The following is a 72,089-nucleotide window of genomic DNA, read 5'->3' on the forward strand; positions in this document are numbered from 1 at the left end:
TCTGTCTCAAAATTCTTTAGCAATTTTATATATGTGAATATATATATTTGTTTCTTTTAAAAATTCATTTTTTCTCTCTTTTTTTGAGAAAACTTTTCAGAAACATCTGAAGCTGTACTAGAACAGTTAGTGGGATTCTGTCATCACAGCACATGAAATTGTCGTTGACTGAAAGAGTTTTCACTGAAGACATACTAGGAATCATACCTACTCTTCCTGGTTTTGTTTTTTAATTATCATTATTAGTTTTCTAGCAGATGTGTATATTTCTCAGAAAAGTATTTGAATGAACATAGAGAAACCAACAATTTAAAAAAAAAAGAAAGCAAAGCACATTTGCTACTGTCTTGAATCCACCAAAGAAATTATTGCCTAATGATCCTGCGATAGGAAAAGACAGATAAACAAAATCCCTAAGTTTGTAGCACTTTCAGGCAAATTTGAGGCATGGGGAGCTTTATGAAACTTCCACGGCGCCCCCTGATGGAAGCAGAGAGCTACTCACACCTTTTCACATAGAATTAAATTCAACCACCATTCACTGACATCAGACTGGCACCTTGCTTCCTCCTTTCAGTCCTTTATTTCTTGATAATTCCCTATACAGATCAGTGATATCACAGATTTGAGCAGTCAATTCATTTCTTAAATACACACAATGTAAAATGTTGTTGTTTATTGAAGGAATTATGAAATGTTCACCTTTTCCCTTCAAATGTTCATCTTTTCTCTTTGAATTCAGGGAAAGGGGAAGAAATCTGTGGCAATTTTTCTATGTGCTATGAAGTTAAATCAATTTTCACTCTCTCGAAAACTGAGTATTTTGGATTTTATTTACAATAACAATTAAGGCACTGAGACTCTATTTGCTATTTAGTTCCCTAAGACACACTTTCTAAGAAGGAACACTGAATTTTCTCTTACTTGATACATTCAAGCACAAAATATTCTCACTCCTCTCATCCCTCTCCCCACTCTATGAAATACTCAAAGAAAAAAACCAAAAAGAAAAAAAGAGACTCATAAAAAAGCAGTTTGAGCAATTTTCTTCTGAGAACTGTGTGTGACTGTTTTGCGAGTGGAAAAAAACCCCGAAAGATTTCTGTTAGAAAAGTGACTCTTAGGGATGGTGTATATATATTGGACCATCACCTTTCCAGAGGTAAAGACCCATTTTCTCTAGGTACAGAAGAAGATGATGGGAAGAAGAAGAAGTTTGTGAAAAGGTAGAGTCCAGAAAGGACAGCACAGAGACAGAGGATGAAGAATACCCACTCTTATCCAAGGTAAGACTTAGTTAAAACTGGATAACAGCAGGAGAGATGCAGAAGCAAGCCATAGGTAATTGACTTTAAGAAAGAGGAGAGACCAATATTGATCAGAGTTTACTGGGATCCTAAACATAATATATTGGGTCTCTATCTACCTATTCTTAGATAAATATACTAAATTTGGGAGACTTTTTCTATGTAGATGAAAATCTGCTTTCCAAGACATTGAACTAGAATTCAGGAACTCAGATCAGTTTGTCATCCTTCCATAAGGACAATTATTGACCTGGTCATATAAATCAAATAAACTGGAGAAGAAAAGTCCACTGTATTCTCCATTTTAAAAACCTTTGGACTTTTCATTTTTGCTGAACTGATTTGTATTCTATGTTGTTAGGTTATCTGGGTGAGAAAGTGAGAGAAAACATACTGGGAAAAGATGCTTCAAAACAAGAGATGTTCATAAAAATCAAGGCAAAAAATTAACATTCATTCTTTTTTTCTCTCATTTCTTTCTCTCCTAATATATTTTCATGCTTGCCATATCTCAGCTCCGTCCATACCTTTGGTATCATGCTCTGTCTATCTCATACCTTCTGACTATTTTTCCTCTGATTTCTCTAAAACCTATGTTATTATTAAAAATACTAAAATCCAGAGAATACTTGATCATAAGTTCTGTTTTTCAAGCATGTCTTCTTGTTATTTCTGGTGCTGCTAACATTAAATAAATAAATAAAGTCACTGATTCCCCTAGCATCTTTGCTTGGAGATTAGGACTGAAAACTAGGGACTTCAGGACCAGTGATCTCCCAAGAAAAAAAAAAAAAAGGAAACTTTTTGGAGAGGATAGAGATAGGTAGAAAAGAGGTGCCAAACTGCTAGCAGGTTTCCTGCCTGGGGGGTCCAGTTTGCTCTACATGGCAGTAGTTCTGAATGGCTCCTGAGCATATCGGAAATGTAAAGCAATACAATTAGTGTATAGCATCAATCTCGATCAAGGTTCATCTGTGGAGGAGGAGAAGGGAAGCAGAAGGGGAGGGGGAGGAGTAAGTGTAAAGGGGGGAGGAATCAAAGGAGGGCATTTCACTAAGAGATAATCCCTGTATATTTGTGACATCATCCCACTGCTTATGTATATATAGGGAACTGTCCAGAGCTCCCCTCATGGTTCAGTCACTTTCAAAGTCAGCTGAAAGCAATAGGAAAAGAGAGAGTCACTCATTGGCAGCTTCACTCGCTCTCTCTAATATTTATGGACTTTACTTACTAGAAGACTAAAAAGGATGATGGCAGGAATGAAAATTCAACTGGTCTGCATGATGTTTCTGGCTTTTACCTCCCAGAGTCTGTGCTCAGGTAAGCTCAGTTGCTCTTTGCTAAGAGAGAAATAATCTTTTTTTTTTGTAAAATTATTATTTTCTACAATCTATACTAATGCACCCACTGAGAATTTTTAACTTATTTCAGCTTTTGTTCCATGTGGATATATAGTGTAAATGCCTGCTTAATTTGTCTATGAAGACAAGGAAAGACATAAGCATTTTCTTAAAAATCTGCAGAGCTGGTGCTAGTGTGATAGATGAAAATACTGCTCGACACTTTTTGAAACTCCAACACTGAAAGAATAAGGCAAATCAGGCTATTTTTTCCCATTTGAGAGTGCAGAGACAGTACCTGTCAAGTCAAGTAAACACTCATCATTAAATTAAGATACTTAATTACCATCCTCATTAATGATTTTAGCTTTTCTCTCCTTTATGATTGGCAGTGGGCAAAATGTTAAACAAACATTTGTGAATGTGTGGATAATATTGAAAGTTGATTTGTGATTACCAGGAATGATTATTGCATCTGATATGAGAGACTTATAAATTTTGTTCTCTGTGATACATAATTATATATCTTAAAAAACTGAGCAATCTTCCTCCAATATCAGAGGATTTTTTAAAAGTGGTGTTGTGTTGTTTTTTTTTTTTTTTTTCTGTTTGCCTTAGAAGACACTAAAAGCACATTAGGGAAAAATCAGTAGCCCTATTTTTTTAAGTTGAAAGAATAAAGTTGACATATTCTTATGTATTTGGTATTTGAGAGTAGAGGTAACAGGAAAGGCTTTGCTGGTGCATGTTGCTTTAGAACCTTAGTAAAAGATGTTTGCAGAAGTAAAGCTTGAAAAAGAACTGAGAAAGTATATGTCAATTTCAGACATTCTTAGCAATAGGATATTGCCACATATGTGGGATGAAAGATATAGTTAAATTATATTTGAAAGCAATGGTTATTACTTAAACACTTTGCCCATTAAATCTAAAACAGTCTTCTGAGATGAACCATAATTTATAGGTTTCAAGCATAGCCCATTGGAAGATGGCTTATAGCATTCAAAAGCACAAATTTTCAGATATCAGTTTTTTTCCTTGCACAGCTCGTAGGCAAAGAGCTTATGAAATCTAACTTCTTCTTTACGTTAGGCTTCTATCTGAATTTTTAAAATTACTATAACAGAAAAATACATACAGATGTTTTAAAAAGAAATCTTTTCCTTATTGATAAAATATTTGAGAATGATGATTTAACATTTAGAGAAAAAATTGGTCTAATTTAATACAGCTTTATTTTGTGATATGATACACTCATTCTTAGCACATATTTACATGTGATGAAAGATATAGTAAAACTATCTATGAAAGGGTTGCCTGTTGCTTAATTAAGAACTTGGTCCAATATATCTTAAACTACCTTCTGTAATGATTCCTGATTTATGGATTTTAGTGATTGGCCATTTAATGATGGCTTATGGAATTTGTCTTTATTTTCTTTAGGGAAAAAAAATAATACTGTAAAATATGATTCCTGAGGGAAAGCAATCCTGTCTCCTTGAAAAAGTGACACCTCCTAGTAAAGCCTGTTAACAAATTGTTTATCTAAGCTTAATGCATCTGTTCAGCCCTTTTGTGTATATATGAGGAAATAAAAGGTCTCAGTCACTTATTCACTGAATTTAACTTCTCTTAAAATGAAAACATAAGACAATGTTGATGAATTAGTATAGTAAGTTATTTTTTACAGAGCTCTGTAAGTTTACTCAAAAGAGGTCAATTAACCTGTTTAAAAATATCATGAGAGCATAGAGTAGTTATTGTAAGGACTATAGAAATTAGTTTTCAAGTCCATGTCAGGAATATTCAGCCAATTTGTTTTCCTAATTTCACATGAGGCTAGACTTTGATTTCCTCAATGAATATGCCCATTACCACTTCCTTACAGGAAAAAAACCAAATGCTTCAAAATGTTTACTCAAATCTAAAATAATAACTGAATTCAGAAAAGTCATAGTATCTTTTGCTCAAAGGGTCAGTAAAGAGTTGTTGGCTGTTGTCAACAGACTGTTGACTGGACTGTGTTCTAATTGTAAGACTTTTTTCTTGGACCAATACATCATGCATTTTTAAATTGTATAATTTAGAGGTGAGGCAGCACATGTGGTCAGTACATTGACAATCAAAACCTGAATTAGATTCCAGCACTGCCACTGCAATACTTGTGTGACCTTGGACTAAACATTTGACCTTATAGGCCCCTGTCTCCTTTTTTATAAAATTAGAGGTTTAGACTAGCTGACCATTTGGATCCTTGCAGTCCTAGATCTCTGATACTATGGTCCCTTTGAAATGAATAATGACAGTCTTCAGATGTGGCTTATGTGCCCGGTAAGGATCAAATTCAGGGCTATATTTCCAGGAAAACTGAAATATACAGTATCTATGGTCCAAATATGTACTATAGAAATATTTTCATTCTAATGCCTTATTTAACAATCTTAAATGCAGATTTTTAAAGTAAGAGTTTTGATTAATTTAAATACCTATTATCTTAAAAAAAAAGTAATTTTAACTGTTCTTTCTATCTCTCTGACTCTGTCTCTCTATCTCTGTCTCCATGTCTATCTCTCTGTGTCTCTCTGTCTCTCTAGCTCTGATTATGTTTCCACTTCTCTCTTTTTCTATCTTACTGCCCATTTCTATCTCTCTTTCTGTGTATCTGTCTCTCTCTTATTTAGAGAAGAAAATCAGACCCTGCTTAAATCTCAGCCCCTGCCTTTTAATAGCAAACCAAACCAAAACTTTCTAAGGTGATCATAGAAACTGTATGATCTAGTTAAGTATTATTTGATGACAAACAGGTGTTTTTTATTTTTTTCCCCTTCAGATTCAGAAGAGGAAATGAAAGCTCTGGAAGCAGATTTATTGACCAATATGTACACATCAAAGGTAATTCTCTTTTCTTTCCTCTAGTCAATGGCTACTGAACATAGGTCCTTTCATTATGAACATGGTCACTCTTTCAGATGGTAATTGTTTCCAGGCTAGATGTAAAAGTTCATTTTGAAGCATTTCCTTTTTCTGAGAGATTTTCCTTGAGTTCAAAGGAAGTGCAAAAGTGTTGACATGACACAAAGAAGCCGAGCATGACTCTCACTCATTGGAGTGTTGTTTTAATTAAAAGGTCACATTTGATTTCATGAGAAAGAGGTGTAGTCACTAAAGGAAAAATGTGTTTCCACCCTTATTAGATTAGGTTTGACGAAAGGTTTATTGACTTCAATTTAAATGCTCAAATGGAAACTAACTGGACAATTTTTAGATTGTATAAGGGAAACAACAAAGGACTTACATATCTTCAGAATAAAAGATGATGAATAATGGGAGGAGATATCATGGCAGAGTGAAACAGAAATTGAATAGAGAATAACAGAAGTACGATACCAGTACTGTGTCTCCATCAATAATTGGCAATTCAACAACAGTTCAAGTCATACATGTTTAGCTTTCTTGTTGACACATTAATGGAGCTTGACAAGAACTGTTTGTTTATAAGTTCCTTAGAATCTTCTTGAAGGATGCTTAGAAGTCACTGAGTCTACTGAATTGATGACAGATGAGAAGATGACATGAGAATACTAAGATTCAGAGGGGAAACAGAACTTACCCCAGTTATGCAGGTAGACAAGAGTCAGAATCTGAACCCAATAGAACATTCATCTAAAATTGAAAAGGAGCTAAGGGATCATCAAACCTAACCATTTTCAAGTTGAGGATATTGAGATCTAGGAGAGAATAACTGACCTGTCCAAGGTCACAGAGAGGGGAAGTAGTAGGCAGTAATAACAAAAAAAACCAACCCAAAAAAATAGGTTCTCTGATTTTATACTACTTCTTCTAGATCAATCAATTGACAAACCTCCTGAATTAGGGTCTGGTACACAATAAGAACTTAATAAATGCTTGGTGAATCATTAATACATGAGAAACTATTCCATTTCTAAGTGATAAATATTATTTATGCTAAATATATTATTAAATCTTGAGGCAGCTAGCTTACACAGTGGTTAATATGTTGGGCTTGGTATCAGGAAGACCTGAGTTCAAATCTGACCTCAGCCTGGTTGTGTAACCTGGACAAAGCACTTAACTTTTATTTGCCTCAGTTTCCTCATCTGTAAAATGAAGATAATAATGGCACCTACCTCCCAGGGTTACTGTGAGGATCAAATGAGATAGCATTTCTAAAGTGCCTAGCACAGTGCCTGACAGATAATAAACACCATACATATATATTAGCTATGATTTATTATTATAATTGTTAATACTAATTCTATTAAATAAAAATAATTACCGACTTACATAATTTGTTGTGCTATTAGTGGGCCATGCATCACTGAGTATTGCTTATTCCAGCATATCATTGTAGACCAGAACCACTGGTGTTTCCTGTGGGCCTGACATATTTGAGTAAGAAAGGCAATTCATTTCAAGTAATTATTAAGTACCTTCTATGTGTCAGGCACCATTTCAAGCACAAGAGAAACAGATACAAATGAAATAACCTCTACTCTTTAATGGCTTATTTTTTTGAGGGGGGGAAGCCAATAGGTTCACAAAGTGTGTGTATACACACATATATGCATCTATGTTCATCTCTGTGTATGTGTGTATATATATATATACACACACACAGACACATACATACCCATAGATACATACATAAACACACATATATATGTATGTGTGTATATGTGTATACACACATACATATAGTATAGTGCAAGGACAATTGATACAAGAGAGACAAATATTAACTGGGTGGAGGTAGGAATCATAGAGATTTCCTGAAGAAGATGGTGCCAGATCTGAACCAGTCAAACAGCATTTGTTGAGCACCTACTATGTGTCAGTGTTAAGTACACAAGTTCCTGCCCTCTAGGAATCTATACTGGAGGTGCATTACAGTTAGGGTATGCTTAGTGTATGGGACCTGAGCACAGCAATATTGACTACTGGATTATATGTGCATCAACACCTGATTACTAATATCCTTTCAAGGAGGACAAAACTAATAATTCTCAGTATTATGACACAATATGGATTTGGTCATGAGGGTTGCTTATGGTCAAAACCTAAGGCATTTGATACCAGGGGATCGAATTCTGAGACCAAAGCAGGTAGGACTCTGAAGTACTGATTTAATACTAATATTATTCTTTCTGGGTGATTTAGTGAGGGTGTGCCCTCCATATATTAGGCTCATAATCCAGTCCAGAGCATCTCTCAGGTCTCTTGGTGCCAAAAGCACTCATGATGTGATATGAAATTCAGGATTTGAAAGGCTAAAGATTTTTAAAACAAGTAATAATAGTAAGTAATGGCTAACATTTATATTGTGAGTTAAGTTTTTCAAAGCACTTTGCAACATTATCTCATTTAACCTCATGGTAATCCTGGGAGATAGACAGTTATTATCCCCATTTTACAAATGAGGAAACTGAGACAAATGGAGGTTAAATGACTTGTCCAGAGTTATATAGTTAGTATCAGGATTCATGCTCAAGATTTTCTGACATCCTCTGTCCCACACAGGGGAATGTTTGGTGTCTGTCAGATCTCTTCATTTGATCTGTGAGTCCTTGACTTCATAAGCAGAACTTCTCTCCAGCTTAAAAATGGTCAATTATTTGTTCCTCTGTACTTTCTCAGAGAAATTCAATTGAAATCCCTCAGAGACAGTATAGCAAATATAAATTTTGGATTACATCTAATTGATATGACTAGATAAATTCAGAGGAATATATTTCCACTTAATTCCATGTCCTTATACTGAATTCCTTATAGTGAGTGATATTGATCCAGCAGAAGGTTGAATGGTGGAGGGATTTTACTAAATAGTCTCTGAAGACATTTCCTTTCCAGCTCTAAACCTATGATCCTCTGATCTTGAGGGAAATAGGTGGTACCACAGTGCTGCAGTCAGGAAGACCTGAGTTCAAATGTGACCTCAGAAACTGACTACTTATATGACTAGATCCTTAGCAAGTCACTGAACCTGTTGGATTCAGCTTCCTCATCTATAAAATGGGGATGATAATAATAGCATCTATCTTCCAGATATTGGGATAATAAAATAATATTTATAAAGACTTTTGTGAACCTTAAAATACAATACAAATAAATGAATATTTATTATTATCATAATTATTATCATTTATTACTTAACCTTTCATTTAGTGGGGCATATTAGTCTGAGAATGAAAGAATGGAGAATGATTCATTTCACCTCTCTGGACCTCAGTTTCTTCACCTATAAAAGGAGAAAGTTGAATTATATGACTTCAAAAATCCGTTGCAAGTAAACTTGTTGAGGAGATGAGCTTTCCTATACCTTTTGTATCCCTAGAAACTAGCAAAGTCACATAATAGGAACTTAATAAATAAATTCAATTGAATGTAATACAATACTATGAATTTTTTTACTTTGTTTTCTATTTCTTTTTCTTCTATTATGGAAGACTTATAGAATATTAAGTATCTTAGAGATCATATGATTGAACTCTTTCATTTTGTTGATCATGAAGTTTTTTTTTTTTTCTTTTTACCAATACTACTTACATGGAACTATCTTTCAAGGAGAATGGACACTGGCCATGTTAATTTTCATAGACCTAATTTTGTATTTAAAGGGTTATTTGTTAACTGCTTTGGTTGCTATTGTTTGTTTTGTTATGTTTTTGGTCTTCAGGCAAATCTGTGGCTAAAGAGATGCTTAATTGCTTATTTGAACAAATGAAAAGGCACCATTCAAATTTATTCCATCAGGAAACATTTTGATAAAAACCAAAAATATCTCTATCCCATGTTTCTTGTTAACCTAAATTATAGCTCTAAATTGGCTTAATGAAAACCTTTTTTATTTTTTGGAGGAGGGAAAGAGGAAAGAGGTTTTCAATGTGTCTAATCGAAATTTGTAATTACCAAGGCATGCATCAATATTATGAAGTTGGAAAAGGAGGCTATATGATGGCTCCATCCTGAGCAGGGAAATGAAAAAGAAACAAACACTTTGGTTGAAATAACAATGGTTAGCAGGAGATATTAAAGTGGAAAGGGAGGTAAGGAAGGAAAACTCATTTTACATACCATGAAACCCTCCCTATATATTTGAAAAGATAATTGAACTATTAAACTGATATTTTAAATCTAGAAAACAATTGTTTGACCTCCATGCAAATAGATATATAAGCCAGACATATTTAAAATCAAATCCAAGAAGACTGCCATTAAAATTTATATTTTGCTTACTTCCAGGCAGCTGTTAGTGAAGTAGGCATTTTTCAAAGGAATTAATTTCATTTTCAATATCTCCTATCCTTACAAATTTATGAATATCCTATTCATGTCATCTGCATGAAATACCTAATAAAGTCTCATTAGATTGAGGGATAAGGTATTAGAATAGACTAGTGATTAAAACAAAATATACTTAACCCCTAGTATCAGAAAGTGACCTAAAAGTACCAGGAGGATTCTGAAAATGTATGAAGATTGTTAAAATAAGAGCTTTTTAAAATTACTGACAATCAAATTCTTCCTAACATGTTCTCCATCCCCTCTTCCCTTTCCTCTCCCCCATTTTGTACTAAAACTATCATTTTCCCATGTATATGATATATACCTACTTTATTCTTGGGGTACTGAGAAAGTAAATTGCTTGCCTACAATCATACATCAAAGATGGATCAGAGGCAGAAAGTCCCCCTAATCCAAGGCCAGCATCCTATCCTCTATGATAGCCTGTTTGTCATTTCCATTTTTGTTGTTATTCCATTGTTTCAATCATATCTGACTCTTCATGACCCCAGTGGGGCCAAGATACTGGAATGGTTTGCCTGTTCCATTCCCATTTTTACAGAGGAATAAACTGAGGCTGAAAGACTTGCACAGGATCACAGGATCAGTAGGTAATACAAAAACCAGGTGCAAATGAGAGCACTTAGGGTTATACTATTTCAATAACTGAATTCAAGAGATATTTATCAAGTGTCCACGAAGTGCCAGGAAACAGACGGGAAAAGAAAGACCAAAATGAAGCACTGTCTGGGCTCAGAGAGCTTCTATTCCCTTAGGATAATAACCATTTGTCATCTTCACCTACATCAGTTTTTAAGGTGCAAGGTAGACCTTCCAAAACCAGGAATAATTTCATGTCCTCTAGAAGATAGCCCTATGTGCATTCTGAGCTTTCCTAGAACAATTAAAATTTTAAAATGTAGTTTGGAAAGGATGACTTTTTTTAATTTTAATTGTTTATTTTAAAGCTCTACTCTTGTTTCCTGCTTTTGACTGATTATAGAGAAGAACTAACCACAAAACCAGTAATATCTATAATTAAGGTGTAATGGGGACCAACTAGACAGGGAGTTAAGTCACTTCCTTAAATAGTTTATTCACAGTAATTTTTAAAGCTATTTAAACAAGGATAGTTGATCATTGCAAGCACTTAGAACAGATAAAGTATTGATACTATACAAAATAATGAGATCTCCTTTCATGGAGATAGTCCTTCAGTTTTTGCTGTCTTTTTTCAGTACCGTCTGATTCTTTGTGACCCCATTTTTTTCTCTTGGCAAAGATGCTAGAGTGGTTTGCAGCTTCTTTCTCCAGCTCATTTTACAGGTGAGGAAACTGAGGCAAACAGGGCTAAGTGATTTGCTCAGGATCACACACCTATTAAGTGTCTGAGGCTGGATTTGAACTCAGGTCTTCCTGACTCCAGGCCTGGAGCTCTATCCACTGTGCCACCTACAGCACCTAGCTGCTCACAGTCCTTCAGCTACCAGGGATGTTCTTATAATGCCCTTAGCTCTTATCTACCATTATCATGGCAATAAAGTAGAATGGGTCTCCTTGAGAGGATAGAAGGCTGTCTTTTAAAATGATTACATCCCCCAGATTGGGCATAGCATTTTGCCCATCGCATGTGCTTAAAAAGTATTTGTTCAGTTGAATCAAGCTGGATTAATCCTTTAGATGTGGGACTAGAATGTGCAATGGAACATTTCTGAGGGTTTTTAAAAATATTTCCTTAGTTCCAGACTCTTTGAATTTTGTGCACATAATCATTCTGTTGACCTTGTCAGCATTTTCTTCTAAATACATGCTTTTATTACCTACTAGAAGGTACAGAAAATGAGAGGCTGTCACTTTAAAAATGATGCATGAATTTGTAGTGACTAAATAATAAAACAATAACATCTATTTTTCTAACTGTACCTTATCTCTTTTGCAAGACCTGATTTACTGAAGAAGCTCAGGGCGAGGATTTGTTTGTAGCATTACTGTTTATTCTGAAGGTAATTGAGGATTAAGGAACACATATTGTACTCTGTTCATGTCTCTAATACTACATTATGCTAAAAAAAAATAAACACACATTTAACACAGTTCCATTTTGCATCTCCTTCTTTAGTAAGCTTTCTACAAGGCAGTGAGAATGGTTGATCCTGTCAATATTATTAATGGTTAATGGAATAATTAATAGCATTCATACTTACTAATACTTGTGCTATTACTAATATTCATAGGATCTTAAGATCAGGGCTAGACTTGGGAATTCCCAGGTCAGGAAACTTTCTACCTATTTAGGTCCCCATTGTCTCTTCAATTTCTTGTCTTAGAAAGATGCCTTGAACACTGAAAGTTTAAGGGATCTATTCAGGGATACACAGCTGGGAAATGTCAGAGGGAGGGATTGATCCTGGAGGTCTTAATTCCTCCCAGGAAGCTTCTCTCTCTATGATGCCATGCTGTTTTTGCATGCAGGTGACCTCCTAGGGTCATAGGATTAGAGATTGTAGTTCAGGAGTAAGGAGTTAGCTCAGGGACTCTCAAGTTCCAATACCTTTCCTTTTCTATATTTAGTAGATAGAGGGCTGGACTCAGAATCAAGAAGACCTGCCTTCTGATTTTAGCTCTGACGCCTGCTTGTTGTAGGTCCATGGTACATAGGTAGCATTTAAATGGTGTTTTAAAGTTTGCAAAATAATGTATAAATATTATCTCATTTTATTCTACAATAACCCTGAAAGGTAGGTGTCATTATTACCCCCACCCTTTACAGATGTGTAAACTGAGGCAGTTGGGGGGTTAAGCAACTTGCTCAGTGTCACATAGTTAGCACGTGTCTGCAACCAGATTTATATTCAATTCTTCCTGGTTCCGGGCCCAATCCTCTGCACTATGACACCACTTAGCTGCCTCTCAAGTCACTTAATGTCTCTGTGAATCTCAGTTTCCTCATCTATAAAATGGGAGTGATACTATCTGTAGTACTTGACTTCTCAGGCTATTATGATGCTCAAATGAGAATATATGTGAAGTGCTAGTTGTTGCTGTTGCTGTTATAATAACATTATTAATTTGTTACTACTACTGTTTTCTATTTAAAATACTCTAGAATCCTATAGGTCAATCCTCTACTTTGCCATTCCTCTTCATATCTCACAACACAGTTGATAATTTTAGATTTCAGGGAATGACAACAGTCTTTGGAACTACACTTTTTTCTTTCTTTTTATCTGAATATTAAAATGTAGTTGCTAAATGACTAATTGACATTAAGTTTCTAAAATGTAAAAGTAGACGCATTTCAAAATATATTCTCATGTAATCATAACTTTAGAAAAATCTTCAGGTAATATTTTTTTAGAAAGACTGCAGGAGATAAAAAATTAATCGTGTCCTTGTTTATCAACACTTTTTGATCAGTATTGCATATGTGTCCTCTAGTAAAAATGAGTGTTCCGGACTGAGAAGATGATTTTTAAGGTCCTTTCTAGCTCATTATATGTGGTAACCCAGCAGTTGTGATTTTTAAACACAGAATCTAATATAAAAAATAGTAGTTTGTTTAAAATTTCAAGCTTGGTTCTATCACTAATTTATTCATATCTCAGTTGTAAACCCTATTTGAAGATGGGGTCTACAGTTTTATATATTCTTTTGCCTATCACAGATCAGCAAAGCAAGATTTCCTCATTGGAAAATGACCCTGCTGAATGTGTGCAACCTTGTTAATAACTTAAACAGCCAAGCTGAAGAAACGGGAGAGACTGCTGAAGATGGGTTTGTCATGAGAAGGCAGTTCTCAACTTTAGAAGGCTTTAACTTGGAAGCGATGCTGACCATCTATCAGCTCCAGAAAATCTGTCAGAGCAGAGCTTTTCAACATTGGGAGGTAAGACACTGGATGTAAATCTAGTTTTTGTTATACTGGTTCAGTGACGATTTCTATTGATTTCCCCCCAATCTTGACAAGTGCAAGACTCACAAATGTTGGAAATGAATGATCTAGATTCCCAAGTGAGGAACCATCAGTCTTTTCAAATATTTGGGGTTGAGTAAAATATTTCCCTCCAAGTTTAGAAGGAAGATATGCTTTAATGGAAATTTAATTCATATACATTTACTTAATTCAAATTCAAAGAAGAACTTTTTTTGATATCCAAAGAGTCTTAAGAGGTTCAAGATATTTAGATTTTTGTCAAAAACCATGAAATCAATCTTGGTCATTTATCAATAACTTCACACTTTTTCAGTTGTTATAAGAATTTATTAGACTAGTACAATTTGAGTAGCAGTCGGTGCATCTCAAAATAATATATCTTATTTCCGCTGATATGGATTTCATTTGCTTTCAGCAACCCCACTACAACTCAGTGATAAAATACTGTTTTCAGAACTGCATGGACATGTCTAAATAAGTGTCTTCCAAAACTAACAGAATGGTGCAAAAATAAAACACATAATTTCTTAACCTCAGACTATTTTTGACTTGATGGTTAACACAGCTCAGTCCCCATGGACTGAGTCAATGTTCATCAGATTAGGAGCTCAGGATAAAGAGGAAGCCAGAGTTACTGCAAGGAAATATAATCATGGATGACTGGAAAGAAGAATCCATTTTTAAATTTGCTTATAATAAGATAGAATATATAATCATATAATATAAAATTCTAATTTAAATTTGCTTATAATAAGAAAGGATCTACAGAAATAATAGTTTGTTGCATGAGGAAAAATAAATTCTCTCATTAAGTTAGTAAATCAGTAGCTATAAAATATCATTATTTAATTATTCCTACATGAAATGTATCATTTGGAGATGTTAACTAGATGCTTTTGATTATGAAGTATATCTACAGAGATATAAGTTAACTTGTTATAGCATGTCCAGAACAAATCATTTGAAGGCTAGAATCTTTCTTAGCCATAGATAGAACAGTTTCCTTGCCTTATAGCATATGGAATATCTCCATAGTAAATACAGCAAAAGATTTTTAGCCAGCAAGTCCTGAGTTCAAATTCTACTTCAGATACTTTGTTGTGATCCTGACAAAAGTACAACCTCTCCGGGCCTCAGTTTCCACATATATAAAATGGGAGTGATAATGGTGCCCATCTCAAAAGGTGATTGTGAGTCTCAAATGAGAACATATTTGCACGTATGTGTGTGTATGGTGTGTATTTTTCAAACCATAAATTGCTACACAAACGTTAACTCTCATTATTCTTAATGTTATTTTTCCTCCTATTCTGAGAATAGATATTCTCTGAATTTTATTTCAAGGATGCTAACGAATAATCTATCATGAAGGACTGTCTAATGTCCACTGAGGGTGTGAAGGGATTCCTCTTCATATTTTAGCTAACTAAGTGGACTAGTTTGGGACCAGCTTGATGTCTTGGAAGGACATAGCATCGAAGATCAGTAGAATGTAAGCTACTTGGTGGTGGGAGTTGGCCCCCTCCCCCGACCTAGCACATTGAGCTTTGTATGCACATAATTTCATTGCTGAAATAGGGAACTCCCAGTGAGGGTTTCCCTCTGCCAAAGTAGATTAGCACCTTCCCTGTAACGTCTAGTTTTAATTGCCTTAGACATTGAGAGGATTAGCAGATTAACCAGGCTCACTGGGTCAGTATTTATCAGCTGCAGATCTTGACCCAATGTCTTCCTGGCTCTGAGAGAGGCTCCCTCTAGTCTAAACCATGTTGCCTCTCGCTCTCCACAAAGGAAGTGCTTAATAAATATTTAGTGAATTTATTTCAGTGCTGTGGGGAAATAAAATCCTGGCAAGTAAAATAAACATTTTTTTAAAAATTCTTTCTATAGACTTATATAGTCTTTCAGGTTGACAGCTGTGATGACTGTCCTTCATTTTTCATATCTGAGTTTTATATTGATCACAGTATTCACAGTAGACTATCATTAGTAATTTTCCCAATCTGTCACAGAGAGAAATAGGAAAGATATAGAAGGATGACTTCAGTGTTCCCATTAAGGCATACTGAGCAGAAATTTTTAGGAAGAAAATCTGTAGACATGATTAATTTTCATTTTGCCAGTGTACTCAGTCATTCCTTGATTCAAAGTATGTTCAATTTCCATAGTCCTTTAAACAAAAATCTTGTTTTTGCAAATCATGGGGGAGGAAAGGGAGAACAAGGCTAGGGGATCCAGAATTTTATTTTATTTTATTTTATTTTATTTTTTGGTGGTGGTGGGGACTCCTAGTATTGTCTTAACTCTCTTTATAGATACAGATCAACAACTTCTTTGAAATGTATAGTCTTAGGGCGTTGTCTAGGGTACTGAGAAATTAGCTGACTTGCTTCTGATTCTACAGCAAGAAAAGAAACCAGTGGGTCTTCTTAATTTCATGGCTCACCAGTTTTCTTTCTCCATTCTATGACATTCTATTGTTGATGAAGGATAAGATTCTTATGGGTACAACAGGCAAATAACAAGATAGAATGAATACTTCTTTTTCCTGCAAAATACTCTTCCATCCTACCCCAAAAAGATGAAAAGGAAGACATAATTTTTCATATCAGACATATTATGATGTATAATATATCACACAAGGAAACAAATACTGTGAAGTAGTAGCTTTTGAATGATTTGAATGATTTAAAAATAAACTATAACATGGAAGGCATGGTGAAAGTAGTTATGAACTTTGTATAGAATAACTAAAGATTTGGAAATAGTTTTTTTTTCTTTTTACTTCCTTCATAGAGAGTAACAGCAGATTGAAATCTATTACTTCAAGATTTTGTGCAGTGGCATCATTTAAATTTTATCATCATTTACTGACAATGAAGTGAACTCAAAATTTGTCAGACATACAGATGTTTGACTAAATCTCATCCTAAATTAGGCAAGCAACTGAAAATATATTTTCTAAAATGCTTTTTAAAATTTCTATCTGTAAAATATTGAAAGTTCATATCATCCAAATAAGTATTCAGAGTGCCATTAAAGTATAAGCCATGCATAGTGGCTTTTTCCCATCAAGATTTAGTATGGAGATTCCATAACTCTCTTGGGTTACCAATTAATCATTGTAAAGCTAGTATGCTCCAATCTCAGCTCATTGCTTCCAAGATAGGAACACAGTGGTTAGTTAATAACCATGAATAGCATATAGGAAGAACATCCTTTAGATGCTGAATTAATTTTCAGGTTTTCTGAGTTGGGAAGTATGGTAGATGCTTCTGGGATAGCACCACCAACTGAGCACATTAAAAAAAAAAGACCATTAAATGAAAGTTGTTTAGATTATAAAAAGACACATATCAATACAAGAATTAGAATACTGGGAGCAAAGACTTAGAGAGCTGTTCATTTATTTGAACTTATTCACCTCTCACTAATGAAGAACAGGAGGAGAAAAAAATTCTATGCCCTTTGAATTACCACTGCTTACCAAAAGTTACATATAATTACCATTGTTGAACTAAGGCAAAACTGCTCTAGACTACCAATTCTTCCCTACTCCTTTTAATAAACATCCATTTCTTCATCCATGGAGCAGCTAGGTGGTGTAGTGCATAGAGCACAAGTGCAAGAGTCAAGAGGACCTGAGTTCAAATCTCACCTCAGACACTTGACACTCACTAGCTGTGTGACCTTGGGCACGCCACTTAACCCCAATTGCCTCATTCTGGGTCATCTCCAGTCATCCTGATGAAAATCTGGTCACTGGATTCAGATAGCTCTGGAGGAGAAGTGAGGCTGGTGACCTACGCAGCCCTCCCTCACTCAAAATAATGTCAAGTGCAAGTCATGTCATTATTTCTCTGATGGCATGATCTTCTTCGGCAACGAAGGACAAACACACACATTTCTTCATCCAGTATATATTTATTTGCTCCTTTGTTTATTTATAAAGGCAGTTTAATGGTAGAGAGTATAGGGTGTGGAACTTGGACCTGGAAAGACCTGAGTTTAAATCTTGCCTCAGACACTTGAGCTATGTGATGACCCTAGTAAAATCACTTGACATCTGCTTTAGTTTTTTCATCAGAGTAATGGGGATTAAAAAGCATCTAACTCACAGTGTTGCTGTGAGGATCAAATAAATTAATAAATGTAAAGTTCTTTGCAGACTATTAAAATCTCACTATTACTATCACTACCACCACCACCACCACCACCACCATCACTACTCCTACTCCTACTCCTACTCCTACTACTCCTACTCCTACTCCTACTCCTACCACTGCTGCTACTACTACTACTACTACTACTACTACTACTACTACTACTACTACTACTACTACTACTACTACTATTACTACTACTACTATTACTATGCTTACTATCTTGCATAAGAATTAATCTGTGTATAAGAATAATTAAGATAATGTACAAAATATGTTCTAGAATTTATTTACTTGTTTTGGCGACTATGTAATAAGGACTAGTAAAAGCACTCCTGGATTTTTATGAAGTGGATAGAAAGGAAGGGGCAAGGAGAAAATTCCATATAGATTTCCCAAATTTAATGAGCAGTTATAACATGGTAAAACTAACAGGAAAAGCAATATAATGCACATAAGAAAAGAATCAGCAACAAAAACCATAGAATGCGATGCTTATATTAAAAAAAAAAAAAAGACATGAACTATGAATACTAAGCAAAGCGATGAGAGCTCCTAACACAATAAGGTAAATTTGAACTCACAGGCATCACTGAGACATGGTAAGATGTGACTAATGATGAGAATAAAATTCCAGGAAGGTATATACTTTATTCAAGAGAAACAATAGGTAAATTTATCAGTTAGAATATCATTATGTATTCAGAAGATACAGACATATGAGAAAATATAGGAACCTGAAAAGCAAGTTCAATTTAAAACATTTGGGTGAGGATCAATGGAGAGAGAAATGGAAGGAATATTGTTCTCAAAATATTTCTCAATACCCTTAGAAAGAAGGGGGAATTTATGAGTAGTTTATGAAATGCCATATACCTGATGTGGAGGTATGATTCAGAAGCAATTAGGAACTTCAACTCTCTTGACATGTGCTAGAGGTTAACCCCTGCCCTGCTAGCAGCAGGAAAGCAAAAAAAAAAGTATGACTTTATCTCCTCTTTCTAATGGATGTATATGGGAGAACTGCTATTCTGAACCTATTTCTAATCATCAAAGAAAAATTTTTTTTCTTCTGTAATTGAATCAGCTGCCAACTTGGAGGCAGGTGACAAATTTCTCATGAAGTCTTAGACAGAGAATAGCATCAGACATAATTTGATGTTCACTTTAGATTTGGAGAGAGGTGATTGGAAATGGTTCAGAGAAAGGATGTAGCATCCAATGGTCTAATATTTTTTGAGGCATGAGAGTTTCTGAGAATGATATTATGAAGACACTATGAGAAAGAACTTCCATGATGAGGGAAACACAGGCACTACCTAAACATTTAAACTCATTAACTACTAATTTTTAAATATGTGTATATAAGATTCAAACAAAAAGAGATACATGAAGATGAGTACTAAAATATAGCATAGTTTTATAAGAATTATGTCTGAAGCAAACATTCAGAATGGCCTTATATTTGAGATGAAAATTTGGGATCATAGAAAATGGATCTTTAACTATGCTGGGGCCAAGAGCAGAATGAAAGAGATAGAATGATTGTTCAAGGTGAATGGGATGTTGGTAATGGATGATAGTGAGAAGGATGAACCACTCAAAACTTATTTTGCTTATTTTCTTTCCAAGGAGGATGATCTTTGGACTGGGGATGATAGAACAAAAATGATTGACAGGGAGGTGAAACCGAAGATAAATGAGATGGTAAGGGAGAACCTGGCTGCTCTCAAAGAGTTTAAGTCATTAGCTCTAGACAAATAACAACTTAGGGTATTGTTATGGACTAGCAGGTGTGATTATTGATTCTAGTTATGAAAAAAATGTCCTGGTAAATAGATGGAGTTTCCAAAGACTAAAAGAAGTGCTAGTAAATGGTCTGCAAAGCAGAAGCCAAGGAGTTAGATTTTGATTCTTGACAAATTTCTATCATATTCCAATTAAAAGAATGAAAATAATATATTCAGAAGTCAGCAATCATCATTAGAAACAAACATAGCTTTATTAAGAATAGGCCATGCCTGGCTGACCTTGTTTCCTCATTTATCCTCCCTCTTTTCTCAGAATAGATACTTTCATTCTGTTTTGTACTGGGCCAAGAGGCATGAATCCATAGAATTCCATTCCATCCAATTCACATAAAATTGTTAAAATTATCAAACATTTATTGGTTTCTAGGCACTGTGTTAGATCCTGTGGAAACAAAGATAAAAGGACCATGTCCTCAGGATGCTTATGTTCTACTGGAGGGAAATAATACATACATGGAGAGGTCATGTATGGAAACATGAAGCAGGCCTTACCTGGAATGCATAGCATATATGAGATAACTGGAAGCTAGGGTGACATCAATTTTGACAGAAAAAACAAAACAAGACAAAACAAAACCAGCACCAAAATCAGTGCTGTGCTACTGACTTTAATTATAGACAGGAGAGATGCCTTATTCAACATATCCAATTCAAGAAACATTTATTCAGGTCTTCTAACGCAGGCTTGTAGTATTGTCTTAGATGTCCAGCATACCAGTAAAAAAGAGAAAAGGCCCTGCACTGAGGAAGTATTATCCATTTTCCTCATTCTTATTCCAAGTCCAACTTCCCTGCCCAGTTTTCTTTTTTTTCTAGATCAATCCCTGAGACGTGAATTTAGAATGATTTGGAGTGATCATAGGAATCTAAGTTCTAGGATGTCCTAAAAATTTGTGATTACTCTTGTAAAAAACAAAAACAAAAAACCCCAAAAGATTGATCTTATTCTTGGATACCATAGTTACATTGAGTTGGCCTTAGAGCAACATAGAACCCTCAGATTATTTCCATAACTGATATAGAATTTCATACCTTTCCTTTATTTATTTTTTGTCCATGGGATGACTTTCTAGTCTTGTCAGAAACTGACTAGAATGATTGGAAGACAAGTTCCTGAACTTCATTCTCTTTTGTATTGGACTAGTGATGCAAATTAAAAGAAGATGAAAAACATTCTAAGATCCTTTGAGATTCACTGGGCATGTCTCTAATGTACATGAGCTACACAGAACTCACCATAAAGTACAAGGGTAATGGGTTCAGCCGGAAGAATATTATTACCAGTCAAGAGTCTTGTGTTCTAGTCCAACCACTCCCCATCCCATCATGTGACTTTGATTCAAGCCTTTTAGCTTCTTTGTTTCCTTAGTTTTAAAAGTAGGGTTATTTTAAGGGACATTAACATTGATATAGCTCTTTAAAGTTTGAAAAAATGTTTTACAATTAGTACCTCACTTTTCACTTGCAACAACCCTGGAAGGTAGGTGCTATCTTTATCCTCATTTTACAGATGAGGAAACGGAGGCAGGCAGAGGTAAAGTAATAGGGTAGGGTAATACAATCAGTAAGTATCTGAAGTCACATTTGAACTTGGACCCTTCTGATTTCATTCCAGGTTTAGCACTCTCTCCACTAAATGAAAGGAGCTTGTGGACTATAATGCAGTATGTAAGTATGAGGAATTATAATTATCTATCCCTGATTCATTCGGATTCTGTATGTATTACAGCTACTCCAAGAAGATGTTCTTGATTCTGGAAATCTGAACCGTGAGAAAGAAGAAGTAATGAAAAGGAAAACCCCTTATATCCTGAAGAGGCAACTCCATGTGAATAAAGCTAGAAGACCCTACATACTCAAAAGGAGTTCTTCCTACTATTGAGAAGGGGAAAAAATATTAATTTAGTTTATGATTAATTGTGCTTCATGCTTCTTTTAATTAAACATACAAGCATATCAGTGTGAAAGTTCTATGAAAAAAACAGAATCTTTTTTGTCTCTTATGCAATTGTGGCTTCTTGAATGTGATTTTTTTTTAAATTAAAAGAATTGGACAGAAAACATTCCAAATAAATTTCACTTCTAAGCATGATGTATCGTGTATAACAAAATCTATTAAATATTAGTGACAACATTCTATTTTGTGAGTTCACAGGAAAACCATTTGAATTATTGAAATTAATCATTGAAAATATTTTCTATAATAAGTTATACGAAATTTCTTCCAGTGTTAAAATGAAATCCCTTGACTTCTACTTGGGTCTTGAGGTATATAAGCTTAGGGTATATACGCCATTGATAGCCAAGTAAACCAGGACAGCTGATAAACATATTGAATGCATTAGTGAAAAGAGGAAAATTCTATCTTCCTGTAACCATTTTGAATCTGCAAGATGCTTAGATAAAGAGTGATGGTCTTAGAGAAATAAGACTCAGGAAAATTTTTGAATAATTATTTATATTTCAATGAACGATCTTTTGATTGAAAAAAAAGCTTTCTGGAAAAGATAATTTGTAGGTCATCAAGTGATTCAAGTCATCAGATCCGCAAGTCTCAGAGAAGTCACTTTTTTAAAAGTATTTCTTCATTCCGTCCCCTCCTCTTTCCTATTCCATGCCACTATCCAATCACTGGCATCTTTCTTTGGTGTGTGTTGGCGGGGGGAAGGGTTAGGGGGGGTAGGTAATGTAGGTACCGGTCGTTTTGATCGGATTGAATTGTTTGGAACCTGAAATTTAGACGTGGTAGATCAAAGGCAGTAACTGAGATTACAGTGGTGTCTGTATTACACAGCCCTTCACAAAAGCCCAAGGGAGTGGTAGAATATTGGGGATTCAGATTTAGAACAATTCTTCCTTAATGAGATCCTTTCGTAGCAGACAGATTTTTTTTTTTTTTTTTTTTTTTTTGAGGGCGGGAGTGGCTGGAACTCTTTGGTTTTGCCCTGGGCAGCCAACAACAGCCTCACCTCAATCTCCCTTGCCTTAGGGAGTCAGCTGCTGCTGTTCCTAATTAGAGAGGCTCTCCAACCCTACTTTACCCAGGTAATCTCAATAATAAATTACAGGAATGCTCAACCCATTATACTGTCAAATTCACGTGAAATGGAGCTGTTTTCTTCTTGATTGCCATTTCGAAAGACTGCAGTAATCAGGTACAGAAAACTACTGTGATAATGGCTCCAAAACGGGACTTGGCTGTGCAAAAGTCTGATATCTGTCTCTTCCTCTCTGTCTCTCTCTGTGTTTCTCTATCTTTCTTTCTCTCTCTCTCTCTCTCTGTCTCTGTCTTCCTCCCTCCCTCTTTCCTTCACCTTTCTCTTCCTCCCTCTTTCACTCTATCTCCTTTTCCCTTTTTTCTCTCTCCTATTTTTACTTATGTTTACTTGAGTCTGTCTTCCATAATCTAATGAAATAGCAGATATTAGAATAAATTAAGAAAAACAATACTTTTTATATACTACAATGCATATTAATATCTGGTACTTATAACAACCTCAGGAGAGAGTCATTGTTATCACCATTGTAGGTATCAGAAAAATGGAAGTTTGGAAAGAATAAATGTCTTGGGTGATCACCCAATTGATAAAGGAAAGACCTAGGATGAAAACTCAGGTTTTTGACTCCAAATACAAAGTCTCCTCTTCTGCCTCCCATAGGGGACAGGATAGAGATAGGATCTTTTTAAAACATTTTTATTGCTATGGGTCAGTGGTTCTCAAACTTTGTCAAAGTAGAAAAATTCCTTCAGTTTAAACAAACATTTGCACAACCCTTACAGCAAAATCCTCTAAAATGATTTTTAAGTGTCTGTTAACAAATAACACAGCATTGTTAAAAATCCTTAGTATGTTTCAGAGTTTTTTGTAGCTTAGTTTGAGAAATATTGTTTAAGGGAATTCACAGATGAGGAAACTCTACCAATGAAGAATTCGAGTTAACCGGGACACCAAGAGGTGTAATGACTTCCCTGAGTCATGACAACGATTCTAAGATGGAGGTAAATATTTGAATCCATGATTCTATGGCTCAAGGTCCAACTCTCTGTCACTACACTCTACTTCCTCTCATTTCTGCATTACAATGTTAAATTTTTAGTGTGTCCACAATAAGGTATTTCCTCTACTAAGCCAGAATGGAAATATAGCTGCTACTTACAATTACTGAGAGTTGCTTGGAGCACGGAAAGATAAAGTTACTTGCCTATAGTCACATAGATTGGGCTATGCTAAATCTTTCTAAAGAAAAATATTCTCAAAAAAAAAAAAAAAGAATTTATTTTCTCTTCCTCCCACACTCCCTTTGAAAGTCAATCAATAAACATTTTTTAAGCATTTACTAGGTGTCAGGAACTGTGCTAATCTCCAGGGATACAAAAAGAGACAAAAGACGTTCTCTGCCCTCAAGGAGTTTATAATCTAATGGAAGAGACAAAATGTATACAAAGCTATATAAAGCCAATTGTATTCAGGATAAATAGGAAATGAGTAAGAGAAAGTTTTAGATTTTGGAGGGGTGGAGGAAAGCTAAGTGTAGTGGGGTTACAATGAGTCTAAAGGAAGCAAGGGGAGGTCTACTCTTGGAGAGAAGGAGGGAGAACATTCCAGACCTGGGAAACAGCTAGTAAAAATTCCTGGACCCCAGAGATGCAGTCTCTTGCTCATCCAATAGCCAGGAGGCCAAGTGTCATTGGATCAAAGAATATAAATCAGGGAGTAAGGTAGAAAACCAGAAAGGTAAGAGGGAACAAAATTATGAAGGATTTTATATGCCAAACAGAGAATTATGTATTTGATCCTGGAGGCAACGGGAAACCACTAGTGTTCATTGGAGAAGTGGGGGGTGATATAATGAGACCTGTATTTTAGGAAAATCATTTTACTGCCTGAATATAGGCTGGATTGGAGTAGCGAGAGACTTGAGACAGGCAGACCCATGATCAGGCTATTGCAATAATCCAGGCATGAGGTGATGAGGGCTTGTACCAGACTGCAGGCAGGGACAAAACCCTTGCAACAAACATGCATGATATTAAAGACCCCCTGAACTTGTCTTCTTGAGTTGTGATATTTGTTTTTGTTTGTTCTGGTTAACAATACTCAAGCAAAACAAATTTCCACATTGTCTGCATCTAAAAATGCATGTTTTATTCTTAAAGCAAATGCTTCTACTGGTCTCCCCTCCAATATATTTTAGACTCAGAGTGTTACGCACTGGTGTGCTGGCAAATGTTTAACAACCAGCCGTTTAGTAGGGGAAAGTATACATGGGACACTTTTAAAGTTTAATCTGCAATAGTAACACTTTTTCCATCCCTTAAGGTGAGACAATCAACAAATGAATACATCAAACTCAGATTTGTAGTATTATTTACCCATTTCCAAGGTGTAAATACTCATGCTGAAGATGCAACCATAGGCACTGAAGAACGTATTGGAGCAGGCTCCAGAATAACTCTGCTTAGAACAATCATTCAGTAACCAAATATTAATTACATGCTATGTGCCAGGCACTGTGCTAAGTGCTGGGTGCTCAAATATAATGACTATATAAACAGCTTCTACTTGAAATCGAATGGGAACATCAACTACATACATGGAAAAACAACTTAATTGTAAAGAGAAAATCTACAAAGTCATTAAAACAAGGTTGTTTAGAATGGAGGGAACTAACAGTTGGCATGGGAAAAAGAAAGGAGAAGACCATTCCCCTCCCACCCCAGTCCCTCAAATGGAGAGCCAGCCTCTAAATCAGGAATACCTGGGAACAGACTTGTTCTAGGCCATATACTGGCTGTATGACATTGGGTAAATCTCTTATCTTTCAGTGGCCAAAGAGACTCTAAGACGGCAAGTGGAGCCGCAATTGGGAATTTACATCGTTAGGGGGAGTTCTTCAATGGGTAATGCCCTCTGTTGACGAAAATATAGATTTGAGTAAGACAAAAATATATATCATTAAAAAGCTAACATTCTTCTGGGGGAAATAATGTCTACACCCGTGATATCAAGCTCAAATAGAAATAGGGATGACTAAACCCTAGAAAGGATGCCTACATATTGACTCAGTTTTAAAATGTAGTATTATTGATGCTTTATTACATTTTCATTTAATCTGTTCATTATTTTCCAATTATGTTTTAATCTGTTGTAGCTTCACTTGGGAAGCTAAAGCAATATGCTTGATACCTCTGATGCACTCAAATAAGTGAAAAACATAACCGTAGGGAGGTGGGAGGAAATGCCAGTGATTAGGAGATCAGCAAGGGAATCAGAGATAAGGAGGGAAAACAATCCTAATAAGCGATATTGAATGGACATTTTTAAGCAACAGCTATGTGACAGACAAGGTGTTGATACTGGATGTCCTAAGACAAAACCAGAACAGTCTCCCTGGCACTGGGTGGGGAGAAGGTAGACTTTGAACAGGGACCTAGGCAAAAAGTAGAATATTAGATACAACTAAGGTATGGGTGTTAAACACATGACCTATATATGACCCTCATTCCAGAGTGTGTCACAAATCAGATTAAAATGTAATTCAGAGATATTTGACAAAATAAATAAAAATACAATAAAATTTAAATAATGTTATACTTTAAAATTGAGTCAATATGCAGCCTACAGAAATTCTTACATATTGTTCAGTGGCACCTAGGTGGCTCAGTTATGGATAGATAAATGAACCTGAAGTCAGATTCTTCTTCCTGAGTTCAAATATGGCCTCAGAGGGAGCTATATGACCCTGGTCAAGTCACTTAACCTTATTTGCCTCAGTTTACTCATCTGTAAAATGAGTTGGAGAAGGAAATGGCAAACCACTCCAGCCTTTTTGCCAAGAAAACCCCAAATGGGGTTGTGAAAAGTCAGACATAATTGAAATCACTGAACGATAACGAGTTTCACAACATTGTATAGGGAATAATAATTTTCCTAATCTGAGAAATTTGAGGGCATCCGGAGTGGACTAAAGGAGAAGGTATCAAAGATGTATCTGGATCATTTTTACTTATGAAATAATCCAATGTAAACCCATGTAGGGTTAGGATTCATCCTAGATTATGGGTAGCTGTCTAGAGTTTGGGTGAGCTAATTCTTAGACCATGGCAGGAGAAGGAAAGGAGTGAATGATCCAATGAAAGGTATCCTGAGCACTCACTTTTGTCCTTATTCTCAAATTCAGAGTAGGTTCACTTGGATCCTGTGCCTTACATTAGGCTTACTCGTATTTTATAATGAAGATCTCACTCAAACATGCCTGAATGGTGTCCCACCCTTAAGATCTTTGGCAGGAAGACATCAATCGGCAAAACTAATATTTCTCGGAATAGTTTATTCCACAAATGGTGAGATGACATAAAAAGGTTAAGATGAAGTGACTAAGCAAGAGTAGGGCATTTCTCTAGAGTATCATTCTCCAAATTTGTTTGTGTAAGTTTTAAAAAATGATCACACTTCCCTAATATATGTACATTTACTTGCTAATAAATGCACATTACTGAATTAAAAGGAAAATAGAAATAAAAAAGGATGAGGTAAAAGTAAAATAATATTTTATCCTAGAGTCAATAAGGAGACATAGAGTTTATTGAGTAAGAGAGTGAGATGATCAGACCTTCCCTTTAGGAAAATCATTTTAGCACTTGTATAGAGGATGGATGGGAGAAAGATTAAGCAGGAAGAGGAATTTGGAAGCTACTGTAATAGTTCCTAGTCTAGGTGAGATGTGATGAGGAACCAAACTGGAATGGTGGGTGTATGAGTGGAGGGAAGGAGATGGATTGGAGAGATGTTTGTAGAGTAAGAAATGACAGGATGTCAGAACTGATTGGGTAAGTGGGGTAAGGCAAGGCAGGAAGTCAAGGATAATATGAAGGTTGTGAACCTCTGGGATCAGGAAGATGGTAGGGACCTTGATAGAAATACAGAAAATTTTTTTTTGCGGGGTGAGTGGTTGAGTGCTGAAGATACTACAATCATAACTCACCCATGGCTGCTCATTGTGTGTCAGTGCCACAATGAACATGATGCTGACCCCAGAGTCAGGAAGAACCCGGTTCAAATATCGGTTCAGACAGTTACTAGCTATATGACCCTAGGCAAGTCATTTAACCTCTGCATCAGTTTCCTCAACTTTTAAATGCATATAATAATAGCACCTATCTCTCAGGGTTGTCTTGAGGCTCAAATGAAATTACATTTGCAAAAAATGTTTAGTGTAGTGCCTGACACATGGTAGGCATTATATAAATGCCTTTCCTTTCTTTTCTCTCTATGACACTCTTTCACCAAGAAAATGAAAAAGTAAGTGTGTGTGTGTGTGTGTGTGTGTGTCTGTCTGTCTGTCTGTCTGTCTGTCTGTCTGTGTGTCTGTGTCTAAAGCAAAACTTCTATAAGAGGTGTGCCTACTGCAGCCACAGAGTGATGGGGGAAGGTGCCGGGAATCATAGGGAATTTTGCTTACAGGTCTCCACACCCTGCCATTCCTGGAAGACCAGAGGTAGGAGCCAGAAAAGTGAGAATAGTGTAGTTGTGTTGGAGACAAGCCCATGATTTTACAATAATGGAAAGAGTGGGATAACTTCTTTGTACCACCCTCTCCCTTCAGCCACCTCTCATCCCATTGACGGATCACGTATATCTTGGGGGCAAGCCAGGATTATGTTCTGCTTATTCCATTGGGCCTTCTTTGGAAACCACTGATCTGATGAAAAGCTATCCAGTCATAAGACAGGCTAGGCTCTCAAAGTCAGAGGATTTTCTTTTAGCATACAATTGGGTATGAGAGGGAACTGGCCATATGCAGAGCTCAGTAATGACTTTGGATAACTTCTTGAATGCTTCATTGCCAGTTAAAATTAGCTGAGTTTGTAGACGGCCTTCATTGCTGGAGAGAGTGAAGATAATTCAATGAAAAATAATAGTGATAATGGTATTTTTTTAAAGTTTTCCTTGGCCAATTACATTCAGTTATCAAAGTGCATGTGTCACTGTCTGTACACTTCTTTCTTTTTCATCTAAATTATAGTCCATGACTAAAAAGCAATTTGAAGAATTTACAAAGACTATATTCAAAAAAGCTTGTTCTATTATTTTGGAATATTTTCTATCTTTCCTTCTGTTGAACTCTATGAATTTTCACATTTTCTTGCATATTTCTATTTAGTAAATTAGCATATGAAATTATCAAGACAATATCCATTCTACCTCCTTTTTATTCATCTATAAAAAATTAAAAATATAACTTTTTTCTTAATAGTTATAAAAGCTTAATGGCTATTCATTCCATTTATTTGAATAAAAAATAAATGAAAAGGCATGAAGGTATTGTCTCTACTGACATCAAAAATAGTCCCCTTAAAAAGAAAGTTATATAGTTGTAGGCACCCTAAACATCATAAAAGCTGATACACTGTTGGCATTCCTTATCATTAACTTCTTAGAAAATTATCACTTCATGAATTTTCCTATTTGAATATTTGCACAAGTAAAAATAATAAAAATATTTCTTCTAAATATTATATTTTGAAATACCTCATATATTTTTGAAATATTTTCTAAAAATGCCTTGTTTTCTTTACATTGTTTTTCCCTTTAATTTTACATTCGAAATCCAAAAGGTTTATTGTGATGGCTTAGAACTTAGCAGAGCATCAAAAGACTACTTGGGTGATGTAGCTTTCAAACAGCCATTCCCTAGTTTTATTGCCCATTACTCTAAAGGAGGAGTCAAGTGAATTCCTGACTACTGTTAATCATATAGTAGTAGAACAGGCAGGAGGAAGGTGAAACTCTGGGTAATTGTAGCGAAGGTGGTATTGTTGATAGAGAATGGAATGGTTAATAGTCTGAGCAAGGTTATATGGATGGACAAGAAATAATGTCATGGATCCTTGGTTGTATAGATACATGTTATAGCTGAGTATATATGTGAAAAAGAAGAACTTTTTGGTATGGAGCTCAAGAGTCAATTCTTTATACCCAGGAGGTTCAAAAGAAAAATCAGAAGATTATCAGTGAAGATAATATTAGATATCAGAAGAAATCAGAGAAGTTAGAAGGGACCAAACGACAATTTATATGATCTTCATAGCAGAAAAAAATTAGCAGAAGATAAAACCTTTAAGCTGTATAGAAAGTCTCTCCAAAGAAATGAGAGAACAACAGATTGACAAGACAAATTAAGTGAAGGACAATCTAGAAGAAGAGAAGGGGAGAAATGATATTTGTAAAAAAGAATTCACAATCTCATTACAGGAAAAACTTGTTAATATCAAAGGCATAATGCATAGGGATAATTTAAAGCTCAAAGACCATCCACAAGAAGATAACATTAAAGAAACTCAAAGAAATAACATAGGAATGTGCTTGAGACTTGACTGAGAGAAAATTTGGGTTCTGAGCATATCTAGAACACTATATGTGACTATTCTGAGAAGAGAGAAAAGTCCAGAGTCAAGAATTAATTTCCATGTTGAAAGAGGAAGTGCTTACTCACTGGACTTGAAGTCAAAAGACCTGAGAGAGTGACCTAGTTCTGCCACTTGCTAACTACAAGATTTAACATTTCTGAGTTTTAACTTCCTCAATTACAAAGTGATAATAATGATACCTGACCCCACTCAAATTACAGGGTTGTTATAGAACTCAAATCAAATGGCGTGTGTGTGTGTGTGTGTGTGTGTGTATGTATGTGTGTGCACGGGCATGTGTGTGTATAGTGTGAAGAATTTAATAACCACTGTAAGACAGAATTTTGGACCTTGCACTTTGTAGGCTGGGTCTTTGGAAGGAAGTTGGATACTACTCTCAGGGCTCTAGGGGTAAATCTGATGAATTGGAGATCACTATCATTCATGAGCCCCCATCTGGTATTCCCCCCTTAAATCATTCATCCATTTAAAATACCCTGATATCAACTAAACGATTAACGTCAACTAGCTTTTATAAAGGGGTATTAACCAAGAAGGTATAGTAAGGGCTAAAGTACAGTAGCATTCTCCAAAACAGAAGGTATGTTCTCCCTTCCGCATACTCACTGTTTGGCAGGTAAACTCTAAATTAAAGTGGTTATTAATAAATGCTTCTTCCATCAACATGAGAATTCCTTCCTCTCTGGGAATTCTTTTCTCTCTTCTTGGACTAATGACTGAGTTTACTTCTGGGTTTTTGTGTCATTCTCTTGTTCAGCTTGACTGGTTCCTTTCTGGGCTAGGTCAAGTGGGTGCTTGTAGGCTAATACCACTTCATGAACTCCTCACCAGACTGTGCTGCTATTGCCCTGCTGATGCCTATATATATATATAGTGTGTGTGTTGAAGTTCAGAAGTTCAAAATGTGATCCGTTCCATCTCTGGGAATTTGATCACCAAAGATGAGGAAACAGAGGAAACCTAAATCTATTTTGAAATTGAAGGTTCCCCCCCTCCCCCCCCACATTAGCATGGCCAGCAGGGGGCTAGACAAGTATTCACATGTGTTGACACTAGGTAGGGCACATTTCACATGCTCTAATGACTGAATATTCATTGGCCAGCCTCCCCCACCTCCATTACACCAAGAAGCAGTATATAAAAGTCAGTTATTGTTATTATCATACACCTTTTCACTTCCATTAAACTCCAAGACAAATGTGAGCCAGAGCACTCATAAAGAACATGTGATTCATTACCATCCATACAAAACCCTGGAATCAAAGCAAAAAACCCCCAAACTTGCACACACAAATAAAGAATATCAGAGCTGGGCTCCATTCTAGAATGAATTCCAGGTGCAAAAAGAGTGCTCTAGACTATATCCCCTCCCCTTTTCTTGCCCCTTTATACTTGTTAAAGTTGGATATCCAGAAACAATAAAAGGGTAAACACCAGGCTTCTCATTTTCCTTGCAGGTCATGTATTGAATCGATATTTGCTGATTGATTGACAGATTGAAGAGACAGAATGTTATTTTTCAGATGCAGACATATTGCATCAGACTTGTCTACCTACTGCTACTATTTCCCCAAACCAGAAACAACCCAAGGCAGAACCATGAGGTAAGAAAAGCTTATTTTCAGCACTCTCCCTCTCAACTTTCTTCACCATGCCTTCCCCTCCTTCTTAGAGGAATGATCCTCCCTGTTCTTCCACCCTCCTCCAATCTGAGGTACTTAGAGTTCTCACACTCATTTCCATTATCCTTATCAAAAACTGTTTTTACTTCCATTCCAGCCAGTAGAAGGCAAGCTCCTTGAAAGTAGGGACTGTTTCAAATTTTTTCTAGCACCTAGAACAGATCCTGGTACATGGTAGACCTATAACAAGTGAATATAACTGAATTCATGTAATGAATTTAGAGCTAGAAGGGCTTTTAGAGTTTCACACAAGTTCAAGGCTTATTTTACAGAGGAGGAAACTGAAGCCCCGAGAGAAACTAATTCAAGGCTATATACCCAAAAGTATTGGAGTCTGATTTTTGTTCCAAATCAGTGTTCTTTCTATGCAGTCATGAATGTATTCCATCAGATATGAGAGATGGATACTTTAATTGGCTCTCCTTCTATGGGGACGTTTCCTACCATGAGTCAAAGGGATGTTTAAAATGGAGATGACTGTATTGATATATAATCTAGGTCAGATATAAATAAATTTAAACTGGGACTAGATGAGTGTCCCTTTACACTTATGTGTTTACCTTGAGACCTAAGATGCCATTTGTAGGACTTTAAGAGGAGGGAGAGAGGGAGGAGAGGGAAAGGGGTAGAATAAAGAAGGGGTATTTTGATTCTGCTTCTTATTATAAAGAAAGAAGAAAGAGAATTTAGGTGTACTGAGCCTAAGAGGAAAAAAAGGAAAGTATAAATTTTAGACGGGCCTGATCTATGAGTGTATGTGTGTGTGTGTGTGTGTGTGTGTGTGTGTGTGTGTGTGTGTGTGTGTGTGTGTGAGAGCGAGAGAGAGAGAGAGAGAGAGAGAGAGAGAGAGAGAGAGAGGTGTTTGTAATAGTATAAATATATGAATGTAGATTATTATAAATGTGTATGTATAAATAGAAATAAAAGCCTCTGTCTTATGTACAAAGATAAAGTCATCTCTATCATTATCATCAATCTATCTACTGATATCTATCTACACACAAATCTGAAGAAGTTTTGAAATCTAATTAATAGGAACATAAAATATGAATGCATTGCACAAATGAGAGCTCAAAGCCCTTTACAAACCATTCCCTCCACCCCTATCTAGTCTTCTCATATCTTGCACTCTGCCTCACCCCACACGGACAGCTGGGAGGTACAATGGATAGAGCACTGCACTTGGAACAAGAAGACTCAATTTCTGTATGACCCTAGGCAAGTCACTTAACCCTGTTTGCCTCAGGTCCTCATCTGTAAAATACTGGAGAAGAAAATGGTGAACCCCTCCAGCATCTTTGTCAAGAAAATCCCAAATGGAGTCACGAAGAGTCAGACACAGCTGAAATAACTGAGCAGCAAACTACCCCCACATACCCTTGAAATCTAATGGCTTTGAACTCCTTAGTGTTCCTCATGCAGAGCACTCCATGTCTTGGCACCTTGGCCCCATTTTAACTGTCTGTCCCCTCTTCTTGGAATTCTTTGCTTTCTCATTTCCACCTCCTGACTTCCTTCATGTCCCAGTTAAAAATAAAATCCCTACCTTCTGCAAGAAAGCCTTTCCTGATAACCCTGAATTCTAGCTCTTTCCTTTGGTTGCTTATCTCTAATTTATCCTCTGATTTATACATAATTGCTTGCATACTCCCTTTTCCCCCTCCTCCCCCATAGAGCAGGGTCTATCATCACTAAACAACCAAGGCAACAATTCAAAATTGAACCCCAGTTTTCTGACTTGGATTCGGGGCTCTTTCCATTACCCTCATGGTGCCAGGATTCTGTAAGCTCAAGAACTCTAAAGCATTTACCTGTTCCCAGAAATTTGCAGCCCCAGGCCACTTCATTCTGCCAGTGATCTCTGTAGAACAGTAACAGGAAAAAAAAAAGTGGAGCCATTTACATCAGCCTAGATTCTCCTGGATTTATGGTTTCAACATCTTTAGCCATTTCTGAGCTTTTAGCAAAATGATTGTATCTTACTATACTACACTTTCATTCCAGCTACTTTAGGCCTTAGTAGGTCATTCAAAATATGGGCTTGCACTTTAGAAAACTGAAATCTCAGATGAATGCTGAAATACTTGCTACTTAGGAATGTGTTTAAATGAAATAAAACCTGTCTTCTTGTGGGTTTCCCATGTGCTTCTGGGGGGAAATTAAATGTTGGAATTAAACCCATTGCTTAGGTCTCTCATTACTGGTAACTTGTGATGAAGTAGGAAGTAATGCTCTCCTGTGGCCCTTATCAGGATACTGCCTTATGAAAGGCAAGGGTACCTGTCATTTCCCAGAAGAAGGTAGCATATGGCCTGGATTTAAATCCCATGTGTGTTAAAAGCACTTTCAGTGTGGGATTTGTGAAATCCATTTATTTTCACCTTTAAAGGGTCTTAGTAGCATTTTCCTAATTAAAAACACACTTGTAGCTTCTGGGATATGAAGAAGCCTGCTAATTTACTAGCTATTTCAAGGGTGGGGAACCTGCAGCCTTGAGGCCACCAATAGCCCGCTAGGTCCTCAAGGGCGAAGGCAAACTTCTCGGTCAAAGGCTACACTTGAGGACCTAGGGGGCCACATGTGGCCTCAAGGAAGTTTCCCACCTCTACTCCTGATTTTAATCAAGAAAGGTGTTCCTTATATCCAAGGCATTGGATTTAATGTTTGATTTAATTGTAAACATAAGTGAAATCATAAATGGTATGAGCATTGTCTCCTAATATCATAAATGTGAAAAATCTTAACTGACTAAGGTTTGCTAGGGTATTTTCACAAAAGTTCTAGGGTGTGAGAGGATAGCCTGAGAAACTTCATTAAGAGAATTATAAGTTTTAGGAATAGAAACTTACCTGGAAGGCTATGCTTACATTCAAGTACTGTGGTTTAAGTAGGACATTGACAAACTGGGAGAATAGAACCAAAATGATGAAGGGCCTGTAGTCTATGGCATGTGATAAATTGAGAGAACAGAATGTGTATATCCTAGAAGAAAAAAGATTCAATGGAGACATGATAGTTGTATTTAAGAATTGGAAAGTTTGTCATGTAGAAAAGGGATTAGACATGTTGAATTTGGCCTTAGAGTGTAGAACAAATAAACAATGTATGTAAGCTCCAAAGAGGTAAAGTTAGGCTTGTTTCAGGAAAATACTTTCTAAGGCTTCCAGCTTTCCAAAAGTAGAATGTGTTCTGCTTCAAGAGGTTGTAAGTTTCCCATTCTTGGAAGTCTGGAGAGTATCTGTTGAGTATATTATAATGGAAATGCCTTTTGTGTTTAGGTTGGACTAGATGACCATGGAGGTCCTTTCCAACTTTTATAATTCTGTTATTTTATAATTCATTTTCTCCTCTTTTTCCAGAGCCAAGTTTGAACATCATAATTACATCTCATTTAGTATAGTTCTTTTCTTGCCTTTTATATTCTTGTAGTCATGGTATAGTTAATATTTTCCTGGATTTGTTTGTTTCTGTTTGTTTCACTTTATGTAATCTGTTTGCATGCTTCTCTGAATTTTGTATATTCATAATTTCTTATGGTTCAGTAGTATTTCTTGTACCATGATATGTTTAGCTATTCCATAATCAATAAGAATCTACTTTTCTTCCGGTTCTTTGATGAGACACAAAGTGATGCTATAAATATTTTCATTCATAATATAGGACCTTTATTTCCAACTTTGACCTTCTTAAGGTACATGCCTAGCAATGGGATCTCAGAATCAAAGGGTATGAGCACCTTAGTCACATTTTTAATGCAATCAAAAATTGCTGAACAGAATGGTTGGACCAGTTCCCATTTCTACCAGTTGTGTATTAGTGTGCCAGCCTTTCCAGTCCTTTCCACAAAAAATTCATCTTTTCTTATTCTTTGAATGATAGGCAAACAACCTGGAGGTAATTTTGATTTATATTTCTCCTCATATCGATGATCAGGAATAATATTTTATATGGTTCTTAGGAGTTTTTAATTATCCTTTGAGAATTGTTTTTTTATTTTCTTTGGCCACTTATACATTGACTAATGGCCACTAAGTTCTTTCTTATTTTATATGTTGTAATCTGTCTATTGAAGATAACTTATTGAAAAAAACTTATTGAAAAAAAGAATTGAAGCTGTTATGTTTCTTTGGGTCTAAGATACCTCATCTTTAAAATGCGAGTTTGGACTAAATGACCTCTAACTTTATGATCTTATGGCCTCCTTAGAAAACTCTTTATAAGGTATCTCAAGGGGAAGTAGAGACCTAAGAAGAATCTGTGATAAGAGAGATATGAAATAAATCTAGAAGGGACAGAAAATCTGTTGAATAACAAACCTAGGATCCAAACAATTCTTGTTGGGCTAGAAGATCAGGTAAAATCTAATGAGGCTACATTAATCCGAATGAATATGAAATATTATATTTGGGTTTGGAACACATATTCCACTCAACTCTGAAACTTCTTGTTACCCAAGTTCATTGTATTGTTGGATTTTTTTGGGGGGGGAGGTAGTCATGATTGGGCAAATAGGGCTCAAAACCCCATAGAGTGCTTTTTCTTTTCTTTTCTTTTTTTATTATTATTTTTTAATGTTTAACAATCACTGCCATACAATTGCGATTTTATCCCCCCCCCACCTACCCCCTACTACCCCCCTCCCTCCCCACGACTGCATACAATTCTGTATAGGTTCTACATATACTTTCCTATTGAGTATATTTTCACTATAATCATGCTATGTAGTCAGACTAAAATAAATGAAAGAAATCATATAACAAATCAAAACATGATACACAAACACATACACATACACAAACATGATCTGCTACATTTTGTGAATGACTTCCATATTTCTTTCTCTGAGTGTGGAAGGCATTTTGCCTTGAGAACCACCTTTGGGATTTTTTTTTTTTTATAAGAAGTTTTTGCATTATTACAAAATTCCAAGTCTACCAGAAAAAACTCTCGCACACTGTGGTCTTTGCTGTGCACAAAGTTCTCCTGGTTCTGCTCCTTTCACTCAGCATCAGGTCATATAAGTCCTTCCAGGCCTCTCTGAAGTCTTCTTGTTCATCATTTTTTATGGCACAATAGTACTCCATAACATTCATATGCCATAATTTATTCAGCCATTCCCCAATTGATGGACATCCCCTTGACTTCCAGTTTTTGGCAACTACAAAGAGTGCTGCTATAAATATTTTTGTACGTGTGGGACCCTTTCCCATTTTTATGATCTCTTGGGGATATAGTCCTAGTAGCGATATTGCTGGGTCAAAGGGTATGCACATTTTTGTAGCCCTTTGGGCATAGTTCCAAATTGCTCTCCAGAATGGTTGGATGCGCTCGCAGCTCCAGAGTGCTTTTTCTATAAAGGAGCTAGGCAGGAATTATAAATTGAAGCAGTAATATATATATATATATATATATATATATATATATATATATATATATATATATATATATATATATATATATATATATATATATATATATATATATATATATATATATATATATATATAATCAGAACAGAATAGCAAATTTAAATAATGCAGAAAAATTATTTTTCACTGCCAAAATAATTTTCTGCCCTCCAAAACATGAGGGGAAGGGGGCAATCACACAAAATTCCATGTCCATGAAGGAGGTAGCACCTTTGACAATCCATCAGCTTTACATCATGGCTATAAACCTCTTATAGCTTTGTGTCCTGGAATCCAGCCAGGCTTTTCCGTTGTTCCATTTCACCTTCAACCATTATTACTCTCTGTCTCTGAAGCTGCCTTTCACCACTTCTCCCCTTAAGAGAGAATGATATTGCTCCTTTGTGAAGCTTTTAAAAAGCAAGGTCCCCTGGAGCTAGTCATCACATTTTTCAGCTTCTTTGTTTTTGAGGTCTACTACTCCCTAACATTTAAAGGACTATCAAAACCCATTGATATGCTCCTCAACGGAAAAGGGGACCTAATTCTTTCAAAATCATCATAGTCCTAGACATACAAGTTAAGTTGAAGCTTCCATAAGTCTGAAGAAGTCACTCAATCAATAGAAGGGAAGGGATAGGCAGAAAAATTTCACTGGGATTGACCTGAATCCCAGAAACTATGACAAAGGCCTTTTGTCACTCTTACATGTTAAAAAAAAATGCAATCAAAGTATTATTATACTGAGTATTTTTGCTTAATAATTTTTTTTAAAAGAGTTCAATCATGAAGGAGAGAAAGTTCCCTCCTACCCTAACAGCTGTGATATAACAGCCATGAGCATCAATCAAATGATTTTTTTTTTAATGCTTTAAAGTAAGGCACATTGCAAATAAACAACAAATCAAAAAGTTTCTGCAGAAAAAAAAAAAACTAGCTTTGGTAATCTGATCATTATTTTTAATAAATGGTAACACTGAATATATATATATATAATTTCTATGCTAGAAGGCTGTTCTTTTATAGATAAGAATTAATGAATAATGAAACTGTTTTATTTTGATACTGTAAAGGAGTCCTATGGTGTCATTATGAGAAACTGAGCAGCAAGCCAGTTGTCCAAAATTAAACTGTTACTGTTTTTGCTTTTTTTTCCCCTTATGAATTAGCATAAACTCATTGGATTATTTTGTCCTTTGCAAGATTGGTTACTGACATGCTGGATTAGGACCAGAGATTATTTATCTCATGACTCCATCAGTGATGGGTATTCTGTGCCCATTTGAGAAATCTCAGGGATCGATGATAGCTTTATGAGATCTGTAAGATTCTGTTCAAGTGGACCATTTTCAGTCTTATTCTTTACCCTTTAAAGAATATTTATATATATATATATATATATATATATATATATATACACATGCACACATATATACATATATACGTATATATATATATATATGTATGTATATATGTGTGCTTTTGTGTGTGTGTATACGTGTGTATAAACTTTAAGTCTGGGTTTTGCCTGAAAAAAAGATGAAAGATGCCTTTGCCCCATTCTCACCAGGCTATTTCAAAGTAATTTTTCTATTAAGTGGGCAGTGGACAGAACAGTTGAACAATTACTTGTTGATATTTGGATGGAGCTGAATATTTCTGTGATTTAGGCTCTTTGATCGGGACATTCAGGCAGGTCTTTCTGAATAGTGGACTAGTAGACAGAGCTCTACTAGAAGGTCCCTGAGTCATGCAGTGGATAGAATGCCAGGCCTGAAGTCAGGAAGACTCAACTTCCTGAGTTCAAATCTGACCCCAGACACTTACTAGCTGTGACCTAAGGCAAGTCACTTAACCATTTGCCTCAATTACTTATCTGTAAAATGAATGAGAGAAAGAAATGGCAAACGACTCCACGATCTTTGCTGAGAAAAATTCCAAGTGGAGTCATGAAGAACTGAATGTTGTAAGCTAAAAATAAATAAATAAATTTAAATTAAAAAAAAAAAAATTGAACACAACTGAAGCAACCAAACAGCTACAACTGAATGACAACAACCACCAGGCAGAGAGCTCCAGAAAACTCATTTGGTTCAGATATTTCCTTACTTATGGGAGCAGGCAGGTTGGATTGACTGAGGGTCAAGATAGGAAAATTTTTAGGAACCTGTCTCTGCCCCTGGGACATGTTCAGTTTGATTTACTGTCCAAGAGGTATCAAACATGCTTCAGTAGAACCAGATTAAAATGTAATTGGGAAATAGTCAACAAAATAAATACATAGAACAAACTCATAAAAGAAAGCATGTAGATAATGGCAACATGCAGTTTTCTAAGTCAATATGCAACATCAGAGACCCTTGTGGCTTAGTGGTCCCACTTCTGTTTGAGTTTAATTCTACTACTCTAGCCCACCAGACTGGCTCTCCTAAATCTACAAAGGATTTTGGGTTTCATACACTGGTAGGAAAAATAATGTCCTTCCTCACCAGAGTAGAGGTCTCCTTCTTTCTGTGCCTCTAGAGTATAAGCTGTTAGAATTGAGAGAGAGAGAGAGAGAGAGAGAGAGAGAGAGAGAGAGAGAGAGAGAGAGAGAGAGAGAGAGAATCAATGTGGTAAGAAGAATCCTCCATTTGGACTCAAAGGACATGTTCAAGACCTACCTTTGTCCTACACACACACACACACACACACATACACATGTGTGTGTATATATATGTCCTACACACATATATGTCCTACATATGTATATGTCCTACATATATATGTTCTACACACACAAACACACACACGTAACCTTATACAAATTATCTAATGTATGGGCCACAATTCCTTGTTTTGTAAAATGATAGGGTTAAAATAGATGGATTCATTATTGATTGATTGATTGAGTTTGAGACTCAGTGTCCCTATCTCATCCATGCCAGAACTTCAGTCATGGAGATTCTCTAGTCAATTTAACCCTACCTTAACTCAGACCTCATGGATCCTCAGTCTCCTTAGCAGAAGTGACTTTTGTAATGTACCATTATACCTGGTTATATGATTTTTAAGGTCACTCCCATCCCTGGCCTTCTATCCACTATGAGCCTCTGACTTTATTCACTGTCTAGGTTACTTCTTTGTGGTTCATGCATGCCTTAATATTCTTCCTAGCATTCCAAAGATTGAGGTAAGTCAAGCCTGCACAATTTGCAGGCTGCTTACAGCCTACAGGCACACCAAAGGATTTTGGGTGACTGGAGGAAAATGTAGAACTTCCACATTTTTTGCTAGTCACCCGAAATCCTTTGGGGTACCATAAGGAAGCCTGAGGCAAGGCAACAATTATATTAGGCTATCTCTGAAGGGGAAAACATTTAAATTATAATTTTGGCCTTCCTCTCCTCATTTTTACCATTGTCCTCTTTATTCACAAATCTGAACCAATTTCAAAAGTCAAGAAGAATGAAGAAAAAGACCTGATTCCACAAGTCAACTCATCAAAGATGAGATTGTCCCTTGGCAAAGTTATACGGACTAAGTTCCTATCTGACTCCCTTTAAGTTCTCTCTATATTTTTCCTGAGCATTTAGCATCCTCATTTTGCCTCCTGGCTGCCTGAGAATTTCCAGCCGGGACTCACTTCTCTGTAACTACTGTTTTGTATTTATTTCACATTATTTCCCTTTACATGGTCTTTATTTCCAGTCAAAATGGCGTACCAGGAATTCTCTGAACCTGACATAGCATCTTTAATTGCTGAGCTCTTGTACAGGTTGTCCCTAGTGCATTTCCTCCTTAAACATGTTTCTGAGAATCAAAGGTGTCTTGAATACAGCTGAAATTGGCTTAAGAAAGCCAACTGTCAAATTTTCAGTATGAACATTTACATCTTGAAATTCATCAGGGCTGAATTCTTAATAAAACATCATTTGCTGATGGTTTAGACTTAGAAAGCTCAAAGGATTTCAGGCAGCCCTTGAAAAATGTAGAGGATGTTTTCAGCCTCTATGGGCCATAAGTGGTCCTGGGCCCACAGGTTGTGTGGGCCTGCCTTATCTCAATCTTTGGAATGCTAAGAAAATCATTAAGGCATTCATGAACCACAAAGAAGTTTCCTAGACATTTAATAGTCAGAGGTTCAGTGCATAGAGGGCCAGGACTGGTAATGACCTTAAAAATAATATAGCCAGGTGTGGTAGCACATTACAATAGTCCCTTTTTCTAAGAATTCCTGAACTCTGAGTTAAGATAGGGCTACAGGAATCCCCATTACTGAACTTCCAGCATGGATGAGATAGGAAGTCAATCTAAAAAAAAAAGTGATATCAATGTATGTCAATAATGATTAAATTTAAAAGTGTGTCATGTATACATTCCTTCCCACCCACCCCTGAAAAACTAGTTATTCAGCATTTACCATCACCATCCTGCTTATAATTGTTTCTCCTTTAATATCTGTCACATGGGCCACCTTGAGCCATCTAGGTGAATTCTGTCCCAGTGCCTCCAATTGCAACTATTTTCTCATTCCTCAAATTGCCCTGTTACTCATCTGTATACAAGTTGTACCATCCCTCCTTCATCCCAGTACAATGTAAGTCAGAAACCTATTTTTTCCTTGGTATCTCCAGAACCTCAGTATAATGTTATGCACCTAAAAGTATTATATGTTAATTCTGAAGGGACATCATAGGTAAACCAGTTAAAAATATATACCAAATACATGGAAGATCTGATCAAGAGATCCCTATTCAGCGGATTTCCACTTAGATCTTCTGATGAAATAGAAGAATGTTATCAAGTAATTTACGGAGATAATAAGGTATAGAGATGATAAAGTTCTCCTCATTTTTACCATTGTCCTCTTTATTCACAAATCTGAACCAATCCCTGGTTATAGAGATGATAAAGTTCTGCAGTGAAACTTGAAGGGGTCTAGTCTTGGCTGGCCTGAGGCTCTTCCAAACACCTAGTTATCAATAAATATGAAAAGCCATGCTGGTTAAGTAAAGAGGATCCAGACAGGAGATAGCTTTGTGGAGGATGGTCTCTCAAAAAAGAACAGAGAACCAACTCTAGATTTGAGAGATAATTAGCATTTGTAAGGGGTAGGGAGGGAGAAGGAGAGAAATTGAATAAAAAAAAAGAGAGAATTAACCCTGATAACCATGAGACAGCAAACATACTATACAAGGAGTTCCAGTGAAATGACTTGCCCAGCAGAGGTGCTGTATCCAGGGGGAAATAGTATGTGGATACTACAAAAAGAAAAAGAATTTTAGCATCCTGCAGTGCTGGAGGCAAGAACTACTTTGGGTACGTGTGTTTCTTACATGTGTGCATCTTGTTAACAGTGTGCTCTCTATATGCCTGCTCTTCATGTGGACATCGTGTGCGTTGGTGTATGCTATTTTTGTAAATGCCTTTGCTTTGAGCTAATTATTAAAGGAAGACACATTGATGGGGGATTGTAAACTATTGTTTTGGGAGTATAAACCCACTGAATATATTGAATGCAAACTTCAAATGGAACTTCAGAGAAGCCACTAAACACACATAGATGCATATATACACAAACACACACATGTACTCACAATTTTCCATTATGAAACTACATTCCTTTAGGTCGACTATTTTTAATGCTGCCACACATACAAATGTTTGGATTTAAATAACCCTAAATAATTTGTCTAGTGGTAGAATTCTGAGTATGAGCAATAGACCATTATTTTCAGGGCATAGTGAGGAAAAAAAACTTGCTGGATGATGAGTGTTCATGATAGTCGATAGTTAACGAGGCAATGTAACATATATTTGGAGGGTATAATAAATACCTTTGCTCCTGTAACTTAAGTGAATAGGAAGGATAGTTCTGGAAATCAATATTTTTTTGTGCTTGAATTGGTAAATAGATTAACACCATATTGTAATTAGAATTAAACAGTGTGTACTGTAAGAGGATAATTTTATAGGACAGAGATGTTTAACTTGGAGAAGAAAAGACTTGAGGGAAGGGTGGAGAGATAACATGATTATTTTAATTTTTTTTGACAGTTTGTCATTCAGAGATGTTGGATTTGTCCCAGTTGACCATAGAAGGAAGAACTGATAGAAATGAATAGAAGCTACAAGCAAGTAGACTTTGTATTATTGGAAGAAAGCTTCCTAAAGTTTAGTAGTATGTCTGGTTGCATCCTGTCCTCCTACCCCATGCCTTCAACCCAAATAAAGATATTCAAATAGAGATTGGATTGATGACCCCTCCTAGAGAATTTTCTTTTTTTAAAAATAATTATTTTATTTGTTTTCAGTTTTCTACAATCACTTCCATATATCTTAGATTTTCCCCCCCTTCCTCCCCCTCCTTCTCTTCTCCCTAGCTGTTTCCTTCCCGAGACAATCTTATATGGGTTCTACACATACATTTTTATTAACCTGTCATATTGCAAAGAAGAATTAAAGTGAATGGGAGAAACCAGAAAACAAAACAAAACACAAGAGAAAATGATCTGCTTCATTCTGCGATCCAATTCCATAATTCTTTCTCTGGATGTGGAAGACATTTTGCTTCAAGAGTCCATTGGGAATTTTTTAGGTCTTTGCATTGCTGTGAAGGACTAAGTCTACCTGAAAAATTCCTTTCACGCTGGTTGTTGCTGTGTACAAAGTTCTCCTGGTTCTGCTCCTTTCCCTCAGCATCAGTTCATATAAGTCCTTCCAGGCCTCTCTGAAACCTTCCTGTTCATCATTTCTTATAGCACAGTAGTATTCCATTACATTCATAGATCACAACTTGTTCAGCCCTTCCCTAATTGATGGACATCCTGTAGATTTCCAGTTTTTGGCCACCACAAACAGAGCTGCTATAAATTTTTTATGATCTCTTTGGGATATAGTTCTAGAAGTGATATTGCTGGATTAAAGGGTATGCACATTTTTGTAGCCCTTTGGGCACTCCTAGGGAATTTTCACAGCGATCTTTGCTTGGGCACAGGTTTGTCTAGATGGCCCTTGCTATTCCTTCCATCTCAGAGGTTCTGTTAAAAAAAAACCTACGTATAGAAAATCGGCTGTTAAGAGAATGACAATTCTGTGAAGCTGATTATATATTTTATAATTTGGTTAACTTAATAAAAGTGTCTATATTTTACTTTAGTAGAAATAGCAAAGTAACAGGTATGAATTACAAATTGACATATGAATATTCTATATTACCCCAACTAAATTATTACTCTGGGGCCTCATTACATATGACATAGAAGTGACTTTGGGTTCAAATCAGGTTTGCTTAGGTAGAGCACAAATGTCAGATCTTTCCAAGGGAGAAAGGATTTGGTTAGGGATCTGGTGACAGACTATATGTCTACTATCAGAGGAGAAGCCTGGTTAAGTTGGAGAGTTTCTTAGCTAACTTTGTGATACAGGGCTAACATGTATATACAAGTGTGTGTGTGATACCATATCTAACATATATGAATGCATATTATAGTTTTTATACATTATACAAATGTTGGAATATTATGTATGTATACAGATGTACCTACAACACACATACATACATATTTGTGTTTGACCTTTGTTGCCAAAGAAGACCATGCCATCAGAGGAATGATGACATGACTTGCACTTGACTTTGTTTTAAGTGAGGGAAGGCTGTGCAGGTCACCAGCCTCACTTCTCCTCCAGAGCCATCTGGATCCAGTGACCAGATATTCATCAGGATGACTGGAGATGGCCCAGGATGAGGCAATTGGGGTTAAGTGACTTGCCCAAGGTCACACAGCTAGCGAGTGTCAAGTATCTGAGATGAGATTTGAACTCAGGTCCTCCTGACTCCTGCAGTGGTGCTCTATCCGGTGGACTGCCTAGCTGCAGACATACATATATAGAAGGGAAGGATGGATGGATGAAGGAAGATTCACTAAAGTGAAAGGGACTGAAATCTGTGTTGTACAGGGAGGAGCAACATTCATAGAATCATACATTCTGGAGAGTTTAAAATAATATTTTAATATTTTCAAAATAATCTACATTATGGATTCCACTGATAGAAAAAAATTCTTTCCAACTGGTAGCTACTTATTTGTAATCTTACAAAGCATTAAGGGTAACTTCAGTTAAGCTAGGTTCATCTGTTTTGGTGCCAAGCAGGTAGATTTGAGATATTAATAGCATTGAATTGAAATACCTGTGTGAAAATATTCCTTATCAATACTGCTCTATAACTTATAGTGTTAGCATTCAGTGATGAAGTTATGCACTCATAATTATATAGCTAGCATATATCAGAGATTAGAATTGAAAGTGGGATTTTCCATGCACTATACCATTCTCCCTCTCAATTGTTAATTTAAAAATAGAAATCTGTCTTAACATACACTTCACCTGAAGTCACATAAAAAAATCTATAGAGGGATACCAAAGAGAGTATCTAAATATTGTTTAGTATTTCTTAGATTTTTATTTTTTTGACATTTGCTTAATAATTCTCTGTGTTCTGATACATGATTTATTTTTTGTAAGAGTACAATCTGATACTGAGAAATAAGTATTTTTTTTTAATGTTTCCATTTGGAAGACACCATAAGTCTTTAAATAATACATCTTCAAAAATTTAATGTAAGTGGACTGTGCAGCAGAACCTTCCCTTCCCTCCTGGGTTTCCCCAAAGGCCCCCTTCTCTACTCTGTAGCCTTCTACAGCCAGAGAGGCTTCAGTGTGTGGGGCCCTGCAGCCACAAGAGCTTCAGCAGCTGGAACAGCATCACTTCCTGAAGTAAAGGACCCCTGGCTTGGGGTGGCTTTTCACTAGCCTCTCCAAAAACAGTCTGGGTCTGGTCTCAAATTTGCATAATGCAAATACATGGAATGAGAACTCTCTGTACATTTATCTTTTCCTTTATAAATTTAAGTGCTATGTGATTTGGTATATTTATTTTTTGGTATATTTATTTTTACTGATACTGAGTCGTTGACTTTGATTTCTTTAACTGTAATATATACTTCTCTTGTTGATCTCTATTGATATGAATATTTTACTTTGTCTGATGGTATAACTCCAAAGCCTGCTCTTTTTGGATTCACTTGATTCATTAAAATGTTCTAGCTTATTATTTTGGTTCTTCATATGAATTGAAAGTTTCTTATACTTCTGGCTTTTATGCCAGAAGGGTTGTGGGAGAAGTGACACTTAATTTGACTTAAAAAGGTAGAAACTCATAAAAGTGAAATGGATGCTTTTAAATTAAGCAAAATATAAGAGAGACTGAATTCAAGGAGAAATCTGGCAAACTGTGAGAGGACCTCAGCCAAAATTAAAAGAAAATAATATCCAGAACCAATACTACTCCAGATTTTGCTTCTCAATCAAAGAATATCAAGAGCATAGATAATTACAGAGGATATAAATGAATTAAGGAAGATTAAGGAAAACCACGGAGGATTAAAGACTATTCTTGCTAGATTCATTTTTTTTAATGAAAGTTCTACATTAAGTAAAAAATTCTGAAAGAAATTCCCATTCTAAAAAAAAAACCTACATGAACTTTGCTGTATAGCACTGTGTTTTCAATTTCTGTTCCTACTCCTTGCTCCATGGCCTTCCAAGCACTCACCGCCCCCCCCCCCCCGCCAACACACACACACAAAGAAAAAGACCAATGACAAGGAAAGCGATCCAAGTGAAAATAGAAGAACCGAAATGGGGAGAGATTGACACTTTAGTTTCCAGATCTGAGACTTGGCATAAGTCTCCCAGTGCCCAGAGAGGGGGCCTTTGCCTCACTTTCCCAGGTGTCTGGTCCCATTCTGTCTGTCTTCAGTCACTGAGGGCTCAGGTAACCCTCCTGTGTTGTCTGTAGACTGTGTGTTGTCCCCAGACTGTGTTGTCCATCTTCTCCTGTTTCCATGTCTGGTCCCCTGTGTTTACTAATTGCTTTACTTAAAGGTCTGCAGAACGGTTCACTTAGGTAAAGGGAGAACTGTCTGTAGGTGGTAAAACATGAGGAGGTAGACTCAAGAGGGACTCAGAGAAAGTAGATGACAAGACATGGCAAGGTAAAAAGTGCTAAGTGGAAGAAAGGGTATTGCAAATAGAGTGTGGGACAGATAGTTGAAACTCAGGAAATTGATGCAAAGTTGAAAGAGTTGTTAGTGTTTGAGTGGAGTTGTTAGTGGAGTTGTTGAGACTAAGAAAAAGAAACTGAGGGTGTTATCAATTTATTAAAAAGTTATAATTGCCTGTAGACAATTTAGCCAGATACTTAGCATTGAATAGTTCATTTCCACAAAATTTTGAGTTCCAATTTTTCTCCCCATCTCTCCCCTCCTCCCACCCCATAATACCTTGCATTCTGATTACCCCTTCCCTCAATGTACCTTCCCTTCTATCACATCCTACCCTTCCCTTATCCCCATCTTCTCTCTTTTTTTTTTGTAGGGCAAGATAAATTTCTATACCCCATTACCTATGTTTCTTATTTCCCACTTATATGAAATAATAATTCTCAATGTTTGTTTCTAATACCCTGAATTCCAACTTCTCTCCCTCCCTCCCCACCCATCCCCAATGAGAAGGCAAGCAATTCAACACAGGCCACACGTGTCATTTTGCAAAACACTTCCACAATAATCATGTTGTGTAATACTAACTATATTGCCCCCTATCCTACAATGTCCCTCCCCTGTTTTTATTCTCTTATTCAATCTTGTCCCTTCCCAAACGCCTTTACTACTAGTTACTCCCTTCTCCCATGTGCCCTCCCTTCTATCATCCCCCTCACCTCACTTTTCCCTTTCTCCCCTACTTTCCTGTAGTGTAAGAGAGATTTTCATACCAAATTTAGTGAGCCTGTTTTTCCCTCCTTAAGCCACATGTGAAGAGAGTAAGCTTCACTTTTCCCCTCTTACCTTCTCTCCTTTTCTATTGAACAAGATTTTTCTTATCTCTTTTATGAGTTATAACCTGCCCCATTCCATTTTTCCTTTTCTTCTCCCAGTATTTTCCTCCCTCACCTCTTAATTTTTATTTTATTTTATTTTTTATGGATATCATCTCTTCTGATTCAACTCAACCTGTTCTCTGTATGTGTGTGTGTGTGTGTGTGTGTGTATGTATGTATGTATGTGTATAATCCCTCTACCTACCCAAATACTGAGAAAAGTCTCAAGAGTTACAAACATTATCTTTTCATGTAGGAAGGCAAACAGTTCAGCTTTAGAAAGTGTTTGGCCTAGAGGCCGAAGGGCTACCTAATCCTTTCTTACCTGTCATCCAGGTCTTCGGAGATCAGCTGGATAACGTGTTGAGAGAAGAGACTTTTCAGAGTCGAACAAGGGTTAGGCTTTATTCAGGGTCTTAGTTACATGTGCAGGGTGAATTCTTCCTCAGGAGAGAAGAATCCTCCACCTCCCAAGGGGCAAGGATCGTACAGCAAGAGGATGGGAGTGGAGGGGGGGGCCCTCTTCCCTCCAAGGGCCCCTCAGCGCATAGAGCGCCTTCAGGCTTTCCTGTCCCTACTCAAGCTCTCCCGCCGCATAGTTTGCACGTGAATACCGTGCGTGCTCTCAGCCCCTAGCTAGTCAACAACAGGTGTGCTCAGACCACGGGCCAATCTCAAGGGTGAGATGCTCTCCCCAGCAAGTTTCCCACTGAGAAGAGGTGGAAATGCACGAGATAGCCCATATTTCATGCCTCAATTCCCAGCTGTTCCCTGGGGGGCCTCATGAGAACTCTGAGGTTTAGAAGTCCTCACCTTTACCTGTCTGAGACTGTCCACGTGAAAACTGAGCTTACACCCCCAACAAGAAAGTCTTTTATGATTTTTCTTTCCTATTTACTTTTTCATGCTTCTCTTGATTCTTGTGTTTGAAAGTCAAATTTTCTGTACAGTTCTGGTCTTTTCATCATGAATGCTTAAAAATCTTCTATATCATTGAATGGCCATTTATTCCTTTGAAGTATTATACTCAGTTTTGCTGGGTAGGTGATTCTTGGCTTTAATCCCAGTTCCTTTGACTTCTGGAATATCCTATTCTAAGCCCTTCGATTTCTTAATGTAGAAGCTGCCAGATTCTGTGTTATCCTGATTGTATTTCCACAATACTTAAGTTATTTCTTTCTAGCTGCTTGCAATATTTTCTTCTTGACCTGGAAACTCTGGAATTTGGCTACAATATTCCTAAGAGTTTCTCTTTTTGGGTCTCTTTCAGGAGGTGATTGGTGGACTCTTTCAGTATTTATTTTGCCCTCTGGTTCTAGAATATCAGGGCAGTTTTCCTTGATAATTTCATGGAAGATAATATCTATGCTCTTTTTTTGATCATGGCTTTCAGGTAGTCTCATAATTTTTAAATTGTCTCTCCTGGATCTATTTTCCAGGTCAATTGTTTTTTCAATGAGATGTTTCACATTATCTTCTGTGTTTTCAAACTTTTGGTTACTTCAATTTCAAATTTATTTCAGTAGACCTTTGTTAAATGCCTACTATATGTCAAACACTATGCTGAGCTCTGAGGATAAAATTAAACAAGAGTCCCTGGAGTTTTGGGGTAAGAAAATAGGCAAAATGATGTTGAAAAGGAAGTGAGGGAATACTATATTTCACTGCCTAATTGTCACAGATTTTATGACAAATTTTTTGCAAAAAAAAAGGTGGAGTGTGATCATTATGCAAGCTTTAAAGGTGCCAGTATTACTTAAAATAATTTATTACTAACCTGTCTTTGGTGCAAGATTAGGAGGTATGGAATACTCATGAATATACAGTGAGTACTGACAATACATATATAGGCTAAGAATTCTAGACTTGCAATGCCCTAGAGATACAGGCATATCCTTATGCCACTGGTGAATATGTTGCTGCTCTATTTACCTTTTAAATGGTGAGAGGAACAGAATTATACCACATGATGATTATGCACAATGAAAGGTTATAAACCAATTTTTGGACTGAAACAAAAAAACAGGGTACAATGATTATGTGGTGAAATATGGTGATCAGGTACCCTGAATGGCATCATGATATCCAATGGAGTCAAACTAAGTAGAAATGTAGATAGAAAATGAAGACTTTACCAGGAAAATTCTGAGCCCTTTGCAAAGAATAACTTTTGGGGAAATTTACTCTTCTGTCCTCCAGGCCTCCAAACAAAGGGTAGAGGAAACTGAGGGTATCCTCCCTAAGACATTGGTATAAAAGCTGAGTCAATCTGCATGGCACTGAGATTTTAAATGTTCAGTTTATACTGAGGGAAACATGATATTCTGTGGAATGAAACCAAGAGAAACCACTGATGGGAAATGGAGAATTTTAGTCCATTGTATTTCTGTTCAGGCTTCACATCTTATTCTTTTTTGTACTTAAGTCTTTATCACCTTATCTCTGTCTGTCTCAGTCTTTATCTCTCTCTCAAATATGACTAAAAATGAGACAATTCATTGCCTACTCTTTTCTTAATAGTTGTGCTTAATCACTATGCCTATAATTCTGTTATTTGGGGTGTTTGAAAGTTAAACAGATATTCTGTTGGTAGCTAGATTTTTAAAAAAAGAAATCCCTCACATTTCTCCCTTTTTAAAATTAGGTTAAAGTATTCAGGGTATGCCATTTTGAGTAGTAGCACAAGCTGCTTTGTTTTTGAGAATATACTATTCCATTACCTCCTGCAATCTGTCATGACTGAATAATAATCCTGCACTGCTTACATTTCCTTCCTCTTCTGTTTGAAGTTCTTATTCCTGTATGCTTATTTTTCATTGAAATTGTTAGAATTAACCATTACATGTATTGCAGTTTTGAAGTGTAAGTTTGTTTTGCTTGTTTTCTGGGAACCAGTCTAAATTGTTTTTAAAAAATTGCATTTAAACATTCTGGAACGTTTCCTTGAATTTTATTTTTCCTAAATTATGGTATTCAAGTATTTTGATTCATCATGTATTTTTTTCTGGGAGACCTATGATTCATAAACTATTTCTATGTGTCCTTTCTTTAAGGTGAGTTCTTTTGGTTTGTGTAGAAATTATTTATGCCACATTGCTGCTTATGTTTCTCTTCTCTCAAATTTCTTTTCATTGCCATATTTTTGTGTTTCAAATATTGTAACCTCTCTTTCACAAGAATGAATGCAGAATGAATGAATAACACTTACTACATGTAAAGCATCCTGCTAAATGCTGGGGAGACAAATAGAAAAGTCTTATACTCCCTGCCCTCAAGGGGCTCATATTCTAATGAGGGAGTTAGTTGGATGGAAAGACTCCATGATCCTTAGGGTATAGTAGCAAAGCACATGCAAAAGTCCCCTCTTTATTGTTAGTTTTATCAGTTTTTGCTGTTGAACCACTTGACAATGCCAAGGACTGTATTGACAAGAACTTTCTTTCTTCTGTCTTCAATAGGTGCTGCTATATCACCCACAGGAACAGTTACTAGGTTATATCTCCACTGGACTTGATTCTGGGATGGAGGGTGAGGGCACTGGACTGGAAGCATTTCTTTTCCCAGTGCTTGATTAGATTACTTCTACTGAGATTACTGGGCAGGCTACTTTAAGTTCTGAGGGGAGAGGTTGGTCAAGATGTGGTAGTGGTTTCACTTGCTTGGCACATGCTGCTTCCTGTCTCTCTCTCAGGGTACCTTGCTGCTTCAGCTAAACTGGCTTACCTTTCCTGTATGTGACAGTTAGTTGACAGTCGGAATAGATGACTACTGTCTTCTTCATTGGAGTTTTCCCCCAGACGATGGCTGTGAGGGCTGGGCTAGAAGCAGGGATAGAGGTCTGTGGTGAGGAAGAAGAAGGGTTGAGGGCAGTGCTGCTTGATCTCTCAATGTTCTAGTACTAATCTATGCAAAACATCTTTGAGAGCATTTCTATCATGGACTCATTTTATTTTTCTTAAATGGGTAATTGTGTGTTTTCATTCTGTATTATCAGAATTTCTGATCTATATTTATTCCTAATATCTCATTTTATAAATTTTATTTCTCATTGGAGCCATAATAGAGTTTCTTGTTTTCTAGAGATCTAAAGAGTTCACTGAATTCTTTCTTTCATTGTGAATTTTTAGTTGACTTTCCTTAGTATTTTGGGGGTTCTTCATTTGCTTTTGAAGGTCCTCTTTGCTGTTTTTTTCTCTTGAAACTTTTGATGTTCCAGTCTTTTTCTTGTGTTGCCCACCTTTACTTACTAGCCTTTCCATTTTTGATGGTGAATGGACCCCTCCATCCCTTCACTCTACAGCCCCTACCTGCACTCTGTCAAGACTGGGCTTCTAAGCTGCTTCAGCCTCCTAAGATTGGAGAATAAGGATATATCAGCCAGGGTCTCTGCTTTGAGTAACCTCTAGTTTCAGGATTCTCCGTATAGGACTAACCCCAGTTGGACTGCAGTGCCCTCCTTAAGGCCAACATAGCTATCTATATTAGGACCTTGAGAGATTCTTCTCTATTTACTTTTCTAGACCAAGTAGAATAAACGTTTGCTAATTCTTGTGGTGGTAAGGGTGGCATAAATGGGCAGAGTCACCACAGCAGTGAAATATAGATAGCTATGTTAGCCTTAAGGAAAGGGCACTGCAGTTCAACTAGGGTTAGTCCTATAAAGTCTAGGAATTTGCTTATATTCATTGCCAAGGACATATGGAAGTTTTAACGAATTTTGGTTAATTTCCTTTTGATTTAACTATAATTATTATACATTTGGCACACAATTCCTGTGTAGGAAGATTGAAAAAGTTGGAAAGGTCTGCAAAATGTGAAACATTTTCCATATTGCTGGTCAGGGGACCTATTTGCCATCCAAAGGTAAAATCAGGTGAAAATGAATAATAAAAATAGTTTTAAAAAAAAGGAAAATAATTCACATAATAGTGTCTTTGGGAACATGGCAGATAGCAACAACCCAACTCATTAAATTATTTGATTCAACAAATATTTTCTGAGAACTGATTATGTTCAAAGTTTAAAGGATAAGTCTACAGCCCATCCTCAACGTTTGCATCATTGCTTAATGCCTGGAATAATAAAATAGCCTCTCAATTGATCTCCCAGCCACCAATCTCAGTCTTCTCCAATCTATAATATATAAAACTTAATGACATGTGTTTTATATTGTTCAGGTCATACCATGTCATTCTGCTACTGAATAAATTCCATTTTGTCCCTACTGCTTCTACAATCAAATGTAAATGCCCAACCTTGCTTTCCAACTTTTTACATTAATCCCCATCCTGCTCTCTAGGGATCAGCCAAACCAGCCTATTGCTAGTCTTTAGACACAGTATTCTTAAAGTGCTATGTAAATGTGACTGTATTTATTTCATTGTTTCCAATTCATTACAATTCATCATATTTATAATTTCATATGCTATCATATTAACCCATTTTATTACCTCATATATTATTAATTACGTGAAAGGCATTGTATTGGGGTCCAGGGAGAGAGATGGAATGAAAGATGAATTTCTTCCTCAAATGTAGATATGTGTGTGTGTGGGTGTGCATGTAGTGTAGCTTCTTCCCTTAAATTAAATGTCCTCAACAGAAAGATTTAGAGACACACGAAGAAAGAGCTATCTACTTATACTTGTGAAGAAAAAATAGATGAAAGAAAGATTGTGTTCACCAAAAAAAACACTGATTTCACTGGTATTTTCAGTAACCAGGTCTGTTTATTTTTTGAGTTGCAGCACCATCTCGTGTTGGAAACTGGTAAAGAAAACCTCTTATATGATATTTCATTTAGTAAATTATATAACGAATATGGTTATTTGAGAAATATATTGAAAGGGTGAATAAACAATTGATCAAAACAAAGACTAAATTGGAGTTCTGCAGTTGACTGTATGTAAATATGTATATGTTCATGTATGTATATATGCATAATTACATGCACATACATACATATACATATATACACATATACGTATATTTATTTTCAAGGTAGGGGTAGGTTTTAGCTAATGTAAGCTTTATTTCATTTAATAGCAACACTAACATTTCCATCTTGGATTTGTTTATCTCCTTTACTGTATATTAACACATATTTATTTAGCCTCTACTATGTATTAGGTACCATGCTCTATGTGGGAGATAAAAAGAAAATAAAAGGCTTGCCCTCAAGGGGTCATTACATTTTTTTTTTAGTCTTGGGAGAGAGTTGTCATATTTATAAATTTGTACAAAATGTATACAGAGTAAACAGAGGGTAATTTGGGGAGGAGAAGTTTTAAGTAGTTATTAGTAGAGGGTATCGTGATAGTCCTCATGTTTAAGTTGAGGTTTGAGGACCTTGAGGATTATAAGAGAAAATGGTGAGAGGTTCATGTGTATTGCGATCTCTGGTAGGAAATAACTTTGGTGAAGTGAAGATAGAGGGTAGCTAGAGCAATAATTAGCTTTGAGCAAATAACCTTCCCTTCTGGACACTGAAATTTATAAGGTGTTGGTAACACCTGCATCCCTTCTTTAAAACAGGCTAATAAGAATGATAAGTTCATTCCTATTTGACAACAGTTGCTCAGAAAGCTGGAAAGAAGTATGGCAGAAATTAGGTTTAGATAAATATATTACACCATATACTAGAGACAAATTCAAAATACATACTTGACCTAGAAGTTTATTTCATTAAAAACACTGAACATAGGTCAATTATATAATTTTTACATCTATGGAAGAAAGTAAGGTCTTAGTCAAAAGATGAGAAATAAAAAAGTTTTGATTACATGAAAATGAGAGGTTTTGCATAAACAAACTCCGTGCAACTAGAATAAGAGAATGGACCCACTTAAAACAAAAGATGTCATTAATCTTAGAAGACCATCTGAAATCACAGATCAGGAAGGACTATGCTAAGGCATCTTTACTTCTTTACTTGGTTGGTAGCAGGGAGGACCATGTGTATGAAGCACTGTATAAAATAGTAGACTTTTTTTTTTTGATATGTTGGTTAATTTTGATCTTTTTTTCTTATTTTTATTTCTTTATAAGGGATGGCTTTCTCAGGAGGGTTGAAGAAAGAGATATAGTAGAAAATGTAAATTATCTAAAAAAGAAAAATAGCACTAAAATGTCTGTATAGAAAACAATGTCTGTATAGAAGCCACAATCCAAGTGAGTTCTTTCTCAGCCTGGCTCTATTTTTCTTCCTATACATGGTGACCAAATTTCTGTCTTTCTTCAGTGGGATGGTATCACAGGGTTCTCCCTTATGTCTGAAGATTTTTTCCTGAGATGATTTTCCCTCACTTAAACCATAAATTGCATAAGTCTTTGGAAGTAGATTCAAGGTGCCACTTCAAGCACATTTTAAATTGTTTACCCCACATGCTAGCAAGGCTAAGTACCACTTTGAGGTGAAAGTGCTGTAGTGAAGGAGGGTTGAAAAGAGGTGATCTAGACAAGAAAATTTCTTTGTGGATCCAATCAGCACAGAAGAAAATTTTTCTCTCCTTGGGACAGCAAAAACATTCTGCTTGATCCTGCTTCTCCAATGGAAGGTGAAGAGTGTGCTCTTAGGATAGTACCTGTCAGCTCTTAACTGGGAGGTAGCATGGAGAGATGGAAACAGTACTGACTTAGAAGTCAGAGGGTCTGAGTTCAAACTACAACTCTGACATTCCCTACCTGGGAAAGCACTTAACTTGTGTCTGGGAATCCTCAATTTTAAATGAAAGGATTAACTTCTATGATCTCTGAGATTCTCATATCTCTAGAGCTAGGATCATACTATTATTTTTTTTCCTTAAATATGCTGAGGTTGCGCGTGTGTGTGTGTGTGTGTGTGTGTGTGTGTGTAAGTGTAATATAACAATTCAGAGAGGTTTCTAAAATTAACTCTGATTTCCAATTGGATCTAAGCTGAATAGCTTAGTTGATATTATTGGCAAAGACAGGATTTGTAAAACATAAACTCAATAAGAATTTATGATGCCAGTCACATGCAGCCATTTAATAAATTTTTCTTTGGACCCAAACATAGTTGTAGTGAATTGTCCATTCTCAGAGCTTTAGCACAGGAATGGGCCTAGTGTCATGGAAACATCAAACCTCAGAGGGGATCTATCTCTACCTGTCCTAGTCTATGAAATCCTTCTAAAGCACACCTGATAAGTTGTCAACCATGTTTTATTTTAATACGTGCAATATCTTTGCTGCTTTTGTATAATTTCAGCCATAGCTGAAGTAAGCATGGGTCTATTAGATCCAACACCAGAGCATCAACTTGGGGGAGATATTGTTCTTTTTGCCACCCCTTTTAACTCTCCTGTGTATCTGACTACTTTACTATCCTCTTGAGACTTAAATACATAAGGAACCACTCTTTTCATTGCCGACCATACTCTCCCTCTTTGATCAACCCTCCCATCTATTTGGACTCTTCGTTGGTTCTCTGTGTCACTATAGTGACCTGACCCCAATTCTCCCATCCCTTTCAACTGAATTTGACAATTTAAAATTTTTATTTTATGATTTATTTATTTTCAGTTTTCAACATTCACTACCACAAGATTTCGAATTCCAAATTTTTGCCCCATCTCTCCTCTCCCCCCATCCCAGGACAGCATGCACCCTGAACACCCCTTCCCCTAATCTTCACTCCCTTTTATCACCACCCTTCTTCCTTTCCCCTCCCCTCTATTTTCCATCAGGGTAAGATAGAGTTCTATACCTCATTGCCTATACATCTTATTTCCTAGTTGCATGCAAAAATAATTTTTAAAGCTTTGAATACCACATTCTCTTCCTTTCTCCCTCTCTACTCACCCTCATTGAAAAAGCAAACAATTCAATATAGGTCATACATATGTAGCCATGCAAAATACTTCCATAATAGTCATGTTGTGAAAGACTAACTTTATTTCCCTCTATCCTGTCCTGCCCTCCATTTATTCCATTCTCTTCCTTGTGCCCCCACTAAAGTGTTTGCTTCTGATTATCCCTTCCACCAATCTGCAATCCCTTCTACTGTCCCCCTTTCTCTTATCCCTTTCCCCCATGCTTTCCTGCAGGTCAAGATAGATTTCCATACTCAAAAGAATGTGTGTTATTCCCTCCTTAAGCCAAATCTGATGAGAGAAAGATTCACTTTTTCCTTCTCATCTCCCTCTTCTTCCCTTCCATTGTAAAAGCTCTTTCTTGCTTCTTTTATGTGAGATGATTTAGTACATTCTACCTCTCCCTTCCTCTTTCACCCAGTACATTCCTCTCAACACTTAATTTCAATTTTTAGGTATACTCCCTTCATATTCAGCTCACCCTGTGTCCTGTGTCTGTCTATCTATCTATCTGTATCTATCTATCTATCTATCTATCTATCTATCTATCTATCTATCTATCTATCTATCTATCTATCTATCTATCTATCCATCCATCCATCTATCCATCCATCCATCTATATCTACCTCTATATATCTATATCTACCTATCTATATCTATCTACATATATACACACATGCACACACACATATGCATGTATATATCTACATACATATGCGTATGTGTAGACACGTACGCACATGCAACACACATACATACATGTGTGTACATGTATATACATATACACACCCACATGTATATACATCCATACACACACAGACATATATATGTATATTCCCCCTAACTACCCTAATCCTGAGAAAAGTCTCGAGTTACAAATATTATTTTTTCATGTAATTCCATTTCCATTTCCATTTCCATGTATTTTTCAATGTAAACACTTCAGCTTTAATGAGTCCCTTATGGCATCTCTTTCCTGTTTACCTGGTTCTCTTGATTCCTGTATTTGAAAGTCAAATTTTCTATTTAGTTCTGGTCTTTTCAACAAGAATGCTTAGAAATCCTCTATTTCATTGAAAACCCATTTTTTCCCCTGAAGTATTATACTCAGTTTTTCTAGGTAAGGGATTCTTGGTTTTAATCCTAGCTCCTTTGAGCTCTAGAATATCATATTCCAAGCCCTCTGATACCTTAGTGGAGTAGCTGCTAAATCCTGAGTTATCTTGATTGTGCTTTCACAGTACTTGAATCATTTTTTCTGGTTGCTTGTAGTATTTTCTCCTTGACCTGGGAACTCTGAAATTTGGCTACAATATTCCTAGGAGTTTTCCTTTTGGGATGTCCTCCAGGAGGTGACGGGTTTTTTTGCCCTCTGGTTCTAGAATATGAGGGCACTTTCCCTTGATGATTTCTTGAAAGCTGATATCTAGGCTCTTTTATTGATCATGGTTTTCGGGTAGTGAAATAATTTTATAATTACCTCTCCCAGATCTGTCATTCAGGTCCATTCTTTTTCCAATGAGATATTTCACATTGTCTTTTATCTTTTTCATTCTTTTGGTTTTGTTTTATAATTTCTTAGTTTTTCATAAAGTCATTAGTGTCTATTTGCTCCATTTTAATTTTAAGGAATTATTTTTCTTCAGTGAGCTTTTGGACCTCTTTTTCCATTTGGTCAATTCTGTTTTTTAAGGCATCCTTCTCATTGACATTTTGAATGTCTTCTGTCATTTGGGTTAGTCTGTTTTTAAAGGCATTTCTTTCTTCAGCATTGGCATGGGGGGGGGTCTTCTTTAGCAAGATGTTGACATGTTTTTCATGATTTTCTTGCACAGGTCCCATTTCTCTTCCCATTTTTTCCTCTACTTCTGTTATTTGATTTTTTTCCCCAAGGTTTATCAGGGCTTATTGGGAGGTAGAAAGGGAGGAGTGCCTGGCCACCCACATATCTCCCACAGCGCCAGAGTACTAGTCAGTTGAAGGTTTAGTTCAACTGACTCCATCCCTTCCTATCCAAAGCCAGGCATCTTGGCCTGAACATCAAGGCTCATGGGATGGGGGTGCAGTGGCATCCTTCCCCAAGTCCCCCATTTCAGAGGATGATCTGGTTGGTGAAGTTCCAGCTCAGTGTGGCAATACAATGAAATTCAGGAAATTTGGGCCTGAGGATCATCTGTAACTTGATTTTCAAAATTGTTTTTGAGCTCTTCTATGACTGGAGACCATTTTATATTTTTTCTTGGAGGCCTTAGATGTAGGAGCTTTGACCTTACTGCTTTTCTCCAGTTGTATACTTTGATCTTCCCCCAGTTGTATGCTTTGTTCTTCCTCGTTACCAAGGACATAAGAAGATACCTTTTCTCCAGAAAGCAACATTTTATCATCTTATTTTTTCCTCTGTTTGCTCATTTTTCCTGGCTAATTACTTGACTTTTGAGCTCTTTGTTAAGTGGAGGATGTACTGCCCCAAGTTTCAGGGGTTTTATGCAGCTGTTTTCAGAGGTATCTTTAAGGATCTGTAAATTCTTAGATCCTCAAAAGTTGTATGATCAAAGGAGAGGTGTATATTTCTCCCCTGGCCTGTGCTATGGTCCATGAGCAATGACAAGCAAGCTTTTCTGCCCTGGAACTTCAAGGAGGATTCTCTCTCCACAGCCATCACTAGCTCCACCACACCAGTGCTTCTCCTTGCCCCAGGACCACCATGCAGGACTGTGACCCAGATCAGGTGCTGAATTCCTGCACTGTCTGTAGGCTGAGAGATACAGAAGCAGCTGCCACTGAAGCAGTGGATGCCACTGCCCTGGGACTGGGGCTAATCACATTCTTCTCTCACCTAGATGAGAGAGTTTGCCCACTGATCTTTGAAGCTGTCTTTGGTGTTTGTGGATTGAGAAGTCTGGAAACCACAAGAGATGCCAGTGACTCAGAGCCCTGAGCCCTGCTCCAGTCCCATCTGTATTGGTGAAGCCTACGGTTCACTGCACTCTGCTCTGAGGTCAGTGGAATAACTCTTCCTGTCAGCCTTCCAGATTGTCTTGGGCCAGAAATCCGTTTTACTCTGTCATTTTCTGACTTCTGCTGCTCTACAATTGTTTAGAGTAACTTTTATAGGTATTTTGAAGGATTTGAAAGGAGAGCTCAAGCAGGTCTCTGCTCCCTCTCTGCCATCTTGACTCCACCTCCTGAATTTGCCAATTTTTAAGCAAGTTATGTCTTTAGTTCTAATTATTTGAACATTTTTTTCCCCTTTGAATCAAGGCTAGATTAACTACTTTGCAAAATTTATTCAATGATAACTAGTTCTACCCTCTAGGAAAGTGAAGGAAAAGTTAATATCTTTTCCATCCTGTTGTTGTTCTTATCCTTCACTTTTGAAGAGGATTAATGACATCATGGGTGATGTCTTGACTTGCATGCACACAAACTGGATTTAAGTGAGGCAGAGTTGTACAGAGTTGTCAGTCTCACTCTCTCTTCCAGGGTCATCGAAATCCAATAGAAAAAAAATGTCCCATCCATCCATTCCACTATGACAAGTCTTCACATGCTTGGAGTAGACATTGACCTACTCACCAATAGGTTTTAGGACTGTTAATTACTCTCTGCCAGTATGGTTTTATCAGAGTGTGACTTCAGAGTATGTTACAGCATCTTAGAACCACAGATGAGAACTGGGTGAGGAGTAGACCCCAAATGTGGAAAAGTAGCCCTGAAAAGGGTTCAGCAAGTCCTCTGCACTAGTCCTCTCTGAATATCTATGCACCTGACCTCTTCCATGTAATGACAGTGATCTAAATACCCCCAAGTCTTCTTACATAGGAACACCAATTCACATCAAATGGTCCATTTTCTCTAATATTTGTTTACAAGGTTTATAGGGTAGGTTTTTTTTTTTGTTTGCCCTTTGTTCTCCAAGGGGATCATAGCATCAGGAAAGTGATGCAATGACTTGACAGTGAATTGGATTTAAGAGAGAGAAAGCTGAGCAAAGTCATTACCCTTGCTTTTTTTTTCCAGAGCCATCTGGATCCAGTGGCAAGATACTTATCAGGAAAACTGGAGATGCCCTCAGATGGAATGAGAGACCTTGGCCTTTCTCAAGCTAAGGTCTTTCCAAGTTCTCACTTTGACTGAGGCAATGCCCATTTAGTGATTGAAGGTAGGTGTTCATCCTTCATTGCCGAAGAACATGCCATCAGAGAAATGATGACAGGACTTGCACTTGACTTTGTTTTGAGTGAGGGAGGGCTGTGCAGATCACCAGCCTCACTTCTCTTCCAGAGTCATCTGAATCCAGTGACCAGATATTCATCAGGATGACTGGAGATGACCCAGGATGCACTGGGAGACCTTGGGCCCTTTACATCAAGGTCTTGCAGGTACTCACTTAGGGTGAGGTAATGCCCATTCATTGAATAGGCCTGTTTAAGAAGTAGCCAGAGCATGCCCCTTTAATGAGGCCAAGAAAAAGAAAGACATCAGTCTGGGAGGGAAACAGCAGCAGTTACTATTGATAATCGCCGAAGTGACTCAGTAAGAATCCCATTCATGTCAGAGTCTGGTCTGGGGCATAATCTCCCCCAGGCCCCCATCCCTAATACCCTGAAGAGAATAAGGAGGGGTATTCAGAGATAAGTGAGTGATAATACAAAGTAAAGGCCAAAAGGCCCAAGAAAATAGGGCTTTATTTAAAAACCTAGCTCATAAGTATAAAAAATCACAGGCTCATAAAGACATAAGGAAGGATGTGTAAAAACCAAAAGTAGTCAAAATACATGTTAAACTATGAAAAAAAATGAACTAAAAATCCCTAATAAAATTCTGCAGACTCCCCAGAAAATTAAGAAATGTCAACAAAAAGTTCTAGAATGATTTGAAATAAAAATTTGAAAATAAGTTGGGAATAAATAATAGGTCAGGAATTGGATGCTTTTGATGCTGAATTTAAAAAAAAAATAGCACATGGATTGGTTCATTTCTGCAAAGAAGCATTGGATCTGAAAAAAGAGAATAATACCCCAAAGAAAAAGAGAATAACACCCCAAAGAATAAAATTTAGAAAAAAAAGTAAAATGAGTCAAAGAATGGCCTCTTTTAGTTAATTAAAAAAATAAATCTGGCAGCGGAATAACCCTGACGGTTAAGTTTGACATCAAGGTACACTCCGAAGGGTAAAAAAGAGGAAATGGTTTTCATAACAGGACAGTGAATGCTCTGATGGAATTCAGAAGAAAGATGGAGAGTAGACTTAGTAGAATCTGGGATGACGACTGAATATATTTATACTTCTCAAGTCTGAAAAAAACAAAAAACCAACAGGGTGATTTTGCTGCATTCTTTCTCACCACCTACTTTTCCCATTGTGTTTCTACTTACCTAGTACTCTCAGCAGTGGATTGATTAATCTAATCTCTGGGTTCAGTTGAGTAAATTGTACTCCAGGAGAAAATGTCAGTGGATAGAATGTAGGGTTTGAAGTCAAGGGGATGTGTCTCAGCTTGAATCTTACCTCTGATTCTTCCTATGTGCCAAAAAAAAAAAAAAAAAAAGCACTTGATCTCTCTAAATGCCAATTTCCTCATGTATAAAATGGTGACAATCGTATCTCTAATGGAAACCTTAAAGGGTTGCAAAGCTCAAATGAGATATGATATATGTAAAATACTATACAAGAGTTAATGTCCCACCCAGCATTTAGGGACTGGAATTTTTTAACCTAAGTGCAGGACATTACATTTATTCCTATTATACTGTCCTCATTATATTTTCCTACATAGTATATATTCTTATTATATTATGTTAAAGTCAGCCCATAATTCTAGCTCATCAAGGTCTTTTGAGATCCTAATTCTGTCAGTCAAGATGTTTACTTCCTCTCCCGGCATCATCTTATTTTTAAATTTGATAAGCTTGCCATCTATGTGTTCCTTCAAGTCACTGACCAAAAACAAAGTTTTAGGATCAGATACTGAGCCCTGTAACATACCACTATAGACCTCATTCTAAGTTTTTTATGGATTCCTTAATTAACATTCTTTGCAAATTCAACTAATATTGAATCATTGTAAGCCTTTTTCTCTACAAGGTGCTGAAGGACTTTAAAAAAAATACTTTGCTGACGTTCTATAATATAAGTGTTTCTCTATGATGTAATAATCTTATAAAAAATTAAATGAGACTGATTTGATATGAGTTGGTCTTAATGAACCTGGGCTGGCTTGTAGCCCAGTCCTCTCCCTCCCCCCTCCTTTCCCTTTTTTTCCTCTTTTCTTTATCTTTCTTTCCCTTTCTCATGCAAATATTATCCTTCTCTCTCTTTTAACAAATCAAATAGCTATAGGGTAGGGATGCTTGTGTTTGCTGCTTCTGTTTTTTTTTTTTTTTTGAATCTTCAGTAAGTGAGAGTCTTGCACAAAACAACCACTAATAAAATGATGAATTTGTTGAGAACTTTGTTTAAATTTAGTTTAGCATGAAGTTATACCTTAAAAAAGAATGATCTCTCCCCACCCCCCCAGAAATGAAATAGAGTGAGGCTCTGCTGAGGAAAAAACATAACTAGAAACTGTTAGTTTAGTGTCATAAAATATGAGAAAATTGATTAGCCACATGAAATATTCAAATATATTGAAGGCCACTAGGTGTCAGTGCTACTCCAGCCATCCATTGTAGAGTAGTATAACAAATACTTCGGAACATTTTTAAGATCTGACCATTTGCGCCAAAGGTTTCATTTTCTTACTGGTAATGATCTTGGCGGGGCTGTTAAATTTTCTCTGCAATTCATTTCTACAAAACAATTATTCATCTCCTCCTGCTTTACTAGGATTTTCTTAATGAAAGTTTTAAGGATTTGCTCAGTTTTCTGGTGGTGTCAAAATTTCTTCTATAGTACCATGCGTGTGCACGCACGCGCGCGTGTGTGTGTGCGTTCAAGAGGATATTTGTAAAACACTTAAAATAGTGCCTAGCACATAGTAGTCACTTAAAAAATACTTGTTCCAACCTCCCCCCAAACCATGCCATTCTAATACATTCTGTCCTTCCACCCTGCTTCCTCCCAAACTACTATGTACGAAATACTAGAGGTACAAAACCAAAAATGATTCTGTTTCTGTCCCTTATTCTTTCTTTGTGTATCCCTTTCTCCATCTCTCTCTTTCTCTAAATCTCAGTCTCAATCTCTCTCTCTCTCTCTCTCTCTCTCTCTCTCTCTCTCTCTCTCTCTTTCTCTCTCTCTCTCTCTCTCTCTCTCTCTCTCTCTCTCTCTCTCTTTCTCTCTTTCTGTCTGTCTCTGTCTCATAATTATTCAAGACACTTTTGGGGAGGAGGAGATTTGTGATAAGTAGTGGTGTCCATTTTCTCTCCCCTTTCCAATTGCTTTTGGTTATTCCTGGTCATAAATAGACAGAAAAAAAAAAGGGGGAAAAATAAAAATAAAATTTTCAGCCTCAGGTCCTACTGTTGTTCACAGCACCTTTCTTCAGTACCTCAAGGATACTTTGAATTATAGAAGCACCTTCTACTCTACTCCTAGAATGACTTTGAGGATTATTGAAGCCAAAAAGAAATCAAGTCCCTGTAGCGATGGAATTCTCACATTTGGCCAGATTGGTCCTCAGATGACTGACACACAGTCCGTCACTGGGCCAATACTTGGAAATCTATTCAAATTGACAGAATCAGCCAGAATGGAGTAGGGTAAAGCGTGTTGGAATTAGGATCACAAAACCTGTGGAAGGGTTTAAATTCCTGCTCTGGCACTTAGTCTAGTTATCCTTTGTACATCATGACTTTCCCCATCCCAAATTTGATATGTTGTGGATTGGCATAAGAAATTAAATGGGAATTTGAGGAGAGTTTTGCAAAAGCCGTGGATGATATATGAAGGTCAGTAGATGACACAGAAAAAGTTTAGAAACCCAGAGATGCCTAAGATATATATATCAACCCAAATTTTATAATAACATACTGTAAATACCTCATAGTAGAAAAAAATATCAGACTTCTTCTCTGGTGCAAAGAGATAGTCAAAAAATTTTGTGTGAATTTTCATGTAAAATCATGGAAGATCATGTGGGCACAGCACTCCTAACTTCCATGATGTGGAAGGAATGTGGAAGTTGGGCAAATCTTTTAATCTTAACTTCTTGTATTTGAATTAAGGACATTCTACTAGATGATCTCCAAGGTCCCTTCCCACTGTAAATCTATGACCCTTGGATGTCATAGCATTCAGATACTTAAGACCACCTCCATATGATAGTGAGGAATCAGAATTTTAGCAGAGGCATGCACAAATCCAATATAGAATCAAAAAGGACAGTTTTTGTTGTTCAATCATTTAAATGATGTCCAACTCTTCATGACCCCATTTGGGGTTTTCTTGGCAATGATTCTGGAGTGATTTGCCATTTTCTTCTCTAGCTCATTTTACAGATGAGGAAACTGAGGCAGAGATAAGTGATTTGCCCAGGGTCACACAGAAAGTAAGTATCTGAGGCTGAATTTGAACTCATGAAGATGAACCTTCCTGATGCCAAACCTAGTGCTCTATCCACTGTACTACCTAGCTGCCAAGAAGTTACAAAGAGGCAAATTTTGCTTGATATAAGGGAAAACTTCCTAGCAATGAGACTAGCCAACAGTGGGATGAGTTACCTTTGGAGACGGTGTGATCCCTCTCCCTAGAGATCTTGAGTCAAAGCATGGAAGGGCACTCATTTGGTTTTCTTTGCAGGTGGTGGGATTCAATTTTAAAGAATGGGTTAAATTGGATGACTTCTGAACTTTCTTCGAGCTCCTGTGGGGATATAAAATTGTCCATCATACTTATAAAAGAGAACAAGGCAGAGCTTTGAGCCAATGGTACTTTATTAAAGGGTCCATGGTCCCTTCTCATGAGGTGGACCTCAGATCTTCCTCATGATCTAAGATGCCCCCTTCTTCCAGGACCTTATATTTATATAGTTTGATATGCAAATATACAAAAGAAGCATGACAAAATACAGAATTTCATTGCTTGATAGATGTTCTTGAGGGTCATATGTTGGGTGCAGCATGAAACATCTCCATTAAGTGGTCATAAGATGGTCACCTACTTTTGTTGGACAAGAGAGAATGGTCTGGAGGTACAAAAATAAATTGGAGGACTTTCCATGTAGTTAAGTCACCTGTGCCACACTGGGCTTGGTCATCATCACAAGAAAAACCAAGAGTGGAGGCCCTCTTACTAACTTCCTGTGATTAAGCAAGTGAATTTACAGTCTGCAGCTCACAGATCTGAAGGCTAACATACAGAACTTATGCTCACTACCCCTATGTCATATTGACTAATACTAATTTGAATGGAGTATAAGGGGTCCTAATGAATTATTTATCACACTCCAAAATTCTGTTATTTCATGATTATGGTTCTGTGCACAATTGAGTCAACTAGAAAACAAAGAAGCATCAGGTCTAATGCTCATGAGTTAAATAATCATGGGATCTCTTATCAAGGTGGTTTTTCAGGCAGGAATAGGAATGATTATTGTGGAGACTTTTCAGTTAGAAGTATTGCCTAGGGATCATTGCTAATCATCCCCTGCTAGACTTCAGATATAACTCTTGTTGAGCTGTATTACTGCAGACAGAAGATGGTATGTGCATATTTCTAGTTCATTTCCCCCTTAATTCTACAATAGGTGAACCATGTCTAGGCCAATTTTTAGTGCTTTAATGGGCAGACCTAGTAGCATTAAGAAATGGAGGGCAAGGAAATGTTATTCCCCATGCCTTTCAAAGTTACGTCTACAATATTGTTTAAAGTATCCCAGGTCTTGGGGAATTCAAAAGTTCCTTGCTACTAGTCCCTGGATCCAAAAAGTTGAGGTAGATATTATCATCTCTATTTCATATATGGAATGTCTCAAAGAGGCCAAGTAAATTGTTCAATGTCTCCTAGGTAAAAAGTGGAGGAGGAGGGAGCAACCCCAAGACCTCCTAATTTTTTCATAGCAAAATTATACCCAGGATAAGGACCTTGATATTATTTTTTTCCTAAAAAGTTCCCCTGCTTCACCCATAGTATTGCTGTTCCCTGGTCTAGATTGGGATTGGAGTGGGGGTGGGGGGGAGTGGAGAGAGAGACACAGACAGATAGACAGACAGACTTAGGTTATAATCAAAGCTCAGTCCAATTGAACCAGTCATTTAACCTGTCTGGGCTTCATTTACTTCATAAGTAAAATGAAAGAGTTGGTTTAAATTACCTTTGTAGTCTCTTTAAGATTTAAAATTCTGTGATTCTGTTACTATATTAATATTAATTTAAAATAAAATAATAATTACTATATTAATTTAATTACTTAATTATTAATTACTATATTAATTTAAAATAAAATAATAAAATAACCAAATTTGTAATGTGGTAGTAGTGTGGAGAACTGAGCTGAAAGATGGATTTTTTAGTATCTTTAATTACACTACTTTTAAAGTTGCTCACCTGAAGATGATTAAAACTGGGTTAAAATAAAAAATTTTGTGCTTTTGTTGTTATTAATTTATTTTCATGTAGGTTCAGCTTAAGAGGAAGGGAACATTAAAATATTCATCAGGAATTTTTAACCTGGAGTCTATGAACTTGTATTTCTTTCTTTTAAATATACTATTTATTTTAAAAATTATTTTGATGATTATTTTTCAATATAATGGGCTTCCCTTTATTTAAAATCATTGTTCTGAGAAGGGATTCCTAGGCATTACTAGTCTGCCAGAGACATCCATGACAGACAAAAAACTTAAGAATTCAGGCAAAGGGAGTCATGAGGTTTCCTTCTTTGGAGATTAAGGGAAAGCTATGAAATAATTTCTTTTGAAAGGATTAAGTGGAATTCTTAGTTCCTTGTGGATTTTGCTTCAGCAAATTTGCTTAACTATGCTAACAGGCAGTAAGCCACAGTGATTGTAAAGCCAACTTCAAAGCCTTGGAGATCTGAATTCAAATTCTGTCTTTGATAAGTGCTGGTTATGTGACCCTAATAGGCAAGACACTTTAACTCTCAGTGTTTCTGGCAACTCTAATACTATAAAATGAGATGCTCATCCAAATTGGTAAAGTGGGATTGTTGATCTGGGAGTTGTCCAAATCAATGAAATCTTAGATTGACTCGTGATTATAGCATTATCATTGGACTGAATTAAACAAATTGGATTAGTCTTTTCTGTGCTACTAAATCACACTACTTATTCTGGGGGACAGAGCACTAAGAGCAGAATTGGAAAGACTCCTCTTCATGAGTTCAAATCTGGCCTCAGATACTTATTAATTGTGTGATCCTAGGCAAGTCACTAAATCTGGTTTGCCTCAGTTCCTCATCTGTAAATTGAGCTGGAGAAAGAAATGACAAAAAAAGATACTGAAGCATCTTTACCAAGATAACCCCAAGTGAGGTCACAAAGAGTCAGACATGACTGAAAAATAGCAACAAACCTATATATTTGGAATATCCTACTTACTCCAGGATAGTAAATTTTAGATAGCTAGTTAATAATCTGGTGAATGGAGATAGAGGAAAAATCAAAATGGTAGAATGGTTTAAATAAATGGCATATTAAGACTGGTTGAAGGGATAGATAGTCTGAAGAAGAAAAGATCCAGGGAGGATAGGAGTATGATAGCAGTCTTTAATATTTGTTGGACCTTGGCATGGAAGAAGAATTGAGGTGTGTTCAGTTTGGCCCCAGAAAGCATAAAAGACAAAGGACTGAAGTTGCAGGGAGGCAAATTTAGACTTTCCATGAGAAAGACAAGGGAAAGCAAAGAAACAAAAATCTTCCCAATGATGAAAGCTATCCCTTAACAGGTAGACTGCCTTGGAAACTGGTGGATTGTCTCTCATTGAAGGTCTTCGAACAGTTATATAAACACTTGTCTGGTTTATATAGTAGGCATTCTTTTTCATATATGTGGGTTGGGTTAGATGACCACTGATTTCCCTTGCATCTCTGAAATTCTGTGATTCTATGAAATGTGGAAATAGCTCAATGAATTCTTCAATTTTCATCTGTCCATTTTGAATCATTTAGACATAGCTGGTCAGGATTTCTGAAGTTACTGTGTTATTTACCAGCTTCCTTATACTAGATAAGAGTATACCTCAGAGGAAATATTTGTTATGCATATTTAATATCAAGTGTTTATAGGGTCCTTGGTGCTCAGACCACAGAAAACCATGAGGAATAATTTATTGATAATTATAAAATAGCTTGGAAGTACAATAGGCTTTATAAATGCTAAATAATAATCAAAGATAATTCCATACACTTTCCAAGCTGGTGCCATGAGCACTAATTAATGTTCAAAAAGTGATTTGAGGATGGAAATTGTTTCAAGGAAAAATTGTTATTATTATTCAATTAAACTCCTCTTCCCCCCATCAAACCGGTACATGAACCAGTTCTTTGGAAAAATTTACTCTTTCAGAAAATTCAGATGATATAATTATGGAATGCTGTATTTAACGTAATCTCCCAGCAGTTTAGTTTTTCTATCTGATCTTCCTGATCTTATTCTGAATTTAAGCTTATACTATACTAAGAAAAAGATCCTCTGGCTAGCATCGGTAATAATTTCTTCTTTCTATTTTTACTATTAGTAGTAATAATCATCACTTATGATGCCTAAAGAATCATTGTCCAAACTCTTCAATTTTATCCTTCTAGGATAGAGACAGTGTGATTTAGTGGTAAGAATACTGAGTTTGATATCAGATCAACTGGGTTTAAATTTTGATTCTGATACATATAATCTTAGGTACCATGGAAAAGTCACTTATCCTATCAGTTTTATTTGTGAGATGAAGCAGTTGTGATGCAGTTTGGGGTTGCTGGGAATCCTGACGATGTGGTTTGGGTTGCTAGGAACCCAAAATGTAAGAGTATAGAGGGTCTACCTGGAAAGAATTCAAGCTCTCAAACCTTCTTTCAGTCAAAGTAGCAGGGTTTACTGTAATGCCAATACAGCCCTCTAGATTCAAATCTGAGCCTTGATGGGAGTGAGATTGATATTTATATTAAAAAAAAGACCCTGAGAAGATCTTGTTGGGATTAGGGGGTGATAAATAGTCTGGGGTGGCCCAGATACAATAGTGAAAAGAGTTAAGTGGCATGGGGTAGACCAGAGAGCCATAGTGAAAGGACTATTTCATATCTAGGTGGGCTGGGGTGGCCCAGGAACTGGGTTATATGGGAAAATTCAGGGACTGGGTTGCTGAAATGTATGGGAAAATTCAGGGTCCAGCTCTCATCAGTTCGATGAGATGATTTCTAAGATCCCTACTAGTTTAAAGATATGATCCTAAGATCCTGCCGGGCAGCTTGGTGGTACAGTAGATAGAGTTATAGGACTAGTCATGAAGATTCATCTTCATTAGTTCAAATCTAACCTCAGACACTTCTTATTTGTGTTTTCTGGACAAGTCACTTAATTCTGTTTGCCTCAGTTTCCTCATCTGTCAAATGAGCTGGAGAAGGAAATGACAAACCACCCCAGTATCTTTGCCAAGAAAACTCAGAAGTGTCAGACATGAAAATAAGCAATTCTCTATTAATCTAGATTGATATTCATACTAAGTCGCAACTCTGTTGAAGGAAGACTTGAGCCACTCTTAACTTTGAAGTCAAAAGAGAGAATATGATGTGAAAAGATGAGGAGATCCACATTCTAAAGAGTTAAATTTCAGTTAAAAGAAAGCTTTCCATGTCTCTTTAAAACACTTCATATATGGTCATAACTGTTTTCAACTGTTATGAAAACAGAGATGTTAAGTCAGGTCTTAAGAGATGATGTCAGAGGCTGTAGAAACTCTCTCTCCTACTCATTTTCCAACATTAAGTAACAAATGGTTTCCAAACGAATATCTATAGGATATGAATCACCACTGCACCACTAAAAAAAGTCACATCCAACTTCTCTAACCAAGTGAGGATAACTGTAGAGGACACACACCCAGCCTGGCGCCAAGATGATACTGCAACATGATTGCACTAGATGTTCTTCCAGGGACTATAATGTATCTTCATATCTCATCAGCTACTCTATTGATGGATGGACAGGCAGCAGTGAATCATCACTGCAGTTCTTTTTATCAGCGGGCATCTTGAGCAGAGTGAATTTTCAATAGAATACAATTTGAGCCTAAGTTGCTCTTGCTTCTATAGAGAAGAAAGCTTTGTGACTGATGAAATATCTCAGTCAAGTCTCACTTTTCAATCTGATCTTGAAAGTTTGGGCAGATTTGATTGGCCAGAATCCATATGGATGAGCTTGTAGACAGTATTTCTGAAATCATGATTGGTCTTGAGGGTAGCTTAGCCTTAGGACATGCAACACCCTTAGATACAGGTAGTTATCTGCTACTAGATAAAAGGATGACAGGGAGAAGTTACTAATAATTAGTCTAAGGATGAAATTGTTTTAGAAAACTTGGGAATTGGCTGTTTTCTAAAGGTGAGCACCCTGCTCCGTTAAGGTGCTTATAATTATCCAGAAATAAATATTAATATTTGAAGAAAAGAGATGGCCATTATCTTAGAGTGGGTTCTTTGCAAAAGTTATAAGATGGCATGGGAGTAAGGATGGTTGGAAACTTTTGATAGACATGTAAGGGGTTATAAGCTATTATGATCTACTTCAAAGAAAGCTATTAATTCTTTACATGCAGGTACAAAATGGTCTTTAAAACCTATCCTTAACATAAATGTTTTATTATTGTTATTGTTGCAGCCTCTAGGTGGCACATTAATTTTAAGAGGGTGGACTTGGAGTCAGAAAGATCTGAGTTCAAATCCTGTTTTAGACGTTTACTAGCTATGTCATCTTGTCCAAATCATCTCACCTCTCAGTCTCAGGTTTCTCATCTATGCAGCGGGGCTGATGAGAGCATCTACCTTACATAATCAAA

At 36.5% G+C, this 72,089-nt stretch overlaps 1 protein-coding gene and 1 long non-coding RNA gene across 3 annotated transcripts; both read left to right on the forward strand.

The window, feature by feature from the left end:
- The first annotated feature begins 2,181 nt into the window (after positions 1-2,181).
- Positions 2,182-21,952, forward strand: NTS (neurotensin). 2 transcript variants are annotated; one of them, XM_072650425.1, is made up of 5 exons: positions 2,439-2,630; positions 5,481-5,542; positions 13,617-13,838; positions 19,682-19,756; positions 21,590-21,952. In XM_072650425.1, exons 1-5 carry the CDS (start codon positions 2,558-2,560, stop codon positions 21,740-21,742), a joined length of 585 nt encoding a protein of 194 aa, XP_072506526.1. In that variant the 5' UTR covers positions 2,439-2,557; the 3' UTR covers positions 21,743-21,952. The 2 variants fall into 2 exon arrangements, with proteins under 2 accessions (XP_072506527.1, XP_072506526.1); XM_072650426.1 differs by lacking the exon at positions 19,682-19,756 and having other exon boundaries at positions 2,182-2,630.
- Positions 21,953-22,914: 962 nt separating this feature from the next.
- On the forward strand, positions 22,915-43,618 carry LOC140534452 (uncharacterized). Its single transcript, XR_011977318.1, has 3 exons — positions 22,915-23,015; positions 31,750-31,896; positions 43,422-43,618. It is a non-coding gene; the product is annotated as an uncharacterized lncRNA (long non-coding RNA).
- Positions 43,619-72,089: the final 28,471 nt, after the last annotated feature.

The sequence above is a fragment of the Notamacropus eugenii genome, chromosome 3, assembly GCF_028372415.1.
Source record: "Notamacropus eugenii isolate mMacEug1 chromosome 3, mMacEug1.pri_v2, whole genome shotgun sequence".
Lineage (NCBI taxonomy): Eukaryota > Metazoa > Chordata > Mammalia > Diprotodontia > Macropodidae > Notamacropus > Notamacropus eugenii.

Bases quoted from the DNA above. Each gene is read 5' to 3' on its own strand.
- NTS (XM_072650425.1), top strand. From the start codon at position 2,558: ATGATGGCAGGAATGAAAATTCAACTGGTCTGCATGATGTTTCTGGCT. The intron at 5,543-13,616 runs GTAATTCTCTTT...TGCCTATCACAG, and splicing joins CCAATATGTACACATCAAAG to ATCAGCAAAGCAAGATTTCC. The intron at 19,757-21,589 runs GTAAGGGAGAAC...TATGTATTACAG, and splicing joins AACCGAAGATAAATGAGATG to CTACTCCAAGAAGATGTTCT.